The sequence below is a fragment of the Magallana gigas genome, chromosome 7 (assembly GCF_963853765.1).
Source record: "Magallana gigas chromosome 7, xbMagGiga1.1, whole genome shotgun sequence".
Lineage (NCBI taxonomy): Eukaryota > Metazoa > Mollusca > Bivalvia > Ostreida > Ostreidae > Magallana > Magallana gigas.
Window position 1 is genome coordinate 46,141,306 of NC_088859.1, and position 72,089 is coordinate 46,213,394.

Here is a 72,089-nt window from a genome sequence, read left to right on the forward strand (position 1 = left end):
TTTTATTAGGTTGATCATGTTTACTTCGATTGGTCAACAACATCAACTGCATATATTATTACTTATGTTGATGTACTCGTTTTTATATCATATATCTAGTATATACTATGCAGGAATATAATATATTCCTGCATACCAGAATTACGTGTCTGAATTTTATCATTTATAATTCTATTTTTAAAACAAAAAACTCTCTTGGCTACTGCAATGAAAACTGTTTAAACAGACAAAATGTCTTTCGCCGTTCATTTATTTTCATAAAATTCCTAAACATAGGGCTCGGGAGTGTTTGAAATTCCATATACTCCCATATGAACCATTTCAAAGAAGAGATTTAAGTGTTTTTACAAATACGGGGAAGATCCCACTGCTATCGATCTGCATCTGTGTGTAAATGTCATGTGTATCAAAAATCAAATCGACGGTGTTTAAAGTATAATGAAATTAATTTTGAAGCACTTGAAAAAATTCAAAAGATTTCCAGGCTTTTGCATCGGTTTATCTAGACATTTTATCAAAGTTTATCTTTGGTCTAGTTTTACCGCGAAATGGTTTAGTAAAAAAAAATCCTTTCAGAAGATATTTTATTGAGGGATGTTAAAATGTAATGACGATACTTCCGAAATACAACATTTTGCATCCAAACAAACAGTCACAACAAATAATATGATACTTCCGAAATACATTTTGCATCCAAACAAATAGTCACAACAAATAACATACCATGACAAATTATGTTTCTTTAAACGGTTTACGGGTTATAGAGGGAGCAAATCAAAGCAAGGCTCGCTGTATTAAAAAAAAATATCCGGAAAGTCGAGAATTAGAAAATTAAAAACAAAAACATTCTTTCGAACACGGAAATTACGCAGCATTGTTAAGGCGTCCCGATGCTAAAATACGGCTGGAAAACGATATTATTTGAATCATGGCAAAAATAATTTTACCGGGAGTATTTCTTTAAATCTATGTTACATTTATTGACATCGATGTTAAACATTATATTTGATGCATTTTTGTGACGTCATATGTACTTCGTACTCACGTGACAGGCGAATCCTAATATTGCAAATGATCTAGTTAAAACGCATCGGTGCAGGTGATTAATGACATTAAATCATGCATATTTTTAAGAAAAATCCTTTGTTAAGTCATAAACTTTGAAGTTCTTGCTTGGGAAAGAAATAGATATTTCGTTTATAGAAGATATTGTTGAAACATTCCACAAAATCATCAAAATAATGCACATTTTTACTAATCAAAAGCGATTTACAAAAAATTAGGGTAAATCCGTAGGTTTCCGCAGCACGATTCCGATTGGTACTTATATTCTCTACCAATTTTACGTAAAATATTCTAAAATTGTGTTGATCTTTCACCTGCGCCAAGCTGGTTTTACATGCATTAAAATTTCTTCATTCGATCAGTTGTTTACACGTAGCAGGGAGAGTCTCCAAACCACTAGTTTATAAATAGTCTTTTACTTAAAACGAAGCTTTAAAACTGCCGATTATTTGATACTGGTTTTTAATATGAATGAATTCTGTACGTCTAGAATTAACTGCAGCATCTATATAAAGGAAACATGCGGTATTATACTGGTTTGATATAATTCACTTTTAACGTTAATTAAGATACATTCCCTGAGAACTATCGACAGGAATGCAGATCGTGACGTCAAAGTTAATTATGACGTCATATCGTATGAAGTACAGACAAGTGACTTTCTACATATCGCATCGGGAAGCCTTTAAAACATGCCCGCGTATAGATGAAATTTTCTTATTTTTAAGAGAAGCTGTGGGCTTTGTATTCATCATCTGCTTGATAAACAAGATTGTATATCGGAGTAGTACTGTCACTAATTACCGGGTTTCGGGTGATCATCTCTGCAGTCAGTGTTAGACTCATCGTACCTTTCTCTGGCTAGAGGACAGAGATCTTCCGAGTAGATACGGGAAAATGAGTACATTTTTCTATAAATATATTGATAAAATTTACAATAGATAACCCACTGAGTGTTATCAGGTATTTCTGGTGAATAAAATGTTTTTGGTTTTTATTCCTCTTAACCAATTTACATGAAAGATGCACTGATACACCACTTGAATTAGAACTATGATGTATAAATTCGCGCTTCCAAGTGTCAAAATCTTGGAGCAGATGTTACTTTTTAAAGTATATAGGAAGGTCTAGAAATGCATCAATATTTTACAATTCTAAAGACTTTCAACGGTTGATAGATGATTATTTAATTATCTGATTAAATAAGAGCTTTGGCACACCTGCATATGGCGGATTGATTATCTTGCGTATAAGATTTAATAAATTTCTTCTTCTCATGAGACAGTTACTAGCAATTCAGTTTTTCAATTGACTATATGTAAACTAAAACAATTACTCAAAATCAATATAGAATAGAAAATAACATGTAATTTTAAAGTGCGTCTACATATGAATAGAAAAAAAACTTTTTAAAACTTTGAGAAATATATCGCATGAAAGTGTGTATTTTGAGTGAGCTCAGTTTCAACATACAATGTAGCGTGTGGGCATTTCAATGCAAAATAAAAAAAATTCGAAGAAAAAGGACAAATAAATGAAAATCCTGTTTATTTACTTAAAAAGGGGAAAATTGCTTTAAATTGTCATAAAAATATTTGAAGAGGTTTGGTTAAAAAAGTGGTCAAAACGAAACAAAATCAAAAGTGGTTTGTTATCATATCATCGTTTGTAGCCTTTCCTTGTATAGTAGCTTTTATCATTTAAACATTGATTGATACTGCTTTCAAATGAGTCCGCCCCTATTGAATATAGTTAGAGAAAAAATACTGGTTACGACATTTTTACAGTATGTGCCGGCTTGATATGCTCGTCGTCTTTTCAAAGTCGTAAAAACGGGGACCTTGTCGCGACTTTTTTGCGATAGCACTCATCACGGTAAATCGTCAGCGCTCCTACTGCAGTCAAATATAGGAGTCTATACTTTAGGGATATATTTATACTCTGATTACACGGAGAACACAAATTTCAATTGCATTACTAAGACTTCAGTATGTCATGTGAAAGAGTAATTCAATAGTTGGTCCCGGCTTTTCTTCATCTGATGCAACTTTTGAGATAAACTCTTATTACTGAGTCAGTCTGCGAAAATACCATCATGAAAACCAAATTATTGGGGATGAATGGTATTCTTTCCATCCTGCCGGCTAGTTAGTGTTACCAGATTATGCAAAGCGTCATCCATCATCGTCCAATTGACCGTGAAAACCGGCCTTAGAGGTTCCAGTCTCCTTCATTTTCAGGAGCAACCATCAGCTCTTTATCCATTTGCATTCATTGTTCTATTATCAACAGGACTGGTCCATTTGTTACTTCTTAATGATTAATATTTGCTGTAACAGCAGGTTCAAGTGTTCATATTCTTCCGGAAAGAGAAATAATCAAATTAACGCTTTTCTTATTTCTTTTTTTTTTTTTTTTAGATTTCAAGACGTTTATCTTATGTGCCACTGAAAGAACAGCCGTACATACCCAACTACAGCTACATGTGTATCTTGGTGGATCTCGCAGGATTCGAGCGTGTGCATAGTTTAGAAGCAGTCGCCCTATACGCTTATAGCGTTCTGAGAGAACGCTTATACCTAGGAACAATGATCTATTCGTGTGAAGTGAATTGTTCTAGAACAGTTTTGATAAAAACTGCAATACTAAGAATTGACGCGTAAATAGTGTTATTGTTAATTTAGAACCTCAACGCCTTGTCTTTTATAGAGTGGGTCTGTGCTCCGTATTTTTGTCATAGTCTGAATAAGGTATAATAGAAACAAACTGAATTCAATTAACAAACGTTGAGAGATGACCCACTTTACATTAAAAATATCATTTTGTATCCCAGTAATTGAACGTTTTAGAAAAAAAGTACAAGTCCGTACATTCGTGGCCAAAGTCGCAAATATGGCATTTAATTAAACAGCGCACTTTGTTGTGACTGCAATGGCTCAGTGGTTAGAACACCAGACATTAGGTAACCCTATAGAACTAAGCTATAAGAACTAAGGTTGTTGTTCGATACCACCAAAACTTATGGCAATATATTTTTATTCTTATCGTTTTAAAATATTCAAAATTAAAAATAATTAGAAACTATGCTTTTGCAAACTTCTATTATAACATTATCAAATAGATTAAATTGGAGAAAAAAATAAATTTGAAATTGTATTTTACGACTAAACCAAATGGGCACATGCGCAATCTTATTACCCATCTTGTTTTGTTTTAAATCCAATAAAAACTATAGCTAGGCGCTTTCCAGTTCTTCGGTACTTTGATTATTGGAGAATATTATTGGAAAACCCTCAGATTTAAGATCGATTGTGGAATAACGAAATATTTCAAATTCACATCATGTCTCAGGTTTACGTTAGCGTGATAAGACATTGCCCAGTGGTTTTTCAAGTGCAGATTTTAAGAAAACAAGAGGCCCATGGGGCCACATCGCTCACCTGAGCAACAATGGCTTTATATGGGTGTACAAAGGAAATTGTGCCATATGGGCCCTTGGTAGAAAAAAAATACCATAAAATAAACTGTATCCAAATTTTACACTTATTTTCCTACACTTAATCTTTGACATTGTACCCTTATGAAATACCATTTTACCCAAAAATAAGATCCTATGCAAGATATAAATCTTTTGGTATGGGTACACTGTTAACTCCAATTCCCTTTATTTTAGTTCTGTCCCATCACTCTATAAAAAGATAAAATTATATATGAGCATATGCATATATATAGGTACATATTCATCTTCAACTACACTGTACTAGCTAGTTATTGTATTTTATTAAAAAAAATTCCTACATGTGAAAGAAGAAAATTGTACCTCAAGGCGCTCAAATTAAGAACATTCAAATATTTGAATGGTCTTCCGCATTATAAACGATTGTTTTTACTAGGCGTGAACTCGTGCGACGTTTAATAACCTTACTCACTTGACCGATGGATACACTCGTATGAAAAATGTTATCATGTGAAATGTTAAAGAGCTACATGTATTACATGTATAATTAATGCATAGGAACTGGGTGAGGGGGGGGGGGGGGGGGTCCCCCCCCCCTTTATTGGGCAAAGTCAGACTTAGTCGTATTCAAAATCTTTTTCTTTTTTGCTTGTCAAGATTTCTGATAAGGTCTATTTCTTAAGAATAGCGATAATACATTTATCTCTGTAACAGTATTGTTTTAAACTGTTTTAAAGAGGTCGTTTTTATTTAAATGTGTCTGAAAAACCAACAAAGTCGGTGTAGATTCATCGTATAAGGAGGGGGCCCCAAGAAGTTGTTACAGCATATTATCCTTTTAATTTTTCTGTACAAGTATTTAACGTTTAGTGAGACATTTCTAGTGATAAATCAAAATTTCAGCGTCAATCGCAGAATTATAAGCAAGATACAGAACTCACAATTCTGCTTGGTTTGAGTCAGTTTTTTGTTCACAAGAGTTATTTACATTCAACTTAAGATTTTTAAACTTGGTATTTCCTATTCAGAATGAACAAAAGCATGGCCTCAGTTCTGTGAGCAAAGTTCTGTTTCTTGCTTATAATTCGAAACTTGACACAGCTGAATATGGTTTGTAAAGAGAAAATTGTAAACAATTAAAACAGAAGAAACCTGCACTAAAACAAAGAAAGAGCACAGTTTATTTTTGGGAGTTGATTTTTAATCAACTCTCCTATGCAGTCACTCGGACAAACCGAAAGTGAAACAGTGTTTGGACCTCAGCACAAATCATTACTCCTGACAAGACTTAGTTCTTGAAAATAATTGATGAATTCGATGTAATGTATGCTAAAGCATTGTTTTTCAAGGAAACTTATTAACAAATACCTTAAAAATAGTCAGATTTTAAATGGTACGAACAATTTAAATATTTTTTGTACTCGTATGTATTCCTACGCCAGAGTTCAATATAGTCTCGTTCAACTCGACGCTCGGCTGTCTCCGTAAACCCTTGTCGGAGATTTACGGTGTCAGCCGAGCGTTTGGTTGAACGAGACTAGAGTTCAATGTTGCTTGGATCCATACAATTTTCGAGAAATATTTCTACCACTGATACATAGTTTGATTGAATTAATTTTATCTTTAAATATTATTTAACATGATTAATATGGAGGTTTCTCGACATTCTAGTCGAAAAAGTTTTAAAATTCATATTATAAAAATATGCGTAATTCAAATTAGAAACTACGTATACATGTACTTGTCATGCAAAATAACATATCATTGATTTTAAAAATAAAAAAACATCGACAAAATCAACTCCCGTCAGTTCTTCAGTACTTTGATTCATAATATAAATATACCTCTATATTTCTAGCAGCCAAAACAATCTCCGTTTGGACTGAAAATGCTTTAGCATCTTAACAAAGCACTTTGCATTATTATAACCAACCATTACGTAGAGATCGTATCGAATTACCGATAAAATGTATAGTATTTATGATATAATATGTTGTACGTGCACAAGATTTTGCACAGGTAAACAATTAATTAACTGTCTGATTTACTGAAGTCTATATTTGATTCGATACGAAAAATTTCAAAATTCAGGCTATATTTTACCTCAAGTTAAAAAGCATAAACGAATTTCAAATTCAAAACAACGTAAAACCACGGCCACGAGTGAAAATGTCAACGCATTGAAAGATTTAACCTTAATTCACTTCATAAAATCGGCACAAATATGTTAAGCATGTTTCAAGTTTTCCTTCGCACGTAAACTGTTGCACAACAAGCAAATTCATCTTTGTCAGTTTGACCCGTTTGTCATGCGTCAACATGCAAACATGGCTGCTTCATACAAAGAAATTTCGTTTTCGATATGGAATACCGAAGTTATCAACTGATTGACCGCGAATATCTCTATTTTTATTTTCGTAAATTACTCAAATTTGAAACAGAATTCTCCGATAATTTTTGCAATTTATATTTTCCTTTCCATGAGGATTATTTATGCAAAATTACGTTGAATTTGACTCAGTAGTTCTTGAGAAGAAGATTTTTTTAAATGCACCCCCCTTTTTCTACAGTTTGAGGTTTTCTCCGTTTTAAATAATGATCAGTCTTTCATTTCTGCAATTTATAATCACCTTTATGTAGGGATGCTTTGTGCCACATTTGGTTGAAATTGGCCTAGTGGTTTTAGACTAGAAGTTCAAAATGTGAAAAGTTTACAGAAAGACAGACAGACGGACAGACGGACGACGGACAAAATGTGATCAGAATAGCTCACTTGAGCTCAGGTGAGCTAAAAAAAAAGGATAACTAAAACTCTATGCACAATTAAATAAGTCAAGTGATTTGAACCTAGTTGTTTCTCCTTCACGTAAACTGAAAAAAAAAATTACAAAGCAGTTTTGGAGATGTACATCTACTGAATGAAAGAATGGGGTCAATGAAAACGCTTGTAGAATTAACCGTTTAATGGGCTGTGTTCATGGACAGTCTGCCTCTTTTCCGTTAAATCATGTTAAAAATTCTAGTTTCACCTGCCTATGAGCTCATTAGCAATACGTTAAAAGTTAGAAACATGTACCGCAAAATCAAAAACAAGTTTTGAACGGTGTATCTTTTTATTTCAAATTTTGATGATCAAATTAATGATGTATAAAAAATCTATCAAATTAAACAAATTCTTATTCTTCAGACAGAAACCATCAAATGATTCCAAACCTTGTTCAAAATCAGATCGTAAATCGTAGTGTTCGCCTTCAAGCAATTTGTCTTGTAAAACGGCACTATCAATGTCAAAGATATTAGTTATGTTGTCATTAGATTTACTTCCTTTGGTTTTTATAATTTGCCTTTGTCAGCAACAAAATTTACATACATGTATACATATTAGTTTTATGTCTCTGCGCGGGGAGATTCGGTAAAATAAGATACCACTTGGCTTTGTTGCGAAAATTCAAATTTATAACAAGAGAATCAAACATTTAAAAAAAAGGAATGTAATAATATCAACATTACTGAGAAAAAAAAACCGAAAAAATAAATTGCACAGGGTGTGTCAAGTTATTTCATTACTTCCATGAAGTCTCTAGAAGTGAATATGCAATAAAGATGCAAAGTTCGAGGTTTCCTCGCTTTATGTGTTTGGGATAAAATGGATAGTAGAAGTTTGTACATGGATACACAATTTGGACGCCTAGAAAACCGGTCCCTAGGTATTATGGCAATATCGGGCATGTAATGATGTTGTCCGACACAAGTCACTGACCCCGCGAACAAGGATGGTGTCACCCCTTGACGCCCGGACTCAGGGCTGTCAAGATTGTATCAGAAATGAGTGGCTGAAAAAAAGAGTAATCTAGTATAACAGATGAACAGATGACTGCTTGGTAGCACTTCTATATTGAAAACTGATGAATGCATGTCATAGAAAGTTACTCTATCATTAAGAACATGGAGGAGAAAATAAGCCGATAAATGGAGTCTGAAGAGTACATCGTAGCTGTCCAATCAATGCAAACACAAAACATCCACCGGTTTACATCAATAAGAATTACTTAATGCATGGCCAATTGTTGTTGCAGATCAACATTCTAAGTTTAGGTGACTAAGACAAAAGGGGCATGTTGGGGTTTTTTAACTCACCACATGGTAGTAAATAACAATAAAAATAAAAGTATGACGAATGTTTTACATCTTGTAATTTTTGTGTTTATCAACACCCGGTTAATTTAAAAACTAACAACACGATGAAAAAGCAATCGGAACTGCTCGGATGTAACGCACACTAACCAATCACTGTTGCGTGTCCGAGACGTCCGAGGAGTTCCCATGGATTAAAAATTTAAACCCGGTATAAATCTTGGTTAAACAAATGCTTACATTTCTCGTCCTCATTTAGAGGAATTTCAACCATCTCCCCCGGGTTGGCCTGATGACTTGAGCGGGGAGTCCGCCTCTCGGGATCCACCGGTAAATCGGTCACGCTGTCGATATTGCGGACCTTGACCGGAACGGAGTAGATGTCCGTGACGGTTCCGTCTCCCTCCCCATCCTCCATTCCAAAGATAAAATCACCGGTCGTCTGTGGGGAGGTCAAAGTGAGTTGTTAACGTTACATTCTTGACAAGTGAAACTTTAATTGACACACAAAAAGTCGCATGCACCAGTTTATTTTTTAATAGATTAAAATTCTTTATTAGATGTTTTTAAAATAACCCTGTAGAAACTTTTTAGCTCGATGTCAATTTGAACATCAAGAAGTTCAATTACAATGTGGAGTTTTGTTTGATCATTGAATTCTTAAAAATCTCAAGAAAATTTGAATTTTAATATCGTTGAAATAGAAAGAAAATAGGCTATGTGAAAGATACAGAACTGAACAAGTGTTGTCACAGACCTTCTGTACAATGAAAAAAAGTCTTAAACATGCACTTATAACCCAGGAAAAAGTACCATAAAATGAAAATCACCTCAACTTACATGAGTGGGTAACATTCGTGCAAATAAGGTTTTCAAATTTTTTATCTTTGTCTTGTTGTAAGTTCAGAGTGCTTTAATTGATTAAGACATAACATTTTTTTTCAATTTTACATCAGATATTAGGTCTATGCTGTTAACTACCCAAAAATACCCTAAAATCAGTGTGAAGTGTATAAAGGATCTCATTGTTTGGCCAGAGTTTGTTTTACAGACTATATTAAGATATGAATTTCTAACGATATTTTATGGCACAACAGAAACAATATTTCCTGCCTCTAACCCTCGCGGGCACCCATGAACGTAGGCTCCGAAACCGAATTGCATATCTGCATGACACTACTAATATGATTTGGCTGTTTGATGAAAAAGTTCTTGATAAATTCAGATTGGTAAAAATTTGTCTTCTTGCCACTAATAGGTCATATTTGTAAGCATCCAATATTTTACTGCACTTCATCAGGACACGGCCAGTCATAGATCAACAGGGATTTGACTAAAGGCGCATAACAGTGGACGAAGATGGCGTTATATTGTACAGTAACACGTCAAAGAGCGACAGAACGTTAACCGACAGGGCACTGTTCGTGTAATAGTCGGGTGTATACATAAGGCCCCCCACCTCTCTCTCTCTCTCTCTCTCTCTCTCTCTCTCTCTCTCTCTCTCTGTCTCTCTCTCTCTCTCTCTCTCTCTGAGTGCATTAACTCTAATTACACATTTCATTACTTACTTTATAAGGAAGCATTTACCTATTTAACCATATAACTGTTTGACTACTGTACTCATTGTCAGACATGTGAAGTATTCTAGTGATCAGAACTTACCGTAAATGTTGGATTCACCATGGATAAATCACTGAAACAAACATTATAAAGAGGTTTAAATCACCAAACTGTACCGTTGCTATCAAAAATCAAATCCTTTAATATAGCATAACATTGTGATTTTCTAATGTTCTTACCCATTTTGTTGTTTTTGTGGAGACGGATGGTTTAGTTGTCCATCACCCGCTGTGCCTGTTCAAAACAAAAGCATATTATATGAGAGAAAGAGAGATAACCACACTTAAAACTAACATTTATTATACTTGCTTTAAATATCATGCAAATGCTGTTGTGGGCAGTATGACAATAAAGCAATTCGACTTTAGACTTAATTCGTTGACTAAACTGGGGTCGAGAAAATAAGCTGTCACTGACATCACCAGGCTCTCATGCCATAAAACTTCATATATCTCAATTTTGATCTCATTCTCACTTTTTCACTACATTTCGAATAAAGATGAGACTCACAACAAATGTGAGCTTGTTTGAGTTTTATGGCCATAAGGCCAAGAATCAAGTCTTACATATACATATGTACGTGTGTAGTTGACTGATACCAACCCCTCCAAGTGTTGGGCAGCTTGGGTCTGAGTTTCTGCTGAGCCTGGATCTGTAACTCTAGGTCCTGTTGTCTGGACAGAGTAGCTTTGGCACTACGGGTACGCCTCCTAATGTACTCCGCCCGAGGCGATTTGGTAATTCCACGTTTTCCATAATACCGCCTCAAGAAACTGGCCCTGGTAAAACAACGGTTATTCTATGAGTACTGTTTTTGCAAAAAGAAAGAACGAAATATATTGGCTTTTCAAATGAGGAAACAGAGACTCACTTTCGATATTAAGGGTCAGAATACCTAGGCCAAAAATATTTCAGTCGTAACGAATACGTATTACCGGTATGATTCAAAGTGCGACATAAGTACATGTACTATAAACACTAATGGAGTCAGATGCGTATAAGTGACATACTGGAAATTATTCAAGTTATCGGATTTTACGTTTTCAAAAAAACCCCCCCCCCCCCAAAAAAAAAAGAAAAACCCATCAACTCTTCTATTGCAGGTAAAGAATTAATGTTGCGTATTTTGTTTGCTTTTACATGTACGAACGTAATATGAGAATTGATTGTGAATCTTGATGAGTAGAAGTCAAAGGGTTAACTGGTGATGAAGATGGATTATTTCTGTTTATAGAATATTTTCTCTCGATACAATTTACATGTTACCACACTCCGAATAAACGTCATTAAGTTGACGGATGGTCATAAGTACATAAAGGTGTCGTCATGGTGATTACTAACCACACTGAAAAGAAAACAGAGACGATGACGATGGCGATGAAGAATGTCACTGCGCATGCGGAGGAAACCACTAGCCCTGTAACAGTGTAATTGTCACATTGGCAACCTGAAAAGAGAAATGGAAAATTATAACGTTTTCCAAAGACAGCCACAGTCAAATGAAATCTAAGCATCTTACTTTTCGAGAAAAGGGTTTCATTTCTAAAAAAAATGAAGTAAAATGTTTAACTTGATTACTTGCAAATTAGTAGAATAAAAGTTGAGCTTTGTTTATTTTGCAGTTTCAAACCTCCTTGATATCATGCAAACAGTTAATCACGTCTTATTTATAGTGGACTCATGAATGTGGAACAAATGTATCAATGTGGAACAATGTATCTAAGTGGAACAAATGTATCAATGTGGAACAAATGTATCAAGTTGCTCACTATAGTAAATAGCGTCCATTGATGCAAGGGTAGAACTACCCACTACACACTCAGTGAAGCAGTTTATTGAGACTTCGCTTCAAGCAGTAAGATAAGCCTTTGACGAAGGTTTGTGTGTTTGATTACATTAGACTTGTGGTTTATTCAGACAAGTTTAATGAGAAAACATGCGATCTTTTTTCACTGTCCCGGGTCATGAGAAAACCTTGTCAACGTATGTAATACAATACTAGTATCACACACAGAACGCATTACAATTGTGTGCAGAAAGAAGAAACGATTTTTTGGCAGTATTATATTCGCCAAGTTATTTTGTTCATTTAGATAAAAAAGAATTAATTCCCTTATTTCCGCGTATTTGTTTTCATGTTCCTCCGAAGTGTCTTGTGTTTGTATTTCAGGATGAGTCAATGAACAGTGAATAACCATTAAGGGACAAAGCAATGACAAGTTGAAGGAAAACTTTATAAATGTCTAACAAAAACATATCCAAACTATTTAAAGCAAGATACTCTGGTTTGAATGCCAAAATTGATTGTGAAACAGCTGATCGTAATAAGATATTCAGATAATATTTTGGATCAATACAAACTGTGTATAATCGCTAATTTCTTAAAATTTAAATATAGTTATATTAGGTAACTTCAGGAAATTTTAAGTATGTATTCTCTTTTTGATGAATTAGCTTTGCAGTAACTTATCTTTTAGTCAATCCCTAACACTTCCTACTTCAGTTTTAAGGCGTGGTCTTTGGTATGTATGTTACCGTTTAATAACTTTAAACTTCAGAGACAAAGAAGGCGTATTCTTACCTTTAACTAGAGACAAAAGTACCAACAGAATAGAGAAACCACGGGCCGTCATATCGATGGGGTCAACAAGTGAAGATCACAGCTCCCCGGGGACAACTGTCGGGTACTATACTAGAGCCGGGTACGGTCAACACTGGGACTTAATTTAACATCCTGTATCCCCTCTGAAAACTGACACTAAAACGATACATGAGACCACGGCCCGCAGACGACGCGTGCTAGGTTGGAAGTTTTGTCACAGTTATGCATGAATGCATTATTAATATACAATTAACTCATTAATACAGTAAAGGCATTGGGGAAGATAAGGACATCGTTAAGTCTAGACCTAAACAACCCAAACAAAACGAAACGAAAACAAGGACAGTTCAGTTTTAGAAACTTTGTAGATTTGTCGGAGTGATAGTCAAGGACACAACGTTGCCCTATAACTCCCCTTAACCCCGACAGTGTCAGTTCTCTCAGGCTAAGCCAGTACAGACGTCGCTTTTATTGCTTTTAAAATTCAATTTATACAGCTGGTCCACGATTTTATACGTATTCAAGCAGAACTCTCCCAACATTTAAGAAATCTCTCATCAGTTTCGGACTCTATCTAGTATGACTTCTGTATAGATTACACTGTACCTCCTATAGCTTTTGTATGACTAATAGTTGCTTTTTTTTAAATATTTAAAAATTGGTGTAAAGTCCTGGGATTTAAATTGTAAAAAAAGTCAATTAAAATTGACTTCAAGACGGATTTATTTTATCAAGTGGGCAAATACTAAACACCAATGAAAAAAGATAAATATTGATTTGCCAAGAGTTTATTCATTTTTAACTTTTTATCAATTTTTAAAATGGAATTTTGTTTTCGTTTTTGGTTTTTAGTTTCTGTAGGTTAATTTAAAAAATAAGGTAGGATCTGTGATTTCATTTCAAAGTAAAAAGCAATCTGTATTTCAGGGTGATATGTTTTAATAGTTCGATCGGGTTCGGGCAACGTTTACAATACTACAATAACATTCGAGTTGTTTTAATTATGTTTATAATGCGGCTAACTTCATAAAATTTGAATCAATCCAACACTTTTAAAAATCAAAAATTTACAAACTGATCCTGTGTATATATCTACATGTATGTGATGTCCGTAAGTGGATCATACAATATTAATCAGTCAGCATAGATAAATAACATCCGCAAATGGTTATACACTGTAACGATGTGTACGTAATGCCATACTTTTATCTCTATTTTGTCGTTATCAATTTCGAATATTAAAATGTCAAAGAGAAAAAATAACCTAGTTGTTTGATTCTCTAGCTGAAACGGATAAGATTTGAATCTAACACTCTTATGTTTGATAAAATATTTCCTGTATCGAATCCTCAATTTCCTTGTACAAAATAATTCCTTGTGTTATTTGAATGAAAAATTATTTCATCAATGCCTGTTTAATGCTGTGTTCGTTTCTATGATCTGGATATTCTCAGATCTTCTTTATGCACAGTTTATGACATTCATAAATGAAAAGTTGTTTTACTATTAACTCGATTTTACAGCTTTCTATGGGACACTATACATAGAATAATAAATATAAATCAAACATCAACAATTACACATAAGCACTATTATCCGTGTTATAGAGAGCGACTCGAGATCACATGCACTCCATTTGAGAACGACTCTCCTGGTAGCTACACACATCAGCTACGTAACTTAAGGTATGCTATAAAGTAAGACAGTCGTCAGTGAGGTAATAATTAAGTTGGACTGTCGTCTGCTTAAAGTCTCTGATGGAGTTGTTGACATCGAAGTTGGCCGAGTATTTAGACTGTCTTGAGATGTTGATACTGGAGTTGGCTGGGTATTTAGACTGTCGTCTGCTTGAAGTCTTGAATGAAGGTGTTGATACTGGAGTTGGCTGAGTATTTAGACTGTCGTCTGCTTGAAGTCTTGAATGAAGATGTTGGTGTTGAGGTCGGTGGGGTCTACTTTAGCCGTGTTTATTTCCTCCTCCCCCGTGTCCCCCGCCGTCTCGTGGACCACTACTTCGTCAGATATAGTCACACGTTTTGGAGTCCGCGCGCCGCTTCCTGATGCCTCCCCATCGTCTTCTTCTTGAATATCGGCTGGAAGGTCCTGCATTTGTTGGTACTGGTTCTTCTTAGCAATGAGCAGAGAGAGGCGAGGTGGTTGGTGGGTGTGAACTTTCACGTTCGTTTTGCCATTTGTTGGATTATTCACCTCGGGTGTGTTATTGGGTTCTCTGGATGTATTAGCCGCTGGTTGTTCCAGAATATTGAAATTGGACGCCACACAAGGACTCACATATTTGTCCAGGCTTTTTACTGAGGACTGACGGACCATTCCTGGGGTGGTATCACAGTCGGGAAGGTCCTCCTTGTCTTCAGAATAAAAACAAGAACAGTGAAGACACTTGTAGCATATATGGTGTCTTAAACATCGATCACAAATAAAATCAAAACACGGCAAGCAGCAGAGACAGGAGGAGATCCGCCTACAGCAATGCTCACAGCCGCTTGCGAGCCGCTCACTCCTGGAACTATCCGTCTGAAAGTCGTGTTGGCCGTAGCCAAAGCACCGCGTATAGCACCACTCCCAGCAGTTCTCTAGGGCTGATCCTCGGCTCTCCTCCATGTTGGTACTGAAATAGCATGGATTAAGCTGGATTAATGACTTATCGACTCCCGATACAAGTCAACAAAAAGTGAAACTTGGAGTGAAATTACGTACCAAGAGACCAACTTTCATCTTCCGCCATGACAGGACGAGTACAGCTATATTAACTTTAGGCGAGAATTTCCGTTGTGTATCAGTACGATTTCCTTTATATTAGTAACAGGACGCAACGTCATCCGATGTGTATTGCCTTTCCAGACTGAAGCGACCACAGGCTTTCATGTAGTACCGTATAACTACTTACGAGATCAGTCTCTTTGGTGGGAAATACTTATATAAAAATTAGATATTGAGGAAAACGTCAAGGATGCAAATGTCTCCTGTGGTACATGTATTTATACGTGACAGGTGAACGGAATCAATTTCTGCGTTATGATATTTTGTGTGTTTGCTGAGTTTGATTTGTATTATGAACGAGATGTTTGTGAATCACTTATACTCCCTCCCTTGGAGACCTCTGCGAAGAAAATAACCGGAAAATTGCAAATAATAAAAGCAAACTTTTTTTAAGTCCAAGGGGCATAACTCTGCCGAAAATTGCTTGATCGTACCACAGGGACATCTGCTCTCTATGATATATATATATATATATATATATATATATATATATATATATATATATATATATATATATATATATATATATATATATATATATATATATAACACACGTTTATTTCTATATATGTCAAAGGGAGTAAAGGGGATAAGATGCCCTTGTGTAGTGTAGGTTAGCTATATATATATGAATGTCCAGCTCCATCACACCGGATAACGGTGACGGATAACAGACGTTCAGCGGGTGATGAGATACCGACTGGTTGTCATTGATCAAAGTTATTAACCGTTGTTAGATGTCCCATACTACTACTGATAGTCTACAGTATCTTTGTCAAAAACTAGAATTACGCTCTGCCATTGAATAAAACACATTATACATATCACGTAATAGTCGTCTACAGTAAAACAACGTTAAACCGAAACACCGTGTACAAACGATTTTGATTGATTAAAACCGTACGTCGGATTATCCGATTAGTTTGTAATCGTAAGGGAATGAAGCTGATTTTGCTGAAAGCGTGAATTCGTTATAACTGTGTTTTGTGTTCATTGCTGTAGACGGCGAAATTAGAGACGTTAACATGACGCTGTTTTAAATGCAGCAAGACAGGAGAAAGTAATGCCACTCGTTGCCATCAAAAACAAATTGAAATGAAAATGGCAAATATTTAATATAGCCTTTAAGTTATATACAATTCATTTAAAAGACGAAAGTCAGCAGATGCCAACAACCAAAATATTTTATCTCAGACGATGCAATTGTACAAATTATGTTTTCTGGTGACAGCTACTTTTCAGTGACTTTTGAGAATTTTTAATGTTCAAATAGATAACAAAGAACCAACTAACAAATATACTGTTGCGTTCGAAATATGCTTAGCATAAAGTTTACCTAAAGTTCCTTACTTTTGAAAACTCCACTACAATGGCCGTTCTCGTTGCTTAAACTAAGAAAATGAAAAATGTCTAATGACTTCTGGTTTTAATTCATTTAAGAATGAAAGTACATGTAGCGAGCATTAAAAAGACAGGTATATTGTGTACAAACTGTGAACATAATACCACAGGAGTGGTCGCAAAGTTCAGGCAAGATTTATGGTCAGTCCAGCAAAAATGTCAAAAAGTTGATGCAGGTTAAGCAGATACTAGATTTGATGTAAACACAAGCGTTATGTAATTTCTTTTAGTTTTAAGAGGGACAATGATCATTCCCTCTCAGTGCAACAATGTCCTTTTGATTATGAACAACATAAAAAATAATAACCTACACGAAAGGAAAGTTTAACAATTAAAAAAAAATGCACATTGAATCAATTCATTGTTCTTCACCAACAAAGTGTTTTTTTGAAACTTATTGACTGTGTGAAACAACAAACATTTGATTGATATATTTTCAATACTTATTTTGGCATTTGGAAGGACAAATATAAATATCCATTTATGCAACAATAGAAGTATCGATGTGTATCATCACTGCATACAGTTTTCAATATGTATTGATCAATCAACTTGACAATTCAGGTACCTATGTGTATCCTTCCAAACAATAATTCATATATGAACATGTTTACATCAATACATGGATCTTCCATACAATAATTCATACTAGTATCTGATTATGTATAAATTAACCCAACAACTCAAGTATCAATATGCATCAATACAGGTAATCATTAGTATCAAACCATACAAAAATTCAAGTTTCAGTATGATTTAATTTATACAGTAACACAAGTAACTACATGTAAATGAATCATGCATTTCATACAAGAATTCAAGAATCACCCTTACAAGTATCAACATATGCATCATTCAATGTAAACAATCAAATATCACAGCTAATATCTCTAACTGTTATCATATAATTACATGTAAGTCATCAACTCATGTTTGATTGACAATTACAAACACCATTTCAATTTACACTAATACAAATGTACAAGAATCATTGATACTATGAAGAGCATTAAAAAGCAAGTTATACCGATACTCTATCTTGTTGAAGCATAATAACACAGAAGCTAATACAGAATGTAAAAAATTGTGTATGAAAACATTTGGCTTTTTCAGTGAACACTGATTGAAATATTTTAGTATACTACAACTTCGTAAAGCTTTTATCACCAGATGGATTTCTATAGAGCAGTAATCAAAATCATCATCCTTAGCTAACAACTGCTAAAAGACTAGCAAAACTATAATGCTGGGAGACAACTTTTGAGTCTTTATCTGTCTATAAGATACTTGTCTGACCAGGTCACATTGGGGGAAAATTATATACCTTTATCAATTAATACAAAAAATAAACTCGGAAATGCAGTAAGCATGGAAGAGATATAAAATACATATTAAAAACATGAGGATTTCCATTGAACACATCTGTCCTAAACTTTTGTGTCATCGATTGGACCAGGATTTCTTGAGTGAGGGGTGAAGTTTTTGGCACTAAGAAGTTCCAGGGATTTCAGCACTTTGTCTGGAAAATGGTCAGATATCATCTCCGGACAAACCAGAATCTCAGTAAAATCTTTGGGGTCCTTCCACTCAGCGAAATATGCAGGATCTTCAAAGCAACCCCTAAAATAAACACAATGTAAAGAGTTGTCTTATTCTGTCTCTGAATACTTTTTTTGTAAACTAGATTTGTTTTCCAGAAATTTCATATGTTGACTTTCTTAACCTACCTGTCAGATTATTGCTTATTTTACCTATTTGTGTATTGTATAATCTACCTGTCTGCGCATTGTATACTTTCTTTTCTGTATATAGTTTATTCCTGTCTAGTATGTATATTGTGAATACCTGTATGTGTATTCTACTTGTCTGTGTGTTTCTTATATTACCTATTTGTGTATAGGATCTTTCACCTGTCTGAGTGTGGTATATGTTCTAACAATCTGTACAATTTTGTATATACAGTAAAACATGGTTATAGCGAACGAGCTTACAATGAATTGACGCTTACAGCAAAGCAATTTTCCTTCCCCATTACTTAGTTACATGTTGTAAACTTGACGCATATAACAAATTACGCTTATAGCGAAAGAAATCTCCATTCCCTGGCACTTCGTTATGAGTCTGTTTTACTGTACCTGTCTGTGAATTGAATATACAGCCTGTGTACAGTGTATTGTATATTTTACCTATCTGTACATTGTATATACCTTTTTGGATCTTGTATATTCTACTTGTCTATCTTCTGTATATTTTACCTGTCTGTGTCCACTTCCTGTATGTGGAGGATCTGACCGGGGGGATACAGTGGGGTGTGTCTGTGTTCTGTACATTTTTACCTGTCTGTGTCCACTTCCTGTATGTGAAGGATCTGACCGGGGGGATACAGTGGGGTGTGTCTGTGTTCTGTATATTTTACCTGTCTGTGTCCACTTCCTGTATGTGAAGGATCTGACCGGGGAGATACAGTGGGGTGTGAGTAATTTTGTATATTTTACCTGTCTGTGTCCACTTCCTGTATGTGGAGGATCTGACCGGGGGGGAATACAGTGGGGTGTGAGTAATCTTGTATATTTTACTTGTCTGTGTCGTCTTCCTGTATGTGATGGATCTGACCGGGGAGATACAGTGGAGTGTGTTTGTGTTCTGTATATTTTTACCTGTCTGTGTCCACTTCCTGTATGTGGAGGATCTGACCGGGGGGGATACAGTGGAGTGTGTCTGTGTTCTGTATATTTTACCTGTCTGTGTCCACTTCCTGTATGTGGAGGATCTGACCGGGGGGATACAGTGGGGTGTGAGTAATCTTGTATATTTTACTTGTCTGTGTCCACTTCCTGTATGTGAAGGATCTGACCGGGGGGATACAGTGGGGTGTGAGTAATCTTGTATATTTTACTTGTCTGTGTCCACTTCCTGTATGTGAATGATCTGACCGGGGAGATACAGTGGGGTGTGTGTAATCTTGTATATTTTACCTGTCTGTGTCGTCTTTCTGTATGTGATGGATCTGACTGGGGGGATACAGTGGGGTGTGAGTAATCTTGTATATTTTACCTGTCTGTGTCGTCTTCCTGTATGTGATGGATCTGACCGGGGAGATACAATGGGATGTGAGTAATCTTGTATATTTTACTTGTCTGTATCAACTTCCTGTATGTGAAGGATCTGACCGGGGAGATACAGTGGAGTGTGTTTGTGTTCTGTATATTTTTACCTGTCTGTGTCCACTTCATGTATGTGGAAGATCTGACCGGGGGGATACAGTGGGGTGTGTCTGTGTTCTGTATATTTTATCTGTCTGTGTCCACTTCCTGTATGTGGAGGATCTGACCGGGGGGATACAGTGGGGTGTGTTTGTGTTCTGTATATTTTTACCTGTCTGTGTTCACTGTCTGTGTTCACTTCCTGTATGTGGATGATCTGACCGGGGGGATACAGTGGGGTGTGAGTAATCTAGTATATTTTACCTGTCTGTGTCCACTTCCTGTATGTGGAGGATCTGACCGGGGGGATACAGTGGGGTGTGAGTAATCTTGTATATTTTACTTGTCTGTGTCCACTTCCTGTATGTGAAGGATCTGACCGGGGGGATACAGTGGGGTGTGAGTAATCTTGTATATTTTACTTGTCTGTGTCCACTTCCTGTATGTGAAGGATCTGACCGGGGGGATACAGTGGGGTGTGAGTAATCTTGTATATTTTACTTGTCTGTGTCCACTTCCTGTATGTGGAGGATCTGACCGGGGGGATAAAGTGAAGTGTGTCTGTGTTTTATATATTTTACCTGTCTGTGTCATCTTCCTGTATGTGGAGGATCTGACCGGGGGATACAGTGGGGTGTGTCTGTGTTCTGTATATTTTACCTGTCTGTGTCCACTTCCTGTATGTGGAGGATCTGACCGGGGGGAAACAGTGGAGTGTGTCTGTGTTCTGTACATTTTTACCTGTCTGTGTCAACTTCCTGTATGTGATGGATCTGACCGGGGGGGGGGGGGGGGGGGGGGGGGATACAGTGGAGTGTGTCTGTGTTCTGTATATTTTACCTGTCTGTGTCAACTTCCTGTATGTGGAGGATCTGACCGGGGGGATACAGTGGAGTGTGTCTGTGTTCTGTATATTTTACCTGTCTGTGTCAACTTCCTGTATGTGATGGATCTGACTGGGGGGGATACAATGGGATGTGTCTGTGTTCTGTACATTTTTACCTGTCTGTGTCCACTTCCTGTATGTGGAGGATCTGACCGGGGGGACACAGTGGGGTGTGTCTGTGTTCTGTATATTTTACCTGTCTGTGTCCACTTCCTGTATGTGGAGGATCTGACTGGGGGGATACAGTGGGATGTGTCTATGTTCTGTTTATTTTTACCTGTCTGTGTCCACTTCCTGTATGTGGAGGATCTGACCGGGGGGATACAGTGGGGTGTGTCTGTGTTCTGTATATTTTACCTGTCTGTGTCCACTTCCTGTATGTGGAGGATCTGACCGGGGGGATACAGTGGGATGTGTCTATGTTCTGTTTATTTTTACCTGTCTGTGTCCACTTCCTGTATGTGGAATATGTGACCAGGGGGATACAGTGGAGTGTGTCTGTGTTCTGTACATTTTTACCTGTCTGTGTCAACTTCCTGTATGTGATGGATCTGACCGGGGGGATACAGTGGGGTGTGAGTAATCTTGTATATTTTACCTGTCTGTGTCATCTTCCTGTATGTGGAGGATCTGACCGGTAGGATACAGTGGGGTGTGAGTAATCTTGTATATTTAACCTGTCTGTATCGTCTTCCTGTATGTGATGGATCTGACCGGGGGGATACAGTAGAGTGTGTTTGTGTTCTGTATATTTTTACCTGTCTGTGTCAACTTCCTGTATGTGGAAGATCTGACCGGTAGGATACAGTGGAGTGTGTTTGTGTTCTGTATATTTTTTACCTGTCTGTGTCAACTTCCTGTATGTGGAGGATCTGACCGGGGGGATACAGTGGAGTGTGTTTGTGTTCTGTATATTTTTTACCTGTCTGTGTCAACTTCCTGTATGTGGAGGATCTGACCGGGGAGATACAGTGGAGTGTGTTTGTGTTCTGTATATTTTACCTGTCTGTGTCAACTTCCCGTATGTGGAGGATCTGACCGGGGGGATACAGTGGAGTGTGTCTGTGTTCTGTACATTTTTACCTGTCTGTGTCAACTTCCTGTATGTGATGGATCTGACCGGGGGGATACAGTGGAGTGTGTTTGTGTTCTGTATATTTTACCTGTCTGTGTCAACTTCCTGTATGTGGAGGATCTGACCGGGGGGATACAGTGGAGTGTGTCTGTGTTCTGTACATTTTTACCTGTCTGTGTCAACTTCCTGTATGTGATGGATCTGACCGGGGGGATACAGTGGAGTGTGTTTGTGTTCTGTATATTTTACCTGTCTGTGTCCACTTCCTGTATATGGAGGATCTGACCGGGGGGATACAGTGGGGTGTGTCTGTGTTCTGTATATTTTTACCTGTCTGTGTCCACTTCCTGTATGTGGAGGATCTGACCGGGGGGATACAGTGGGGTGTGTCTGTGTTCTGTACATTTTACCTGTCTGTGTCAACTTCCTGTATGTGGAGGATCTGACCGGGGGGATACAGTGGGGTGTGAGTTATCTTGTACTGCTCACGGGCATGGATAGTGTTCTGAATAGCATTCTGTAAAAAAAAACCATCCAATCATATGAGTTCTATACCTCACCTGTATCAAAACAGTCTTACCTATTTGGGGCCACCTTTCTTTTTAATGCTTGCTTTGAATAATCATAAATGAAACATCACCCCAACCCTTATTTCAACTAGATTGATGATTTTAATCCAAAACTCCAACTGTGTTTAGTGTAAAGGACACACTATTAAAGTTCACTGCATGAATGTCCACTGCATTTCAGTGTAGATCAATTAATTATGAAAAAGAGGCACAAAAAAGCACACAAACATTGATCTAACTCTAGATATTTACCCACTCCAGTAGAGTAGAAGACAACTCTTTCCTAGGAGTGGACAATGTTGTAGAGTCAGTTATAGGACATTCCTACTATGACAATTTACTCTGTAGATTGCTCAATTGGTATACCAGAGGTTCAGGCTTCAAACCCAAGCAGAGGCAGTATTTGTCTCTGTTACATATGAATTATAATTCAGGATATATACGGTATGTATATCTTTTAGCATGTGCGAATTTCAAATGAGTTGAAAAGCTTATCATGGGCCTCTTTATTCATGTATTAAGATCAGGTAGCAGCTAGATGAAGAGATTTCAGTGCATCTTAAATTGAGTTAAATATAGATCATATAGAACAAATCAGATAATTTACACCCATATGATTATCGGGTATGTACCGTATATATATAAAATCATAAACCCTGAAAAACTCAAATGAAAAGGAGAAAAAAAAGGCTCAGTAATCTCTCCTTCCTACTTAAAAACAAATGAACATGTGGGCATAAACTACTGGTTAGTGAGAGATTGGTAATAGATAGGAGTATGTTATCCCCGTTCAGCTGGGAAAGGTTATACCATCAGTACTATCAGATTTCTAAAGCATTATATGTATCAGGATTAAAAACTGGCTATAAATTGAAAATAAACTTCTATAGTCAAAATGTGGTTATTTTCCACCAATTTAAGGCTAGTGTATTATTGGTCACACATCACAATGGTACCTGAAGCTTCCTACCATACACAGAAGTTTGGTATTGCAGAATTGAGATATTTCTCTGAAAAGAGGAAACCTAACTACTGTTTACATGCAAGAAAATTTTGCCCCATCTTTAATTAAGCTTTATAGACAGTCTGTAACAAGTCCAATTCAAATATACCAATTCAAAAAGGTAAATAATATCTCTTTAAAATCAACTTTACAGGATGGCCGATCTTAAACATACATGCAACTCTATTAGGGTGAATTTAATTCTAGGTGAAATCTTTTAAAAGCGTGATTTGTCAAAATTAACATGGTGTAAAAGTAACCGTATTTTATATTTACATGTACGGATATTGTTCTCTCTGCACCTTTCCAATTTTTTAAATTATATATTATCCACTCCAAGCCTGAATACCTGTAAAGTCTGCTGTGAGTGATTGCTTTCCTCGTTATCAACTAGGATGCTTTTGTCATTCTCTGTTATCAAGTTTTCATCCTTACAGCTGCAGAAGAGCTGCCATATCCCTCTCATTAGAATCCTGTACTGTAAACACCATGCAATAAGATCAGAATTACTGTACTGTAAATAGCATGTAATAGCATCAGAATGACTGTACTGTAAACACCATGCAATAGCATCAGAATTACTGTACTGTAAACACAATGCAAAAAGATCAGAATGACTGTACTGTAAACACCATGCAATAGCATCAGAATTACTGTACTGTAAACACCATGCAATAGCATCAGAATTACTGTATTGTAAACACAATGCAATAAGATCAGAATTACTGTTATGTAAACACCATGCATTAGCATAAGAATTACTGTACTGTAAACACAATGAAACAGCATCTGAATTACTGTTATGTAAACATCATGAAATATCATGAGAAATACTGTACTGTAAACACCATGCAATAGCATCAAAATTACTGTACTGTAAACACCGTGTACTAGCATCAGAATTACTGTACTGTAAACACCATGTAATAGCATCAGAATTACTGTACTGTAAACACCATGAAATAGCATCAAGATTACTGTACTGTAAACACCATGTAATAGCATCAGAATTACTGTACTGTAAACACTATGCAATGGCATCAGAATTACTGTACTGTAGACAGCATGTAATAGCATCAGAATTACTGTACCATAAAATCCATGTAATAGCAAGAGAATTACTGTTATGTAAACACCATGCAATAGCAAGATAATTACTGTATTGTACACAGCATGCAATCGCAGCAGAATTGCTCTTCTGTAAACACATGTAATAGCAACAGAATACTGTACTGTAAACTCAAAGTAATTGCATTAGAATACTGTTTTTTGAACAAACAAGAGGCCCATAAGCCTTGATGGCCACCTGAGTACCATAGCCCTTACATTGACCTGTCAGAATCTCTTGTCATCTCAGATTATTTATACCCTAACAAAAATTGTATGAAAAAAGAGTCCCCCAGGCATTAAATGGTTAAACTTTTAAAATATTCACAAATTCATTTATAATGCACACATCATGCTTACAATTTATTTCTACAAGCTAACATACAATGCATTGGAAATCAAAGTAGTTTTCCTAAAAAAAGAACAAATATTTAATTCAATATTGCCAGGTGACAATTTTTCTTCTAGTTTTCAAGATGAAGTTTAAATTGTTAATTGATAAATTTAAATTGTTAATTGATGACAAAACAGCAATTACCCTAAGAAAAATACATGTTCCTGCTTCTGTACTCCCATACATTATTGAGAAAACTATAAATGCACGTTTATGATGTCCATAAAGCCCTAAACCCAAATTTTGAAAATTAAGGCCCCTGGGTCAGGAGCTCATAAGTGTACAACATACAGACCTATGTCTAACTGTAAAACAAATACCGGTATTGTAGATTCCTGATGAAACAAGAGGAATTAATATCCACATGAAATCAAGAGAAGCAACCCTCGCAAATTTTAAAAGCTTGCTTTCATCTTTCAAACAGCTTTGAACTTATAACAAAAAATGATGCTCACGATTTTATATTCTTGTGATTTGATACAAAACAGTGGAGTCGCATAATTAAGTATTTGCGTAAAATAAAAAATTTACAGTATACCCTACATCTGACTATGCAATTCAACTTCAACATCTACTACCGGTATAAGCATTTTTTAACAACAAAAAAATCTACTAAACAAGTTTTGTGACTAACAATCAATTAATGTGATCTAATTGTAACAATTCTAATCCATCTACATACTGCTAAACCCCACTACTGTAATAATAATAGTGATATAGAAATACATGTAATTGATTTATAAATATTCTTTTCCCATATACGTTTGTATTTTCAAGAAGAGATATGATTTACATATAAGACAACTACTAAGCACTTCACACTAAATTTAGAAACAGACATACTACTATTAAATTGCAAATCTTTAGACACATAGAGTAAACTCTCTCTATATGGCCACCCAAAATTAATTATACGTTTAACGTCACTTCAAAATACCAAACATAAGAGGGAGGGCAATAACATGAAAACAAACAAAATTTTCAAACTAGTGATTTTTATTCAATAACATTAATACAAATACAGTTAGTATTCAAACTACATATAGAATATCACTTTAATAGTGATCTTTCCTGATAATCCTATTGAGTATCTGATTTATAGCCCATAATGTACTCTAAACATGAAGAATTTATACAGATTAAAGTATTTTTGTATAATAAAACTTGAAAAAATCAAATTAAAATAGGGATTTGTTTGTTTTCTCCAAAACCCAATTTCTCCTAAACCTAAGCATGCGGACGTTAAACGTAAAATTAACTTTGAACAGCCTATAGCATACCCATTAACTCCTCAATACATCTAAAATGTTCAGTACAAATGTAATACAATGATGTTAGAGAAGTACTATAATCCTTCAATCATACCAATGTATTTTGTTATACTTTCATGTTAAATACTGAAATCTGATTGGTTAAGACGCAGTTCATAATCCGTTCTATTACCCTCAGCGTTAGCAATGTACTTTTAAGAAAATTTTACTGCTTTTATATAGGAATAACGTGAATTCTACAGCGAACCGTACGCGCATAATTTTCGCGCATGTAACATTTTTTAATGTTACCCGTTGCCAAGTGCGTTGCTAACGCTGAGGGTAATAGTAAATAATATTAACTGTGTCTTAACCAATCAGATTTCAGTATTTAACATGAAAGTATAACAATACAAATTGTTACATGCGCGAAAATTATGTGCGTACGATTCGATGTAGAATTCACGTTATTCCTACTTGAAAGCAGTAAAGTTTTCTTAAAAATTTTACTGTTTCGACTGTTATCCCCCCAACAGGCACTATTTATTTTATTATACCGAATGTCTTAATTTTAGAAATTTTTTATTATAGCCATTGATTTTATATAGAAAAGACGTGAATTCTACGGCGAACCGTACTGTATGTGCATAATTTTCGCGCATGTAACAATTCGTTGTGTTACCCGTTGCTAAGTGTGTTGCTAACACTGAGGGTAATAGAACAGATTATCAACTGTGTCTAAACCAATCAGATTTCAGTATTTAACATGAAAGTATAATAATATGAATTGTTACATGCGCGAAAATCATGTGCGTACAGTTTGCCTTAGAATTCACGTTATTCCTATCTAAAAGCAGTGATGTTTTCTTTAAAATTAAGACATTCAGTATAACAAAATAAATAGTGCCTGTTTGGGAGGGTAACAGTTGAAATTGACTACCCTCCCAAACAGGCACTATTTATATACTAACATTCAAGTTATATGTAAATATGTATCTATTCTTTGCTGAAGAAGTGAACCAGACATATTACCATCATTTGGAGTGAATACTATTAAGATAAAACATTTATAAATGAATTTTCCTACCTTGGGAGTTTTGGAATTGGCTATGCATTGTAATGTTTTTGCTTTTAAGTCCTCCATTGATACCAGACCAAGCCTGGGGATGAAGTCTTTCCCTAGTATCACTGAACACACAAAGTCTCGACAGAACACGCTGGCATTGTAACTGAAAAATAGGATACAGACTGTCAGAATCATCGCATATTATTGATACCTTAATACATAAACGACTATACCAAACTATAATTCTGTTTGCTTATCTGGTTACTCTAAAAAGCTGGATTAATTGCATAACGTTTTATTTTAATCAAAGAAACTTAGGGCAAAATCAGAAGTTCAATGTCCGAAATCAACTTAATTCACACTAATTTTAACTTCTTATGGCAATTTAATGTTAAGATCCATGTTGAAAAACAAAGAATGATATTGACTTTTCTACAACTGTCTCAGTAAATGATAGCTAAGGCCACATCAATATAATTTCTTGTTAGTCAGACCCCACTTGCTCCTACTTAAACAAGAGGCCCATGGGCCACATCGCTCACCTGAACAGCAGTTCCTTGTAACATTACATTTCGTAGCATATGCTTTTTCTATTTTAAACATTGAACCCCTTTCTGGGGACCCAGTAATGGTCCGAGGTTTATGGTTGGCTTGAACAACATAAATAGTAACATAGGAATGAAAATATGTAGCACTGCGGTGGGACCGCACGTACACAACCTGAAAAACTGAACGTAGAAGAGTTCCACTTCAAGAGGAATAACTCTCAGACTGTACAGAACATTAAGAAAGATAACTCTTGGTTCCACTACATTAGAGTTTACACAATTTGAGGATCCTTGCATAGTAATCTCACAAACTGTAGCATTATAGTTCTCGAGAAGAACTTTTTAAAAACATTTTCAATATATCTTTCTATGTTAAACTTTGAACCCCTTTTGGGGCCACAGTATTAGTCCAGTGCTAAAGTTTTAATTATTTGGAATCTACATTATTTAAGGATGCTTGCATAGTTATCTCACAAGCTGAAGCATTATAGTTCCCTAGAAAAAGATTTTTCAACATTTTCCCTCTATATTTCTATGCTAAACTTTGAACACCTCTTGGGGCCCCAGTATTAGACTGAGGTCACGGCTTTTATAATTTCGAATCTACACTATTTGAGGGTGCTTACGTAGTTATCTGACAAATTGATGCATTGTAGTTCTCGAAAAGAAGATTTTTAAACATTTTCCATATATACCGGTACTTCTACATTTAACTTTAAACCCATCTTGGGTCCCTAGTATTAGTCCAGGGGTCACTATTTTAAAACTGTCGAACCTTCATTATCCAAGGTTGTATGCATGATAGTAATCTCACAAATTGAAGCATTGTAGTTCTCGAGAAGAAGATTTTTTAACCTGTTACCTTTATATTTCTATAATAAACTTTGACCCCATCTTGGGGCCCCATTATTGGTCCGGGGGTCACGATTTTACGAATTAGGAATCTACATAAGCGAAGGATGCATGCATAGATATTCCACTAACTAAAACATTGTAGTTCTTGAGAAGAAAATTTTTAAACTTTTCCTTTGTTTTTTAAAATGTTTAAATTTTGAACCCCTCTTGGTGCCCATCAATTGTCCGGGAGTTACAATTTTTTGAATCTACATTATTTAAGGATGTACATGTATGCATAGTAATATCCCAAACAGTTGCACGATGGTTCTTGAGAAGATTTTAAAACATTTTCCTATATATGTTAAAATCTAAACCCCTCCTGGGGCCCCACTTTTGTTCGGGGGTCACGATTTTTACAATCTTCACTATATATACAACCTTTTGTGTATGTATTGGCATTTTTGGTGAAGTGGTTCTTGAGAAGAAAATTTTTAAACATCTTTCATATGTAGTTCTATGTTAAATTTTGATCCCCGCCTGGGGCCCCAGTTTTGGTCCGAGGGTCACGATTTTTACAATTTAGAATCTTCATTATACATACAAGCTTTTGTGTAAATATTGGCATTTCTGGTGCAGTGGTTCTTGAGAAGAAGATTTTTTAAACATTTTCCTATGTATTTCTATGTTAAACTTTGAACCCCGCCTGGGGCCCCAGTTTTGGTCCGAGGGTCACGATTTTTACAATTTAGAATCTTCACTATATATACAAGCTTTTGTGTATGTATTGGCATTTCTGGTGCAGTGGTTCTTGAGAAGAAGATTTTTTAAACATTTTCCTATGTATTTCTATGTTAAACTTTGAACCCCGCCTGGGGCCCAAGTTTTGGTCCGAGGGTCACAATTTTTACAATTTAGAATCTTCACTATATATACAAGCTTTTGTGTAAATATTGGCATTTCTGGTGCAGTGGTTCTTGAGAAGAAGATTTTTTAAACATTTTCCTATGTATTTCTATGTTAAACTTTGAACCCCGCCTGGGGCCCCAGTTTTGGTCCGAGTGTCACGATTTTTACAATTTAGAATCTTCACTTTGTATGCCAGCTTTTGTGTAAATATTGGCATTCTTGGTGCAGTGGTTCTTGAGAAGAAAATTTTTAAACATTTTCCAATGTATTTCTATGTTAAACTTTGAACCCCGCCTGGGGCCCCAGTTTTGGTCCGAGGGTCACGATTTTTACAATTTAGAATCTTCACTATGTATACAAGCTTTTGTGTAAATATTGGCATTTCTGGTGCAGTGGTTCTTGAGAAGAAGATTTTTTAAACATTTTCCTATGTATTTCTATGTTAAACTTTGAACCCCGCCTGGGGCCCCAGTTTTGGTCTGAGGGTCACGATTTTTACAATTTAGAATCTTCACTATATATACAAGCTTTTGTGTAAATATTGGCATTTCTGGTGCAGTGGTTCTTGAGAAGAAGATTTTTAAAGACATGCACCCTATAATCACTGTATTGCAATTATCTCCCTTTTGAAAAGGGCTGTGCCCTTTATTTTAACAATTTATAATCCCCTTTCCATAAGGATGCTTTGTACCAAATTTGGTTAAATTTGGCCCAGTGGTTTTTGAGAAGAAGTTGAAAATGTGAAAAGTTTACAGACGGACGGACAGACAGACAGACGGACGGACGGACGGACGACGGACAACGGATGATCAGAAAAGCTCACTTGAACCTTCGGTTCAGGTGAACTAATAAAACTAAACAAATAATTTTATTAATTTCCCGCATCCAGGAAATTCAGCGCTGTTTTTGTGTTATTTCTGCTCTATTTTTCGTATTTTAAACAGTTTTAATTTATAAATCAGAAACAAGTACCCGGTAGAAGAAATATAACCTACCGCTAATATTTATTTATGTACCGCTTAAAACTTTTGGCTGCAAAAAATAATAATTTTCTTATTTAATTGCTTGGCCACTTGTACCTTTTTTCACTGAATTTCACTGAAATTATATTGGTGTGGCCTAAAGATAAAGCTAATGTTTACTACTGTAATGTAAATGTACATGTATAAAAAAAATGTCAATTTAAATCTTGCCTCATGAGACCACCAGGCGGGGAGTAGGCGAAGCATCGGACGTCAGGATACTCTGACTTCAGTAGCAAGGCCAGTAAAGCTGCTGCCCCGGCACCTAAACTATGCCCACATATCACAAGCCCAGCCCCCTGTCAAAATGATAGCACAAAAAGTAAGGCTTAACTAAATGAGCCTGAAACACACACAGATTAGATGCTTGCTTTCCTGTACATATAACACAGTTACACTAGAAAATTCAAACTACAGTTACAGTAACTCTCTTTCAAGCTACGTATACGAATGTGTTCTAGCTCTACAGTCCCAACTTTAAACGCTCAGTTTTATAAGGTTTCTATTGCTGAGCTAGAACAGTGACTCCCTGATTTACCTGTGCCTGTTGAAATGCAGCCTCTAGGATCCCTCTACCCAGGAGTTGGTCCTTGATATACTTAGCTGCCTGTAGAATGCCCCTGTGTCCTACAGCGTTCTCCACCATCTCTAGCGCGTCACTCTCTGCAGACATGTCCGTCACTGCATCCTGCCATCAGACCACAACCATATTAATAGTAAATTCAGAATTAGAAAAGGTAAATGACTAGCATTCTGTGATGAATATTATACATATAAATGTATTACATGGCTTCGAGGGCAACTTTCTAATGCCCATTCCAAATGTATTAATGAACTTAATAATAAAAGTCCAGCAGTTACCTTCAGTGAGAGGGTCCCCCTGACTGATACCACCACTGTCTGCTGGCCTCTGTCTATGGCCACATAGAAGGGGATCTGGTAAATCTACAGAGCACAAGACAATGTTAATTTATCAATGATATCTTCAAGAGTTACACATTCCTCCAATATGTTAAACATTTTTTACAGCAATAACCAACTGACATACTTCAAATCATTTAAAAAATCCCTTAAAAATGGAAAATTTATGTGGCATTTACAATAGTAGAGAAGACACGTTTAGTTGCAATTTTCAGTTGCAATAATGTCCAGAAATGGCGAGTGGCAACACTGAGTTTATATTCACCTTATTGTGGAAGCTGACATACACCAGGTCTGTATCAGAGATTCTTGTCTGTCGCCTAATGGCTGCTGTGTGACACTGGCAACAGTTGTCATCTATCACCTCCCCTCCAGTGAAACACACCTGACATCTGTCACAAAAAATGTTTAATATCACAGTAACAATATGGTTTTATCAATTGATTTATCAATAGATGTTAAACAAATATCTCGGTTCTTCCACACTTCTATTTTTAGCTACTGGAACATCTTGCCTTCACAGAAACAGGACCTTGATATGACTACCTGTTTTCCCCTCTACACAAATAGGTAAAAATCATTCTTACCTACACGCCCCACAAAGTCGACAGAGCCCTGTTGCTAGGTGACTGAACATAAACATTGGCCATCCATAGCTGCCCACCGCATAGTTCATGTAGTGATGCATGTTTTTGGAGGTCATCCAAGGGGCAGGTCCCAAGGGAACATCACTGGGGCTGCTGACGGGCTGCTTCACACTGAATAAAACGTACATGTGTATTGGACCAAACATGAATTATGCATTATTTTGAGTGATTTTTATGAACAGAGTGCATTATACATGTAAGACAACCAACCATGGTTTTATTACCCTAATTTTTTTTCTTGTTTTATTCAAGAAATGTTGCAGTTAACCTTAATTATGCAAAGAGCTACACATAATGATTATTGACATTGTATCGATATATATTTTCCTACATCATACAGATACCATATATATTTCTTATATGAAGTACATGTATATGAATTGATAAGTACCGGTAATGTAAATGAAAATATACTGAACTCGATCTTTTTGTTCATGCAATAATCCCATTAAATTATGACTGATGAATGACTAAACACTTCAAAATAGGAAGAAGTTAAAAGCTATGTGTCTACTTGTCATTACATTCACATTACCTCTGAAAGCTTTTTAAAAACAAGAAAAATCTTGTTGAGAGTCCTTGTTGAAAGCTCTGTAGAGATTTACTTTCTACATAGACCTGTACCTCATTGAGAGCTCTAGCATGACCCCCTTATTATCTTTATAATTTAGAACATTACCTAATTGACAGCTCTATAGAAACTGAGGTACAATGACTTAACTACCCTTTATATTACAGCTCTGTAAACACTGAGGCATTAAGCACCCCTGTTCAGACTGAGGCACTGTGTTTTTGACAGCTCTACAGTGACTGAGGTTAAAATTTGTTGACTGCCACATTAAACATATGTACCTTTTGACAGCTCTGTAAATACTAAGGTTTTACCTTGTTGACAGTGCTTTACAGATTGACGTTTTTACATGGTCTAACCTTGTTTTTGGCTCTATTCAAACCGAGGTTTAGTTTTGTTTACAGCTATGTTTAAACTGAGGTTTACTTTTGTTTACAGCTCTATTCAGCTCAAGGTTTTACCCTGTTTACAGATCATTATAGTCTGATGTTTACCTTATTGACAACTTTGTAAAGACTGAAGTTTAACCTTTTTCATTTACAGTGCTTTACAGATTGACATTTTTACATGTACCATGTTGCTATCTCTGCAAATACATGGGCGTTACAATGTACACAGCTCTTTACAGACTGAGAGGTCAAACCTTGTTTTTGGCTCTTTTTACGACGAGATTGAGATTTGTTTACAGTTATTTTTCAACTGAGGTTTACTTTTGTTTATAGCTCTGTTCAAACTGGGGTTTAATTTTGTTTACAGCTCTGTTCAGCTTTTTATAGCCAATTTAAGACTGATGATTACTTTGCATATGCTAGAAGCTCAGTTCAAACTGAGATTTTACCTTGTTTATAACTCTGTTCAAACTGAGGTTTAATTTTGTTTACAGCTCCATATAAAATGAGGTCTAGCTCTGTTCAGACTGAGGTTATACTTTGTTTCCAGCTCTGTTCAAACTGAAATCTGACTTTGTTTACAGCTTATTTTTGACTGGTGTTTTATCTTGTTTACAGCTTTTTAAAGACTAAAACATTACTTTTTTCAGCTCTGGACTGATTGAGGCATTACCTTGTAGATAGTTCTGTAAACGTGTTGTAGGAACGGCCACAGCCAGCACTGATTTTGTCTTGGTCCTTCTGTACCAGTATGAGACCAGCAGCAATGTCTGTGGGAACCAAGTCTAGGTCCTAATAAAACAGAAACAAAACATTAGATCATTTACTTTTGTTTTGGAATATCATTAAAGTTTTTTTTTACATTCATGGTCATATATTTATATTGATAAAAGATCACAAAAAAAATTCATGCTGAACACATGTGCCATAAAAAATAGAAAAACATTATATATATTAAATTACAAATTAACTTGATGTTTGCAATATTTGTAACATAAGAGCAAACTGTGTACTATACAATACAACCTTTGTTAACATGGTTTAGAGCAAGGAATCTCTTTACATAGGGAAATTATTCAAGGTATTTTCCTTTTGTAGTATTTATTATTCACATTTTTTTAAGGAAGCTGCACTAATTGTGATATATATGTTTAAAAAATACATCTATGGAATATAAGAATCATTTTACACACCTGGAAGAAATCTGCTAATAGATTACTGATTTCATCAAAAGCATCCTTGCTCTGTTCATCCCCCAGTATACAGCAACATAAAAGTCTGCACCTAAAAACAGAGTTCTTTATTGTATAAGTTTATATTATTAGCTTTTCTGCTTGAAGTACATGTTACTTTGAATTTCAAAAACATGCATCCATAAATATAATATCAAAAATAAAATCAAAATGTACTACATCATTATAATATGTGCACTAAACTTGTTAGTACAGAGACATTTTAACAAGAGCTTGGACTTTGGGCAGTGCATGTCAAATTCCAGTTTTAAGAAGGTTGGAGTCTTATCATTGTTAACTGGCCAGTAATTGACTACAAATATGAATACATTGAAGACAACAACACTTTCCCAGCTATCTCCAGGGCTGTTTATAATTCAATTTCACACAATTCATATGAAATTCTAGACCTTCAGATTTTGACAGTCTATGAACTCGAAGCAAATTAGAAAGAATGTACTGGTACTCAAAATTTGACAGCTTGTTTTGATGAGCAAACTAGATAGTTACCACCCACCAAAAGTCCAAGCTCATGTTAAAACAGATAATTCAAAAATAAATATCAAGATTTTGAGCCATTCTGCAGATTGACAATGTTTGATAGTATACTCTCATAACCACACCTTTTCTCCCATGCCTGTTTGGCAGCAGTCATAGCACCTTCTAAGATCTGAGATTTTTCATCACTCTGTAAATCGCTGCAAGAACTGTCATGTTTTTTATGGACTTTCCCTAATGGATCAAACACAATGGCTATTCCTATCATAACAATAACTCCCAGAACCCATCCAGTGATAACTGCTCCTTGCACTGTCCGTACCACAAATTCCTGACAGTTACTGGATTGCAGGAATGACCAGTATGTCCCAAGAATATTCCATACAAGTTCTGGTAAAGTGATAATGATTTTTAAGTACAGTAGCTTGGAGAGCTTTTTCCGAGGGGAGGTGATCATTATTGTGCCCTGCATACTGACATACACTATGCTGGCACATAGTAACGCTGTCACACTCAACAGGACCAGAACACCGATGTAGTAGGCCTTCAGCAGACGTCCATCTTTACACTCAAAGATAGCATCACTATGTACACTGTACACGATGGATATGGCGGTTATCCTGTAACAAAAATGATTGACAATTGTTATTAATAGATACACTTTTTTTTTATCTAATGTATCAAAATACAGCAGACCATATTCACTGATATATCTCTTGATATCTCTAAATACATAATTTATCAAAAAATATATTTTATTATATTTGGATTACTTTCTCAATAAATAATTCTATCAAAAAATATAATGAACTTGCAAATATAATATCATATAAGACATTCCATATATGTCTAGTATATGTTGTTTATTATAAATCTAACTTTAACTTCTGCAAGTTATTAGTTTATTGCCACCTGAATTTGAAGTACGTATTACTTTGAATATGCCAGCAAAGTGAAACTAGATATTTTGGAATAAACTTTCTTAGTTTACAAGTACTTTTGTGTTAATTTTATGTATATTCTGACATAACCAAAATAAAATTCCCTCTAATTTACTAATCTCAGGTTCTGGCATTTTAACAATCAAGAATGCATGTCTCCTTCATTAAATTGTCTTTTATTTATGTGTTTCTAGGGATTGAGACTGACGCACCTATAGATCTACATGTGTACGTACGCACCTACACTAACACAAGAAATGGTTGTTTTAAAAAGTTTACCAAACTAAGCGCAAAAATAACTCCAGCAAGGCAGGAAAAACGAAATCGTCCGATCCTATGCCCCATCTCCTCCTAAAGGCTATCAGGCCCGGCATCGTTTAATTCCACATTAGAATGCCTTTACGTATTACACTCGATCGACACTTTCGTCGTTCCTGCTTGGTTGACACTCACATGACAACAACAAAGAAGTTCTCTCCCTTTTCACCGGAAGCACGTGCGGATTGCTGGAAGGATAACGAAGGATCGTAAACAATTCTACAGAGTGGGGAACGTCATACCGAAGAACGTTAAACTCCAAGCGTTAGTAGATCAAATGTGAGGGAGTAAATCACTGTATGAGAGAGGAAAATGTTTATTAATTATCAAATTAACTTTAATGCAAAGGGTGAATTCATTGATAATTAGGATGTCAGATGCATACAGTAAAACCCAATTGTAATGAAGTCCTGTTTACCCTTACGCTTAATTCGTAATATACGCTTACCCAGTTGGATGAAGAGATAATATATAATATATGCAAGTTCAATTACTGTTATATAGATCCAACAGTGGGGGTTAAGGAATTAAAATATAAAATAATTCTGTACCGCTCTATCATTTTGTAATAATTAAATGCATGGAGAGAAAATTTTAATATAGAATTAAGTTGCATATGTTGAAACATATAAATGGGAGTCAAGCTTTTAAATAGGAATTGGTAATCACTGTAAATTCCTAATTTAAATGTGAGGAATTAACGTCTGCGTAAAATTGCAAGAAGCACTTCTCAGGGATTTCTATTTTTTCGGACAGATGCAATTAAACTATTTGGAATTTTAAAACAATTTGGCATTCGCAATTTTATATTCTTGCGATTTGATGCATAACAGTGAAATTGCGGAATTAAGTACTGACGTAAAATAAGGAATCTACTGTAAACATGCACCTAGCAAGTGGGAGGGCCCAAGCTGAAAACAGCATACACAAAAATGAACAAAATTAAAAAGCAAAATTTATGAAACAGGTGAAATTTTTTTTTATATTAGAACTTGGATATTATCAAATAGGAACAAAAGAGAAATAATGCAGTCAGACAAGATGGGGCATGTCTATGAGATTTAGCTGACAATGATGCAAGATATGTACATGTTCCTGCTATGTACGCTTGCCTGCAAACATACTCACCATAAAACATCATAATACAAAACCCTATAGGCTTATCTGGAACCGACAATTATTGGATTGAAAGATTTATAAATCTTTTTAAAAAGAAATTTGATAACTTTTTTTTTTTTTAGGTGAAAACAATATACATTGTATTATTATTATTCTTCACCTCTACAGGACTCAACACCAAATCACTTTTATCTGTAAATTTGTTTTATTTGATATGTTTATTATGAACATCTCATGAAATCATGAAGAATTTTGCAGGGGAGTGGCAAGAACCCTACAAAACTTGTTGATTTACTGTATTTATATGTATTTTTAATCATTACACTATAATAGCATTTCAAAGAGTGTGTATGCTTTACATCATCATATATAAACTGTTTGATAACTTAATGAAATAATATGAATTTAAAAGCTTTGGTTTAATTAAAACAGAATGATTCCAACCAATGGCTAAGATTACAGGGGAACAGTGGACGAAGCTAAAGAGCTTGCTACAGCTGAGGGGCTTTGTCACTGAAAAGTCAGCGGACCAGAGGGGATGTATATACAAGTTTGGTCCAGCGGGAACCCTACTGAAGAACAACATACGACGGACATGGCAAGTTGATTTACTCTATATTACTTTCAGGATTATCTATATATATCTAGAAATTTGATAATTAAAAATCAACTTAAAATTAATGTTTCTACAATTAAATTTTAGTTAAAATAAATCAACCAAATGAGACGTGAACAAATTTTTCACACTGAAGTTTTACATCTGAAGAGAAGACTTATATTTTTAATGTCAGTATTAATAAATAATAATCTTGAAAAAACCTGTTACAAACTATAAGAATCTATTACAGTAAAACTCGGTTATAGCGAAGTCCTAGGAACCAATGGATTTACTTCGTTATATCCTTTATATAATGAATCGGTAATAATAACTTTTGCGAATTCACTATATACATTTTTTCTTTCACCATACTATATTTTTTTTTTGCTGATTGAGGCATAAAATAAAAATACATTATGTTGATACCTTTCTACATGTAATTGTTTTGTGAATTGAAAAATTTAATATTTGAAAATAAATTTAATCTAACTTTTATGTTAAATGGCAGTGCAATTTTTTTTTTATTTTTTAAAAGAGATTCGTAATAAAAGTGTTAAATTTCGTTATTATTCATCTCTACAAGACTCAAAACCAGTTCGCTATATCCATAAATTTGTTATTTCTGAATTCATTATAAACATAAAATTTTGCAAAGATTTTATAAGAATTTTACAGAGGAAATAAAAAAAAATTCGCTATATCCAAGAATTCGCTATATCTGTGTTCGTACTAAACGAGTTTTACTGTACTCTTTATTATTAACACTTAGGTGTGTTGATTGGGTTTTTACAGAGATCAAGATATATAAGAATGAATTATCAAAAAAAAAATCAGGATTTCTGCAGTATGATCGAAAGAAATTAAGATAATGAATTACATCAAATAATGAACCTCAATGAATACCGGTATATGGATATGGCAATATAAAAAATCCTGAAAGTTTTAAATGCACTCATAACATGTAAACATTGTACACATGTAATTCCAGGTGGGACTGGGTGGTGGTGAAACAAGACTGGAAGGTGTTCCCAGTGGAGGGAGAAATCCTCAAGTAAGATTTGTCTCCCTTACTGCAATTCTGTTCACGCTCACATAAACTGTAATAGAATAACATCAGTTTACATCAGTGTATCATTTGTTGTGTTTTAGATAACTTTGTTAGAACAGTTTCATTTGCATTATTAGGTCAGATGATGCTTTGAGAAAAGACTTTAAAGAGGGTAAGGTTGGACACTATGTACATATGTATTAATTGGCTTTTTTTCCAATGTTGCAAATATTTATTCACATGGTGCCATGTATTCAGAATATTGAATGCTGTTATTTAACAGAATGCTTGGATCACTTTGGAGACATTCACAAGATGTTCAACACAACTCTTCCATTTTCTTTGGTACATACTGGTGAATGTTTCAAACAGACTGCTAACAAACCGCATCATTTCCTTTTTGAGTGAGTTTGATTGATTTAGCAAATTAATAATTGCAATTGTCTGACTAAAATAGGATATTTTTTTTCAAATTGAAAAAATTGATAATACTCTGATTATTATTGGGTACTATTCTGTTTGATATTTATATGTTGTTCGTATCTATACATTCAGCTCCAGAGAAATTTGATTATTATTGGGTAATATTCTGTTTGATATTTATATGTTTTTCGTATCTTTAAATTATTACTGGGTACTATTCTGTTTGATTTTTATATGTTGTTCGTATCTTTACATTCAGCTCCAGAGAAATGACCAATCTTGTGTCATTCAATTTCTGCAGATCGCAACTATCAGTTCAGAAGTTTGATCAGCTGGTGACATCACGTTTAATGTGGTGGCGCAAGGTGGGTTTATGAAACAAAAGCTTTCAAATAGTCTCACTAAATAGCAAAAGATCTCAGAAGAAGTTACAAAGATTCTTCAGATAGTGCATGTAGCAAAAAAAAAAAGATTCCCTAAAAAAGAATTGAGATTTTATTTAAAATCATGTCTATAAATGTATATAATTAAATATTAAATAGATAAAAACCTTCAAACCATATAAATAGAGTTTTAATTTGTTCGGCAATATGCACATTTAATTTAGTCCCGATACTACCCTGTACTACAAGGGGGACATGTTAACAAAAGCAAGGGAAAAAAAGTACTGGTAGTCAGTTTCCAAGTTCTATGTCATTCTTAATGCACATAAAATAAAGCTTGATCGAAAAACCTTCTCTGGAACCTGAAGTATTTCATTTTTTCTTCTGTAGTTTGCAGAAAACCCCTCCAGTTTTTTAGAGAGTGAATCAAAGGAAGAGGAAAATGTCATCAATATACTGTACGAGTTTCCATGGGGACAGGATTCGGTGGAGGTGATCAGGAATCATGGGAGCCAATTTCTGGAATCTTCAAGCCCTGCTGTCTTGGAGTTAATGTCGTCCAATCAAAACTCAAAGGTACAATATCTGATATGTTTATTGATAAGATGTCACTCATCAGATTTGTGTTATAAGTATTTTCTGTAAATATTGCATGAAAAATATACTTTGGCAGTAAATTGTTTTAGAACACAATTGTTTTTAATTTTATACAACTCATTGTAAATTTGTGATAGTAATTTAATTATTTTTTTTATGGGTACATGTACACATACATCTATTTATATATTTACAATAGACATGTAGTTTTATACATGTAAATGTATGTAAACATGTAAGATGTTGCCCCATATTGAGTCGCCCTTAAAAAAAAGTTCTGTTTAAAAATCACGCTCTTTTAATATGCCAATTGATATGCTCACTGACAATGAAAAGAAATGACAGAAAATAAAACGAGAATTTTTTTCCAGTGTTCAGACAATATATTATCTCTAATTGTCCATGCAATTTTTTACAACCATGATAAAGTTTGTGAAGTCCTTAGTTATTTTCAAAAAATATACACCTCGATTTATTTTCTACCACCTGCATTTTTCTTTACAGAACTCGGTTGAAAATTCTCATTCTCTTCCGTCAGTGATCGAGTGTAATATGTTCTTGGAGGGAGGCATGCTGGCATACCTAATAGATGCCTACACAGAGAAAAGGACATTCTCACTGGACAGTGATTCTGAGAATAAAGGCAAAATAGCAAGAACAGTACGATAAAAATCCCTTCAACTTATGTTTATCCCTCAAGACATCCTCACAGATTATTTACAGTTATTTATTTTTGACAAAGTTTATGAGCATCAAGTAGAGTTAACTTAAAAGTATGGCCTCTCCAGATGAAGCATGTATTATTTCATGAGACAACATAAAAAAAACCTGCTTGACCAACTGCTTAAATGGCTTTCTCATTACCAAGAGACCCTTCATGAGTTATTGACATATATTTTTTCTAGATACCCTTTAATAAAACTAAAGTAAAACTTGTTAAGTACGAACACAGATATAGCAAATTCTCAGATATAGCGAGGTGTTTTTGAGTCCCCAGTAAAATACTTAACAAACCTTTGCAAAATTTTATGGTTATAACGAATTCGGATATAACAAATTTACGAATATAGCGTCCAGTAGAAGTGAATAATAACGAAATTTAACACTTTTTAATATAACAAATTACTTTACAGTTTAAAAAAGTTTTCACTACTATTTAACATAATAGTTTGAATGAATTTATTTTCATATAAATTTTTTGATTCACAATCCGATCATTAATTAAAAGGTATCAAAGTTATTCATATTTATTCTAAGCTTCAATTAGTTAAAATTATAGTCTGGTGAAAGAAAACATGACATATGTAGTGAATTTGCTATAGTTAATACTACGAATTCGTTATACTGATATAACAAATAACGGATATAATGAAGTAAATCCATTGGTCCTTAGAACTTCGCTATAACCTAGGTTACTGTATACACTTGAATAGTTTCAATTAGCAAGTTGATAGGGACAGAAACAGGTTATTAACTGAAACTTACTTCCCCTAAAATTACCACCAAAATTTTTTTGGTTACATAAAACAATTAAAACAATTTTACCCAAGTTTCTGTTTGAATATGGACTCTGAAGTACATAATTGAGCCTGCAGTACCTTACTTGTAACCTTGTTGATACACACTGTCTCTCCAGGTTCTACAACTGCATCCCGCCTTTGCCCCTTACAATGTGTCCATAGCTGTGACAGAGGGTATGAACCCCACCCTCCAGCGGGTCATCAAACAAGTCAGTAAGGAGATTCACCAGTCCAACATCTTGTCTTTAGATGTCAGCTCCAACAGTGACTCCCTGGAGAATCAGTTTATCAGGCTAGTCACTGTACTCGTATATTATCAAGGTTTTGAAAATGTACTGTGTATTAGGATAAAGTGGTGTTGAAAGTTTTAACAAATTTCATTTAAAATCTTTATAATTGGGAAATTCAGCAGATCCTATTTTTCTGCCCTTCTCCTAGTAATGATAGACTTTTGATCATTATGTCTGTATGCTTTCTTAACAGGAATGATGAGCTGGGAATCCCCTTCAGTGTTGTAATAGATGAAGACACGATTGACATGGCCTCTATTGGGGTGAGACACCGAGACAGCACCCTGAAGGTGAGGGAGAATATCATACAATTAATTGATTGACAGGGCTCGATGGTCGCGGGGTTTTTGTGGTTGTTTAAATGAATTTAAATACTCTTGTAGTCAATCAGTTGATTTGGATATATGTAAAAATGTAAGTTAAACATATTGGACATTGATGATATATTTCTAATTTTCATTCGACTTTGCTTAATACTTATTTTAATTCAGGTTTCAGAGAGACATTTTGAGGTTATATATATTCCTTACATTGTTGTATTGCAATTATTTTGTAGGAGAAAATTCACATTACAGAAATAAAGGACTTTATACAGAGACAAATCCAGTTCATCTAGGAGCAATGGAATATTCATTTCTTTTCCAAAAAACTGAAAATGACAGTCAAAGGAATTGCTGATGAAATATGATTTATACACATGCACTGTACATATAAGTATACATCCAACCAAATGCATGTCTATAGTTATTACACTGAATAATTATATATCGGTACATGTTGCATATATTTAAACAGTAACATGCTTTCTTTGGTGATTCATGTGGGTATAGTTATCTAGCCTTGCAGAATAATACATAGCTTGCGTTAGCAGGCTGTGTAAATTCTTCTGCAATGCTTGATATATACCTTCATGGCCCCCCGTAGATCACAAAAAAAATCATTTTACTGTTTATATTTACATCTATCTCTGAATCATAAAATCATTATTTGTAATAAGTATGTGAATTATTATTATTACCAATAGAATTACACAAAATGAACAACAAATTAACCTTACATATGAAGGTTACTACAGTAACTACTACCTCTTGGAGATCTGAGGTCGGCCGTGGGAGTCCATAGTCTCCTTCAAATGGCTCTATCTAGTGTACTCAGGAATTCAGTAATTTGTGAAACAAGAAAAATTGGCATTTTTGTCATTCAGCACGGTTTTGTTTCAGCAAGTTCTTACTTCTGTAAAATTTCGCAAATTTAATAAAGTTGTGGCTTATAAGGTTTAATAATTGCCAGTGACTCAGTAGTTAGAATACTGACCCACATGTCACATGTCTTTGGGTTGAACCTTTGTAAAGTTAAGAGTTTATTTTAACTACATTTAAATATACCCAAAGATATTCTTGTTATGATCCGCTCCTCCTCTCGTTAAAGAGAAACAAAAAATGAGGAGCGGATTGTTGAAGATATTTTGGAAAATGATATCGTGTATGGAGTCGGCTGAGATTTTTCTTGCACAAAAGTCCAAGAATAAACTATGTGGCTGTGCTATTTGAAAGGAAGAACAGGGGCGTACAAGGCGTTGCATATCCCCCACTCGGAGCAATGAAGACGAACGAATTTCAATTCAAGTTAGAATATTAATTTTTGACTTGTATGGATTGTTTTCATTATAAATTTCACGCTGGAAGTCAATATTGTACTTTCATTCTATATAAACACGACAGGTATTGGTTTCCAAATTCAGATGCACATCGTTTTTAGCTCACCTGAGCTGAAAGCTCAAGTGAGCTTTTCTGATCAAAATTTGTCCGTTGTCTGTCGTCGGCGTTGCCGTTGTCGTTGAAAACTTTTCACATTTTATTCTTCTTCTCCAGAACCACTGGGCAGATTTCAACCAAATTTGGCACAAAGCATCACTGGGTGAAGGGGATTCAAGTTTGTTCAAATGAAGGGCAACGCCCTCTTTAAAGGGGAGATAATTGAGAATTATTGAAAATTTGTTAGTATTTTTCAAAAATCTTCTTCTCAAAAACTATTTGGCCAGAAAAGCTTAAACTTGTGTGGAGGCATCCTCAGGTAGTGTAGATTCAAGTTTGTTCAAATCATAGTCCCTGGGGGTAGGGTGGGGCCATAATATGGGGATAAAGTTTTACATAGGAATGTATAGAGAATATCTTTAAAAATCTTCTTCTCAAAAACTATTTGGCCAGAAAAGCTAAAATTAAAGTGAAAGCATCCTGAGGTAGTGTGAATTCAAGTTTCTTCAAATCATAGTCCCTTGGGGTGTGGCGGGGCTACAATGGGGGAATGAATTTTTACATAGGAATATATAGAGAATTTCTTTAAAAATCTTCTTCTCAAAAACTATTAGGCCAGGAAAGCTCAAATATGAGTGGAAGCATCCTCAGGTAGTAAAAGTTCAAGTTTGTTCAAATCATGGTCCCCGGGGGTATGGCGGGGCCACAATGGGGGAATGGGTTTTTATATAGGAATATATAGAGAAAATCTTTAAAAATCTTTTTCTCAAAAACTATTAGGCCAGAAAAGCTCAAATTTGACCGGAAGCATCCTCAGATAATGTAGATTCAAGTTTGTTCAAATCATGGTCAGCGGAGGAAGGGTGGGGCCACAATTGGGGTATGAATTTTTATACAGGAATATATAGAAAGAATCTTTAAATTTGTGTTTTTAAACTATTACCCTAGGAAAGCTTAAATTGGCGTTTAAGCATCCTTAGATAGTGTAGATTCAAGTTTGTTCAAATCATAGTCCCTGGGGGTAGGGTGGGGCCACAATGGGGGATAAATTTTTATATATAGAGAAAATCTTTAAAAATCTTCGTCTGAAAACTATTAGGCCAGGAAAGCCCAAATTTGAGTGGAAGCATCCCCAGGTCGTATAGATTCAAGTTTGTTTAAATCATAGTCTCAGGGTACAGTGAGGCCACAATGGGGGATGAATTTTTACATAGGAATATATACAGAAAATCTTTAAGAATCTTCTTTTTAAAAACTATTTGGCCAGAAAAGCTTAAACTTGTGTAGAGGCATCCTCGGGTAGTGTATAAATTCAAGTTTGCAAAATCATTGTCCTTTGTTGGATGTTGCCACACGTAATGGCCTTTTTACAGTAGTATCATTACAGGAGAGGGTCTAGTTCCAATATTTCGGGGCTTACATTCTGGTTGCCACTGCTTCACCATGGATAGTTGTCAAATTGATTTTAATGTGAATGGATTAGTAAGTAACGTGGACGTACCAACTGACAGAGGATAACAGGAAAATAATAATCCATAAACAATCCGTATTTTTCGGCAAATAACTAGAAACCAAAATTATTATCATAGAATACAACATAGTATCTAACATAATTGAATATCAGTACTTCCTTTTAAAACTATTTTTATCTACCAATATCTTTTGCGTATACATTGTAAATGAATGAATAACAAACATTTTATTTACATGTTTCTGTTTGCCAAGGTATTCAAATAAAAGTCAAAGATGTAAAAAAAATTTCTAACCATCTCTCTAATAAGAAAACACTGACGATAGTCAGATAGGGAAATTGCATGCATTCAACTCCATAGCAAACAAATCTATGAGTAGAATGAACTTAATTCTAAGATTAGCAAAACTAAATAGCAATACATTTTCAAGTTCTTTAAGTGCCTTAGACAAAGCGCTATTTTGTTGGTAATTTTTGTTTGCTTTGTTCATTCTTATTTTTACAGTATTCATATATATCCCTAATATTTTTCAAAATACTAAAGTTTAAGATTGTAATCTGACATTTTGGTACTGTTTTTACAACATGTATGAATATAGGAATGTTATTAAGCATGCCATTCTGAAAATTTTATATTCGTTTTAAGAAGGTTCGATGCCTGTGGTAATTTTAATAGTATCTTATCTCCATGAGACCTTAAGAAGACCTGAAGCTCTAAAAAAAAGTATAGGGAATCATTTAAATTTTAAACTCAACATATTTGGATTATTTCTTAACAAAATAACAGTTTATGGGTTAAAATGTATATTATTTTCAAAAAATTCGACATATCTAATGGATAATTTACTTTGACTTAACGGTTAAATAAAATTCAATTAGTGGTATTAGAAAAAAAACCGATGGCTAATATCACGTGGTGGCACAAGTCATCTGGCCCATTAGGAAAGGAAAATAAAATTATATCTGACAAATATGATTTTTCCATTCTTTGATTTCCGCTTAAAATAATGAATCGTGTACATACCTGAAATTTCCAAAGATGATTAATGCAATTACAAGAAGTAATTTGAATAATGCGTATCCATTGATGTGGATGTACGTAATTATCTGTAAATTTGTTTTCCAAAATAAAATAAAAAAGTTTAATGATACATGAAGAAAAAAGTCAAATTAAAGTGAAAGATTATAGGGACATGGTCCAGAAATTTGTCAAAATTTGTTTTTCCGTTTTTGATGTTTACAATGCGTAAATAAAGCATTTCTCATAGTCAACCAAAATTTGAGTGTCAATCGTCTTGTTATAAGCGAGATACAGAGCTCACAGTTCTTTGGTGCGTAAACAAAACTCGTCTTTTTGTTTACATTCTGAAAGTTGACAACAAAATTTCAAGTTGAGATCTAAAAGCCATGTGACCACTTCAGGAACTGTTTCCTTATGTTTAAGGGGTATGTGTGGCCATCTTGTACATATGAGGATAAGAATGTGAACATTTTTTGAAGGGGCTTGTTTTTGTCCAAAACTGGCCAAAAATGTCACCAAAAGATATAAAAGCAATAAATATGAAGTCCTACATGTATTTTGTTTGAAAAGTATTCAAAAACAGGAGAATGCCTTTTTAATCATTCATAACGGCTGTCGAACTCCACAGCTACAGGCTTATTTTGATGATTTAAAAATCTGTTGTTGTATGCATAATTTGAAGCATTGTACACATTTAAATCGAATAAATAATTTTTGACCAAAATCGTGACCATGCCCGTTTCAGAAATGAAATACTTTAGCATTGTAAGCAATAAAAATAGAAATATCAAACTTGACCAAAATTGTGACCATGCCCTTTAAACTACTCCCCCGTACTTTTGTTACTCTTGTATTTTACACATGAAAGAGAATTGGAATAAACTGATATTAAATCGATTTCTTCATTTTATTTAGGTTTTAAGTTATAAAAAACAGTATTATTTATAAAATTAAGTTAGTCCTATACTCGGCACTAAATGGGCTCAATCATTAAAAGCTTAGCTTTAAATGATATATATACATTCTAGCAATACATATACAAAAGAAAATATGTATGTTTACATGCTAGTTTGTTTGTTATCACCTCTCAGACGGGTGTACCACCTTGCGAAAATTATTGACAATTATGAAATTTTCCAGACGTCCGTTTTTCCTAAAAAATAATGACCAATTTTGGGAAAATAAAACTGAACATACAAAATAGAGTATAAATATTTATATAAGCCATATCTACGAAAGACGAATAGGGCCACTTAAAAAAAATATTTTTATCTCGTAATTACGAGATAAGATCTCGTAATTACGAGTTAATCATCTCGTTATTACGAGAAAAGATCTCGTAATTACGAGAAAAGATCTCGTAATTACGAGTTAATTATCTCGTTATAACGATTTAATTATCTCGTTATTACGAGATCTTTTCTCGTAATTACGAGAAAAGATCTCGTTATTACGAGTTAATTATCTCGTTATTACGAGAAAAGATCTCGTAATTACGAGAAAAGATCTCGTAATTACGAGAAAAAATCACGTTATTACGAGAAAAGATCTCGTTATTACGAGTTAATTATCTCGTTATTACGAGAAAAGATCTATTTAAAATGTTGCGTTTCATTATTCTAATCTTTTTATGTAAAGTGTATGAACTACTGCAATGTCTTTTCTCGTAATAACGATATAATTTACTCGTAAAAACGAGATCTTTTCTCGTTATTACGAGATCTTTTCTCGTAATTACGAGATAATTAACTCGTAATAACGAGATCTGTTCTCGTTATTACGAGATCTTTTCTCGTAATTACGAGATCTTTTCTCGTAATTACGAGATAATTAACTCGTAATAACGAGATAATTTACTCGTAATAACGAGATCTTTTCTCGTAATTACGAGATAAAAATATTTTTTTATGTGGCCCTATTCGGCTTTCGTACATATCTCATCAATAATTTTGCGCAAATTTTTGTAAGTAAGTACGCTTTATGGACCTGATGTATCAAAATAGAATACAAAAAATGCAATGCTAGTATCGTGTTTGGTAATTTTTTTTACTATTTTATGGACTCAAACTTAAATTCATGGTGTTTATTCTATAGATTGACATCTTAGAAAACAGATTTGGTAAAATAAATTATATGTTGACGGATTACTTTTCACGCTATAAGCTCTAAACCAAGTAGACCCTGACGAAAAAATCCGTAAAAATCATATTTTGCTACAGTTTTCTGCCTAGATCTGTCAACAATGTTAGATATCATTTAAACATTAATTAATTGACGACTGATTAAATTCGAAATAGCTTCTGTCTCTAAATTTAAACCGGTTTTAGTAAAAGAAAAATAAAAATTCGGGGGTGGGGGGGGGGGGTGGGGGTCAAAACAAAGAAAATATAAGCATATACCTGAGATCCTGGTTAATCAGAAACTTCATTTTTCATTTTACTTTAACAAAATCGAGTTTCTCAACATTAATCATTTCTATCTCTCATAGAATACATATATTACCGTTCTAATTGCTTATTATTGCCATTGTTTACAACAGCGATGTAGAGCAAAATCAATACCGGGTATCAAAAACGCTTTGTAAAAGTCGAACAAATATTGTAAAATCCGTATTATGACGTAGTGTGATACTCGGACTACTTTAAAACGTTTAAAACAAATTATTTTAAAAATCTATGATAATTAAAATTATTAAAAAGTATAATATATGATATCAAATTTAAATGCAAATCAACTGAATATATGTAAAATATAATCACGTATCCTTGAAATAGGTTTGACATGCAACACTTTCATTTTGTTTTTGGTACTTTGGAAACATAAGGGACGTAACTCAATTTGGTGAAATAATGAGTTCCAGTTTTGCTATTGTTCCACTACTGACCATTAATTTTACATTTTCTAAAGGAAAAACTTATAAAAACAAGTCATGGTTTATTTGGATACTATTTTCGGCCGAGTTTCTGGGTTTTTCAGTAGCTTAGATATTAGATTGTCTTATTTAGTTATTTTCTGTAATATATTTTATTAAGAAGCTCCAAATATTTGCGTGTCATTCAGTAATTTTCTCGAAGACCTTTTTGCTCACCTTTCGGATTAGTAAAGAAATAAAACTATAGATGGTTCTGTGTACAGTCCCAATGGCTGTATTTCCTGGTAGATTGTAATTCGAATACTGTACGCTGTTGTATAATCGACCTTAGTGTGTAGAACAGTCCATTGTCAGTGTATAAAAGTATTATGTAGTATACTAGTTAATTATTCGTTTCATTGATTACTGTGTTAAATACTGGAACATGTATTTACAAGAGATTCATTTTGATTTTAGTTTGGGCTGGTGTTTTATCAAACGAGGTCCTCTGTCCAGATGGTAAACAGAGTTCCGTTTCGGTGCTGGCCAAATGAATGCTTATCTTGCAGTCATTGAACTTTTGAATTCGCACGAGACAAACAGAAAAGCCCACATTTTCAAATGAGCATTATTAAATTCACTTTGGTCTTAATTATTGAGTATCAAATATTTTCGAGTCAAAACTAGCCTGTATTTTAACTTTTGATAAACCAATAGAACCGTGCAAGAATGAAATAATAATGAACCGATAAAATTTGGTTTCTGTTGATGTTTAATGTCTGTTTAATCTGTTGTTCTTACTACGTATGGATAAAATAAAGTAAATTGTATGCAGATTGAATTCATTTCCCAGACGTAAAGCAGTAGAACAAGAACCATTAGTCTTTACCGACTTACGAAACTATCATCTGTTTATTTTATATATGGTGTGATATGAAATAAAACTCATTTACAACCTAGATGAAAGATTATAACATCCATGGTTCTTGATCGTCGAGCAATTACCGGAACAAATTTGATCTGAATAAATTATAACAGTATCATGAGTATTTAAAGCAGGGTTTTGAATATTATAGTACAATTAATTAAGTGGCTGAGAAATAGAATATTCTCTGTGTACTGTTATTAAATATTAAACGCTCTACACGGATGACATATGTTTGGCGGCATTCTCAAGACGTTTAAAATCGTTGTAATAAAATAATGCCCGATAAGATGATCGCATCTGACATTTCAAACGTCCTAAAGACACTGGTTGTGTTTTCATCAGCGTTCCAGAAATAAGAGATTTTTTTTCTTTTTTCTACCGAAGAATTATAGTGTTTGTAAATTATTCCAATGAACCTCCCTCTAATCAATACCCACAGCCAATTTTACATACGCCCTTTGAATAAACCCTTTTAAATTTCATCAGTTTCTTTTTTTCATATATATTTTCCACAATGTGAGGTAACTGAAGTTTTATTACCACCAACTAAAACTTATTTGGTTTAGTTAAACACTAACAGCGGAGGACGGGGGATTCCACAAATGAAATGTGGCAAAACTGAACCGTGTGCGAGTGAAATTAATTATTGATAGCAGTGTGTCGCGATTTTATTTTTACAGGAAAAAATGACACCAGTGATTTCCAATGAACCATTGGGGAGGACGATAACGACCCTGAAGTTGAAATAATGACATAGCCATATTTTTATATGGGTACCTGAACTTGATAATCGATTTATTAAAAATGAGCAAACGTGCGAAAATATTTCATAATATTTCAGTAAACGTAATTCTAATGAAAGTTTAAACATTATTGTTTTATTGATTTATCGATAAGCATTGAAAACGAAATTTTTTTTACACCAAGACTCTCTCTCTCTCTCTCTCTCTCTCTCTCTCTCTCATAAGTAGGACTTTCAGAAAAGTTACAGTCTTCCATAATCTGCCTCTGATTTTCCGCATAAATTTATGAGAAAGAATGATAAGGTCCTTATTTTAGAGTGTTCCAAACAATGTTTTCTGACTGAACAAGAAAAATTATACTATTCTCTTTAGATTTAATTAAGAAATCAAATACAATAGTTAATAAGTTCATCAGGATATTGACTTGGTTGATAAAGTGATTCTTAAAATATTTTTAATGATGATTTTTCCCTTAAAATATAAACGCTTAAGAATGTTAAATTGTTCAGAATGGTTAACATTGCATTGGTTTTATGTTTAAAAATGAAACTGCAACCACTATAATCGTTAGAACGTCAGAAATACGACCTTTTTACCCGATAAAAAGTTTACACAGAAACGAACGTTCTTGCTTTTCTGTGGGTTCGTATGTGGCAAATACTGTCATAATATATTAACCGATCAAAATACATAATTAGGCTTGTCATTACAATATCGTGAACAATGATTTCACTTGTTCCATCTGGGATTCCGTGCTGTCTATTTTTCAATCTAACGAATAGGCACTTGCTAACGCAAATATCTTAGATATGGTACAACAAATCAACAAACCATTCAGAAGGCAACATGCCAATGATAACTATCAAATTGTCGGAGTGGATTTTCTGAATCAATACCCGTTGTATTACATTTTTTTTCAACTAGATTTTTTTCCAAAAGTAAAGCAGCAATTATATAAAAAATTTGAAATCGTTGTTTTTTTTAAGTGTGAAAAGTCTTGATAAGAGTTAATTAACCTTGTTTTTATCAAGTTTAACCATGTAAGAACGATAATCAAATAATATCATTATACCGCTACTTTTGTTTGTTTTTGCAATTCAACCTAGATAACACAGTATCAAAGTCCTTTAATGAAATGGATAATGTCCTGTTGACATTTATTTTGAAACCATTAACCAAAGACCTCTTATCATTAAGTTACGTCATCATCATTTAGAACTCCACACAATCACACTAAATTAGGATAGTTATGCTTATATATTTAAGACGGAAAGAAAGAAAGGCTTAATCAATACCTTCGTGATTTCATTCCCTGAGGTCTGAGGTCTAATGATTATCTTGTATGAGTTCAAGTTACGGTTTCTTTGGCGATTCTACTGTTGAGCATTTTTTATCAAATGCAACGTCGAATGAAAAGCCTTATTTATGTATTAATTAACCGATGGCTCGCAAGGACACCATTAGAGGAAGAAATAAAGTACTTGCAGATGAGTGTCTGCAAACTTCAATTTATGTCAATTATTATTAAGTACTGTGCTAAGTGTAGTGTTTAAGCCGAGATTTAGATGATGATAATGGCTTCAAGGACAAATAATTGTTAAAAATCAAGAGTCGGAAGTATTGTATGTTCTTTACCTTCTGTCTTGTGTTTCCTGTTGAGGTCACTTGACGGGCTGACTACATGTGTATGTGATTTATTCTATAAGTGATAATTAATGAAATCTATTTGCTGGAATAAAAAAATACCGCTTGATCTTATCAAATTTACGCAACACAGTCATAAAGGACAACATTTTCTTATTTCCAATCTACTAATCCATTTAGTCATAACAGTTTGACATCTGTTCCTTTCAAAGTTCCAAACGTTAATACGAGGAATTGTGTTTTTGTTGTGTTTTTTAATTGAAGGTACAAGAAAATGTTGTAACTAAGACATCGGTATTATTTTATAAATGGAACTTCGACAAGCTTTTTTCACAGCAAAACTGAATCAGAGAACTATTTGATCAATTTCTTGCTTGATGACAAATAACAGAACTGTTTCTTCCTTTTCAGAGCACAAGCCTCTGAATTTCTATCAATAATATAAGCCGTTAAATGTAGGGGAAAAGAAAGATATATACCCTATCTATATCTATATCTATATATCTATATATCTATATATATATATATATATATATATATATATATATATATATATATACACGTATTTATATATAGTTATGGTATATGGTCTCCCCCTACATTTAACGGCTTATTGATAGAAAGAGGCCTGTGTTTAGAGTAACAATTTCATTAACTTTTTACATTTTTCACAAAAATTAAACAAAACTTACATAAAGAAGACTATTCAAATGATCTAAATGATAAAAATTATCGGACAACACAATGTGCCAAAGACAATATGCAATTGCTTTTTAAAAAAAAAATTATGTCTTTTTGCAAAAAAGTAAAAACCGTTTTTGATTTGTTCATCATGAAACAACTTTATCTGTTGTTATTATACCCCCCGCAAACGAAGTTTGGGGGGGGGGGTATATAGGAATCACCTTGTCCGTCTGTCCGTCCGTCCGTCTGTCCGTCCGTCTGTCTGTGCAATCGTGTCCGGTCCATATCTTTCTTATGGAGAAACATTGGAAGTTCTTACTTCACACAAAGATTGCTTATGACCTAAGGGTGTGTCATGACCTTGACCCAAGGTCTTTCGGGCAAGGTCAAGGTCACTGGCAGAAAAAATACAAAATTCGTGTCCAGTGCATATCTTTCTTATTGAGAAACATTGGAAGTTCTTAATTCACACAAAGATTGCTTATAACCTAAGGGTGTGTCATGACCTTGACCCAAGGTCATTCGGGCAAGGTCAAGGTTACTGGCAGAAAAAATACAAAAATTCGTGTCCGGTCCATATCTTTCGTATGGAGAAACATTGGAAGTTCTTACTTCACACAAAGATTGCTTATGACCTAAGGGTGTGTCATGACCTTGACCCAAGGTCATTGAGGCAAGGTTAAGGTCACTGGCAGAAAAAGTGCAAAATTTGTGTCCGGCCCATATCTTTCTTATGGAGAAACATTGGAAGTTCTTAATTCACACAAAGATTGCTTATGACCTAAGGGTGTGTCATGACCATGATCCAAGGTCATTCGGGCAAGGTCAAGGTCGTTGGGAAAATAGTGCAAAATTCGTGTCTGGTTATTATCTTTCTTATGGAGAAGCATTGAATGTTCTTACTTTACACAAATATTGCTTAGGACCAAAGGGTGTGTCATGACCTTGACCCAAGGTCATTTGGGCAAGGTTAAGGTCACTGGCAGAAAAAGAGCAAAATTCGTGTCTGGTCATTATCTTTCTTATGGAGAAGCATTGAATGTTCTTTCTTCACACAAATATTGCTTATGACCAACAGTTTTAAAAAAAATAGAGCAGTTGTTATTTAAAGAAAATTGACGGTGAAATAGATTCATCCAATACTTTCTATAATTGGAAAAATACACGCATTATGATTTTTATCTTAGCGGGGGGTATCAATTGTGAGCTTGCTCACAGTACCTCTAGTTATTATTGTCTGAATATGAAATGTGGTGAGAGAGTTCCACAAAATCCAAAGTCCAAAGGAAAAATACAAAACGGAAGCAGAGCAAACACGGACCATTACAAAAACTAGAGGTATGATCAGGTGCCATGGAGGAGTGGACATCTTCTGCTGACCGGTCACACCCGCCGTGTGTACTTTGTCGTAATTGAGGGAAAACGTAAAATAATCCGTAGACAATACGGTGATTAATAATGACTTAACCATAAGTAACGTCAGTCAGCACGCGACTCAGTGGAAGATTGCATTTGCTGACAAGGTCGTTGTATCGACCACAGAACTTATGAAAGGATGACTTCGGTTGAGACCGTTGATAGTCCTGTTTTATCAACTTGTTTGTCAGTAGCTTGCCTCGCCTTAGAAATTGTTCATACAAAGAGCATGCCCTTGTGTATCGAATTAACTGAGAGAATAAAACTCCATATGCAGGCGATGAAGGTATATTTCTACATAAGTAAGGAAAATTGAACTCATCATGTTTATCATAAAGTTATGTTGTTATGTTACCAACATTGTCCCTTTCCAGTAAAATATCCAAATATGAAACAGATAATGCAGACTCTGTGATATCTTTTATTTCAAGTTCACTGCGGTATATCGAGTCGATGCAAGTATGGAAGTAACAAGATTATTGTTAATTGATATACATTTGTACGTAATACGTCGTCGATATAATTTAAATTTGAGTTGAAAGCCACAGCGAGTGATTTTTATTTCACGTACAAGTTTTTGAATAAATTCTGCTTCATATGAATACAAAAACAGGTCTGCTAATTAAAGGCGCAATTGGTACCTCTTGGAATACCAGCAGATTGTTGAAAGACCTAATTCAAAAAACTACATAGGTGTTGCATGTCTATCAAATAAAAAAATAAGAAACATTGTATCTTCTTAATCTTTTTTATCTGTTGCGAAAAAACAATTCAAATTAACAAAATAATGGTGTCAGGTAGGAATAATTTTCACATAAAAAAACACTTGACGAATTTATAACTCTACAATAACTTGCAATACAAATGTATTGTAAACAAATGTTGTAGATTATAATGAATTGAAATAACTGAAGTTAACGAAAAGGAAAATCAAATAGATATAGAAGACCCTGTGACGTTTCCTCGTATACTTGAAACTGGAATGCAACATCATCCTCTCTAAAACTTTATGTTTAATTCATCTCCCATATGTTTTTTCAACACACATGCAAACTTATTAAAAATTAAATGTTCCACGAAACGCACTTTGATTTTGGTTAAATGAATATGTCTGGTTTTATCCAATGTATCTTCAAATGAATATTTTTTAAACGAAATTGATAAAACATCGTTTACAAAGACATTTACCACCAAACACATTTTTGGTTTTTGTGGTCCCATAATTTTGCCCAAATAAAGAGAAACAAGAATTTATTTAAAATTGAATCCCCAGTAAGCTTACAATAAATCTTTCCAGTATTCTCCGGGGATGACATTATCAATTGATATGTTTGCTTGTGGCGTGATTTTTTTTTTTTAGAAAGTCTCACTTTCAAAGGTTTAAAAAAAATAAGTTCAATAATTAATGCAAGAATAAAATGATGTTGTGCATGTTTGGTCCAGGTGTATGAAAATCGATATCGACAGCTATTATTCGGTATATTTCTTTAAATTTTTATTCATTGATAGTTTTACTTTTTCCCTTTCCTCTGTACAAACTATTGCAATATTTGATATAAACAATATCTTATCATACGTACTAGATATTAGAAGCACAAACTCAGACAACTAGATTTATTCTGACCCTGATAGTGGCTTTAACAAAAATAATTTAGAAACAAGCATGTATAGTAACAATTATACCGTAATATAGGTAATAAAATTTAGGTATCTAGATTGCACAAAACAATTACCTGTATATGACTTCAGAATCAAATGATTTCAGTGGCAAATAAACAATGACATTCAATATCAGCATCCATCGTTAAATAATATTTTTTCTCTGTTGATGCATCAGAAGGTTATGCACCATGTTAATCTTATGGAAATAATTTCAAGTGTCTTGTAGTCGTTTTGACATTGATGACTAACAAAAAGTGTGTTCCTGTATGAATTGTTGTAATTGAAATTCTTTTCATTAGACTCTTTTAATACGAAAACACGTGAATAATGGAGCATAGAAACTATAAATATAACAAGCTATTAAAGAACAAATCCCAGTAGAAAATAAAAAGCACAGCCGTTGGAGGTTAAGGTCAGTGATAAAGTAAAATGTTGATCCCCCCCCCCCCCGATTTTCTAATGGAAATTGAAGCAGAAGTATGAGTCTTGGCGATTACAAAATTTACTCTAGATTAAATTCCATAAATTATTAATTTATGCAAGTGGAAAAAAAGAAGTCCCCATAAGCAGAATGAAGTTAGGTAAAATGTTTGTAATAGCTATAATAATTGATAGTTCTCATCCGATTCATATGTGTTTAGCACAAAAAATCGAGTCAATAACATTTATACCATAAATACATGTAGATCATGAACTTTTGATTGTTAAAATAAAATCCGTCAAGTAGGTATTGATATTTACCGTTTGATTCCATGTGCTAGTTTCTGTGTCATGCTGTATGGTTTTTAGCTCACCTGAGCTGAAAGCTCAAGTGAGCTATTCTGATCACATTTTGTCTGTCGTCCGTCCGTCTGTCTGTCTGTCCGTCTGTCCGTCTGTCTGTAAACTTTTCACATTTTCAACATCTTCTCAAGAACCACAGGGTCAATTTCAACCAAACTTGGCACAAAGCATCCTTAGCCTAAGGGGATTTAAAGTTGTGAAAATTAAGGACCACCCCCTTTTGCAAAGGGAGATAATTAGGAATTTATGAAAATTTCCGAGAAATTTTCAAAAATCTTCTTCTCATGAACCATAAGACCAGGAAAGCTGAAACTTGTGTGGAAGCATCCTCAGGTAGTGTAGATTCTAATTTGTGAAAATCATGACCCCCGGGGATAGGGTGGGGCCACAATTGGGGGTCGAAGTTTTACATAGGAATATACAGAGTAAATCTTTAAAAATCTTCTTCTCATGAACCATAAGACCGGGAAAGCTGAAACTTGTGTGGAAGCATCCTCAGGTAGTGTAGATTCTAATTTGTGAAAATCATGACCCCCGGGGGTAGGGTGGGGCCACAATGGGGGGTCGAAATTTAACATAGGAATATACAGAGTAAATCTTTAAAAATCTTCTTCTCATGAACCATAAGACCAGGAAAGCTGAAACTTGTGTGGAAGCATCCTCAGGTAGTGTAGATTCTAATTTGTGAAAATCATGACCCCCGGGGGTAGGGTGGGGCCACAATGGGGGGTCGAAATTTAACATAGGAATATATAAAGTAAATCTTTAAAAATCTTCTTCTCATGAACCATAAGACCTGGAAAGCTGAAACTTGTATGGAAGCATCCTCAGGTAGTGTAGATTCTAATTTGTGAAAATCATGACCCCCGGAGATAGGGTGGGGCCACAATTGGGGGTCGAAGTTTTACATAGGAATATACAGAGTAAATCTTTAAAAATCTTCTTCTCATGAACCATAAGACCAGGAAAGCTGAAACTTGTGTGGAAGCATCCTCAGGTAGTGTAGATTCTAATTTGTGAAAATCATGACCCCCGGGGATAGGGTGGGGCCACAATGGGGGGGTCGAAATTTAACATAGGAATATATAGAGTAAATCTTTAAAAATCTTCTTCTCAGAAACTAATCAGCCAGATGATTCTTTATAATTGTTAAGACTTTGGCCCCAGGACAATTCTTTGGCCTCACAAGAAGGTTCAGAGTTTGATGTACGTTTATATCCCATATATAAACAATTGTTAAGGATCTCTTTGAGAACTGCAATACTCAACACATGATATGACTATAAAATCACCCTGTTAGAAAAGGGACTAATGATTATAAACATAAGAATATCCAGGGGAAAAATGGATTTTATTTATACAGGATCTACATGTATTATTGTACATTGTCCAGATAGTTTGTATTATGACTCCATTAAGCTGATTTTATCATACCTATTGTTCCTCAGGTGAGCGATGTGGCCCATGGGCCTCTTTTTGTAATTTGTATTCAAATTAAAGGGCATGCATGGTCACGATTTTCACAATTTCTATTTTTCTGTTTTTATTATTTAGAATGCTTTAGGAATGCATTTACTATGACCTAATGGAATTTGAAAGGCAGTAGTAAAGTAACAAGATATAAGGATCACAATTCTTTGTCATGTAAACAAGGCTCGCGCCCTATTTGTTTACATAAGTTCAATATACCAGTAAACGTTCTTTATCAAACTGATTTGTCCTTCTTATTCATTTAAGGCATATATACACAGATCCTAACGTTTACCACATTCATTTAAGGTCTGAGAGCTGGATTTTTCACTTCAACGTTCAAAATGTAAACAAAAACTTTATATAACAAAGAATTGTAATCTCTTTAACACTGACTTTTAAACATGTCTCTCAGAAGCATTGTAAACATCAAAATTTAAAAAACAAACTTGACCAAAATCGTTACCATGTCCTTTTAATGTCCATGGAATCATCGACCTCGCTATTTTGAAAGTTATTAATTAACATTGACGTAACATAAATTGATTTCATGTGTACACTTTCTTACTAACGATTGACTTATATTCCTTTAATACAGTCATATGATTGGTGAAGATAGCATCCAAATGCAAAATTAAGGAGCATGATGCGCTTCTCTGAAACATGTATGTACAAGTATCACAAACCTCAACTCCAAAAATACCCCAACAACTGGATTTGATTTCACAATCAAAAGAGTAACATAACCACCCCGCCCCCACCCGCCCCCCCCCCCCCCCCTCGTTACAAACCACGAATAATGTATTTGATCCTCTCTCATCTGTGCGGACTCCAAGTTGATTGACTTAAAACAGTATAAACATCCCTCTTGTAAAACACGACTTTATTTACAAAAAGAGTATACAATTTTTAATATAAAATACAATTATACAATAATAAAGTAATAAGCATAATTATAAATTTTACGACGACGTCTCATGTTTCTGAGCCCCTCATGTTTTTTAAACCATTAAAAATTTTTTAACCATTTAAAAACAACATACATCTTATTTTATTTGAAAAACAATAAAATAATCATTAACATACATATACTTTACTAGGAACTAGTATGTATTTTTTCTAATATGTTAAAGTACATGTACATTGAAATAGAAACATTGCGTCCATGAATTAAAAAAAGAAACACATGCACAGTTCTAAAGTTCCTATACAAGCGCTTTCTTGATTTAAACATCCGTCTTCAGGTGAACATACATACTATATATACACAAGTAAAGGAGGGAGGATTTTCGTGCATCGTTCTACCTTTTTTTAGGATTCATGAGAGATGATATTCGCTAGCCATGCCATGATGGATGACGACCTGCTGCTATTCGAAAAAGAACGGAAAAAATGGAAGCGGATAGACGGATGTCAATATTACAGCAGAAAATAGTTTAATCTTGGACAGCAGATGTTTTTCTTGAACAAATTTCCAGCAAAAAACAGTGTGGCTATTTGCTGTTCGTATGGACCTTGGTTGGGTAAGAGGTGACAACATGTCTTTACAGGAGTGGTTCTGGTTCCAGTTTTTCGGCGCTAGGACTCTGATTGCTACTACTCCTTCTCATGTTGAACAAAATGGAAACTTTATCTGATCCCCTCGACAAACTTGCAGAAAGTCTTCTCCAAGTGGTAATCCTTTTGTTCATAGCGCTTAAAACCTACAAAATCAATGTCTATCATAAGTAAGATGGTGTAGGCGTGTATGTTTCCAGACTAAGGACTACGGAAATCATTTCATAAATTTTAAGGTTCCGTTTTCCTGAGCAAGGTAGGAAAAAATCTGACATTTATTTGTGGATATCATAGAATTCTTCTTATGAAATGAGTGTTTATATTTTGTGATAGTCATCATCAATGGCAATGGCAATTATTAAAATGAACCCATTGTGACGTGTGACAGGGCTGGGTGGTTGTCGCCATTTTTAGACTATATTTATCTACCATAGAAGAATAATTCCGTATTAAGATAAGTAAAACAATAGAATTTTAAACCTAAAATGTATGCAATATTTCCTCACTTATTAATATTTTATAGCTAAAATAGTAATACATAGAGATTTCTCATTGGTAATATGTTTGTACAATTTGCGATGATATTTTTAGTACATGCAAGCATGAAGTCTGTTAAGAATTATTCATAAGATTTCTAATCGTTAAGATAATTTTGTAAAACGGAAGTTATCTACATATGATTGTTATAAGTCAGATCTTGGGACCATCTTAAGATAAAGTCCTATGATTAATTTTACGAAAGTTTTTATAAACCAAGTTCAGTTTAAGATTTTATAAGGCAAGCAGACTCTATTGATTTTGGTTAACCATGTTGTATAGAATCAATAGAGTCTGCTTGACTTATAACATCTTAAATTGAACTTGGTTTAAAAAAAAACCTTTAAATTCTTATTTTGGGCGATATACTACAATCTGGTCAATAAAATCATGCATTAGCCAAGTAAGATGTAAATTAATATACTTAATATTTACAAAAAGGTTGTGAAAAGGTTTTATTGACGTCATATGTTGTGTTCAATCATTTAAAGGAAATATTTGAGATTAATTAAACGCAATATTTTGCATTCAAATGAACGATGAGATATTCAACGCAAATGTTGCGGTTAAAAACAACAAAATTTTTTTTTTCATTTTAAATAGCCTCAATAAGTTTTCGTATTAAGATACACATTGCAATATCTATTATAAGAGAAAAATACACATATATTGTGAAAATTTGAATGAGTTAAAAGGATTCTATATTTGTAATGCCTTGACAAGCAATGTACAATTTACCTCTCTGTTCAGGAAACAGAACAAAACAGGAACAACAGCTCCCTAAAACAGATAGCAAAGAAAAACTGTTGTATTCATAAATGATAAAACAGATACAAAACAGGATGTATTGTTAAAGAAAATATTTTGTTCATTAAATTCGTTTTAAAAAACTATTTTATAAACAGCACAACTGTTATTAAAAACAGATAAATCTTTGTGACATGCATTTACCAAATTTTGTTTACGTATGTGAATACTAAACAAGATACATATACCAGTGTTAATCATATTATTTTTAAAATATCTTCTATTTTAAAAGACAGACCTGGTAAGACGATATGACTGCAGCAAAGTATCTAAAATAGACCGAGTCAATCGTCACTGCCTTTGTGAGGTTTTGCAACCCCAGGAGAGGTATCAGTATTAGTATGGCGCGGACAATTTTTCTAACAAATAAAAAAAACCCCGGGAAAACAAGTAAACGGAACGTCCAAACAAACAATAAAACCAGTTTAGATATGCAAATGCACTTGATTATGCAAAAGTATTTGAATAATTTGAAAACTGTGATAAATGTTTAATCCAATTCTTACCTGTATCGCAATAAGTTTCTATTGTCCTCTCTTTGTACTTGAGATCGCAATATTCTTATGATGTTGATCAGAAATATTATGTTTAACTGCAATGTGTAAACAACATTGATACTCAACAAAGTCTGATAACAAATAAAAAAAATATACAGAAATTTCAAACAAGAGGCCCAGGGAACACATTGCTCACCTGAGAAACAATAGTCATGATTGATCAGAAAAGATTTCAACTATCTTTAAAGTGTAACAATTAAAATATCTTCAAAACTTAGTAGAGAATATAGTGTTGAAATAATTTTTTTTAAATTGAGAACCCCTCCCCCCTTCCATTTTGGTCAAACCCTTTCCCAATGGATCATGATGTGTCTGGACAAAAACCTAGAAGCTATATCTTATGAGGATACTTCTACACAAATTTAAACTTCCCTGGGAAAGTGGATTTTGAGAAAAGATTATTAAAAAGAATTCTCCTATCCCTAGACGTTTTAAAAATTTGCCAGCACCATTCCTGTCCCCTCTAGTTGCCCCCCCCCATCCTTGGGATCATAATGTGAACAAACTTAAATCTACATTACTACTAGGATATAGAATATATTTAAAGATTTTTCTCCATATAATCCTATATAAAAATTTGACCCCTATTGTAGCCCACCCTACCCACAGGGATCATGATTTAAATAAATTTGAATCTACACTACCTGAGGATGGTTTCATACAAGTAACAGCTTTTCTGGGCAATTGGCTTTTTAAGCTGAATTTTTTTAAAGAGTATTTTCTTTTTAAAAGTCTATGAAAAAATTTGAACCACCCTCCGATTGTACTCCAACCCTTACCCCGGGGATCACGATTTTGACAAACTTGAATGTACACTACCTAAATGAGGATGCTTTTACACATGTTTCAGCTTTTCTGGCCAAAAAGTATTTGAGAAGAAGATTTGTGAAAAATATCAACAATTTTTCAACAATTCGAATTAATCTTCCCTCTTAATGGAACCTGGACTTTCATTTAAGCAAACCTGAAAACAGTTCAACCAAAATATAATTTACGCAAAGTTTGGTTGAAATTGGCTCAGTGGTTCTGGAGAGGAAGATGAAAATGTGAAAGGTTTATGACGCCAACGACAACATTGACGACGACAGACAATGGACAAATTTTGACCAAAAAATCTGACTTGAGTCTTCAGCTCAGGTGAGCTAAACCACAATTGTTTTAATATCAAATATATCGATAAACAATAATATAAATTAGTTCTCTCCCGTTTCCCATCTCATCACTATAAACGAGGCAACAGTGAAGTTTGAATTTGAAGAAAGAGCAGCAGATTGTGTTGCTTAATACCTTCGACGTCAATTTTAAAATAGAGGAGATCGACGCGTATTTATGGACGGAGATCAAAGAAACTCACAATATACTCTATAACAAGGCAAACTATCTCCTTTTTTCTTCATAATTGTATCTTATTTTTCATTCAAAAATCTATGTATGCTCTTTGGCTTCAGTAAATCCAAAGGTAGTTTTCTGTAACAAATACGTATAATATGCTCTGAATTTCGCCAGTTCCTCTTTGTATTAGGGCATTTCCAATTTCCATGTCCTTAAATATTCTTTTAATGAAAAAAGGCAAGTTTAATATCATCTATGAAATTAATTTAAAAGATCTTTTTACATTCTTTTTGTCTCGATATCAATGCAACTGCTCAGACAACATCTACATTTTATGGTGCATTAGTCTAGTATACAAAACATAGGACGGGTTACCCCTATAAAGTTTGTAAACAAAATAACATTTTAGGGAAAGCATTTTGATTTTAACGTATATTGATAAAGTAAAAACGTGGACGTACCAACTGAGAAAGAATGATAGGGACAAGTATTATCCATAGATAGTCCATATTTTTCGGCCAATACCTAGAAATGAAAAATAGTTTGGAACTTTTTCTGTCAAAATCTAACACAAATAACAGTTCTTCTTTTCGAAACTATTTTTTTACCAACATCTTTTACGTATAGATGAATAAACAACCCCTTTCAAACATGGTTCTGTTAAATAACAGTTAAAGATGAAACAAATCCTTGACTATGAATAATTCTATGAGCGATATTTTGTTTAAATTTAAAATTACTTGATAATTGATCCTTCTTCTTCCATCAACACTGCATATGTTCCCGTTGAAATGACAGGACAAACTGAAATACAAGTTAATAGAATTTAAAATCCGTAAAAGCTTATTTTAAAGAAATCTTCTCTACCTCTACATATAGCAACTAATAAAGTATTTGCATAAAATTTACTATAAGAAAAACATTTTCATTAAGATTAAAAGAGAACATCATTTTTCAATTTTTTTGTATTTATGTGCTTCAAAGACGACAACCAAGGGGTATGCGCTTCAGGGCCCAGACAAGACAAAACAGGGTTTATCAGATTTCAAAATGACTTTTCATTTAGTAAGCTAATGTAAAATATTATAGGTAAACGTGATGTTTTCGAATTGGGGTATGAGGGCCCTAATCCTTGCCATAGCTGAGGTTAAATATTTGAAAGTATTATGCATAATTATGAATTAACGAGCATAAACTTTCTCTTTGTTTATTTACCGTGATTGGTCTGGGTATAATGTAAGATACAATTACAAAGAAAGGCCTTCTTTTGAACACGTGACTATTTATTATTTCACTGACAATGACTCAGACTCAACTTTTCTGCAACAGTGAGCGTTCAAATGATATACTCTTTTGTTTTTCGGAGTAGGGACATTAGTAGATATATTTCCTACTCAAGAGTTATGACTAGAACAAATTTAATAACTAATTTTGAAAGTCATTGTAGTTGATCATATCTGCAAAAATGCTAATTTGCTTGTTATATTGCTAATCTTTTCTTGTTTATTCTAATTCATAAGTTTATTTTTGCTATGGAGTTAAATACACATACTTACCCCACCCGACGATGCAACAAACAATCACTAGAGTTTTCTTATTAGAAAAAGCGTTCACCAAACAGAAGTGCAAGAATATTCCCTCGGCCAGCATCCACCCGTAACAGCCTGACAGGGTGTACAATCCAACGAAACCCAAAGCATTCTGGGAATAGAGTTTGATTTAAGTACAAAAATGTCCCAATGACCTGTGGATAGGAAAACTATTCTATGCATATTTGTGTATCAAATGTGAGTCGATGTATAAACAGTCACATATTTACCGATAAGCGGGTATAATCCTTAGATATTGTGTCAGCTGCAATCCATGCAAATCCATTCAGAATGTATGCTGAGAACAAATTGGAATGAATGAAGACACGTTTGCACCAGAGTTGTCTGAAAAAATCAGGTTGTTATATGTTATGAACAAGAGAATCCACGGAAACAAACATATTTGTCTAGGCTACATGTTCAGTTGACCAAATGTTAATGGATAAGAACTCTCTATCATTAACGATACTTTAGAAAGTTGCTAAACTGTACAAAAGAAACAACAAAAAATCACTTTAGAAATCACATTTAATATTGTTATCTATAGCATGCTACAACCTTCTCAAGAAAATATAAACGTTTCAATTTACAATTCTCAAATGTTCCTGATATTTTTCAATTTACTGAAGTAATATGTTGTGGATCTATATAGAGTCGATGGCAAGAACTTTATTTATATGCATGTAGCTATTGTTCTAGTTACAGTAGCTTCATGTTTTTCATCGAGTCGAAAAAAGTGGATCGTTTTCAGTCATCGTGAATCACACAATAGCTTTAACAGTTAGATAAAGTTCAATCAGTGGTTGTAGGAAAAAAGATTTTCAAATGACAATAGCCAAAACGACGGCTAACCCCACGTGATAGCATAAAATCACGTTGCCTATTGGGCCAGGTGAGAACGTTATATCCGACATATCAGGCTTTTCTACTCATGATAAATTTACTAGTATACATACCTGAATGTTCCAAAGATGATCAATGCAATTATGAGAAGCAATATTGATAATGCGTATCCACTGATGTAGATATATGTTATTCTCGGTAAGTGCGTGCTCTAAAATTAAAACGTAAAATACGTCATCATTGTTGTGTTAATTATCATATATATTGTTTGTCCTTTCAAAGTTATAAAACAATATTTTCCTTATTTTAACCTCAAATCAAATAAATTGATAGTTGATGTAAAGTATGCATCAAAAAATCAAATTCTGTTTAAAAGGTTTCGCATACATCACTTTTATATCCTTTTATGGAATCTGGAGAAACACAGGGGGTATAATTTGGTTTGTACCACTGACCGTTCGTTTCACATTTTCTGTAGGAATAACCTGTAAACAATGAAATAGTTCATGCTTAAGTTCATTTGGACCGTTTCTAGAGCTTTTGTTATCAATGGCTTTAAAAATCCGTGTACTTCTTGGACTGATTGGACACCGTGTGTATTTTCTTAATTAGCACGAAATCTTCATGTCTCATTAAGTTATGCTCTGTAAGGTGAATTTCCTTACCTTCCGGATCATCAAAAAATATAGAAAATTGATGGTTCTCTGGACACGCCCCACGGGCAGTTGTTCCCGCTAGAGTGTAGTTCCAACACTGCACGTCAAAGGTGGCATTGCAATATAATTCACCTAGTAAGTATGTAGAGCACTCCATTGTGAGTGTATATTATGAAATTTATGTATTCATTTTGTCAGTACTGTGTTACATGTATTTAGGTTGGATTGTTTGTCACTATCTAAATAGGAACATTTATTTTCATAGGAACTCGCAGTCAAACTTTCTCATTCTGTATTCTTACAGGACACGCATACGATCACACATTCTCAAATAAGTTTAATTCAAGATTCTCTTTGTCTCTTAGTTATTACTGATTTGCTTAAAAATTCAAGCTTGATAAACCAATCAATTCGTGAAATTATTTAAAATATTAATGATCCAATTACGTTTCGTTTTCTGTTCACGTTTATAGTTTGTTAAATCTGTTGGAATAAAAATTTATGAATAAAATATAAGCTGTATGCTAATTGGATTCATTTCCCATACGTACACGTAAAACAAGAAACATTCATATATTATTACCAGCTGTCGAACTAATCATGTTGCCTGTTTATATTTGGAGTGATCTGATATAACAAATATATGAGGGGTGCTACTTTTTAATAATAAAGACAATATTTACATGAAACCTTATTTGGTACTTGATCACCGTGCAGCTACCATTACAAACCGATCTAAATAAATTATAATTATTCATCGTAACATTTTAAACTATGACTACACAATTAAGGTCGTTCGAAATGAAAATTTCTGTGTAATAATGAACATCTACTTAACTGGAATAACATTTCATTAATATTCTTCGAATATGCAGAAAGCCACGACCAGTTTCAAATATGCGCTTAATAATCGTTCGCAAACTCTATTCAATTTTCAACAGATTCATACATATTCATTATCCACATATGGATATTCATTACACGCCAACAAAATATTATTTAATTTAGTTAATACATGGCAATGTCTTAATATGTTCACACAGCAAAAAGAACACATTTTTTTGTAAATTGTTTGATATAAACTACGGGGGCAAAACACAAACACAACCCTAACACCTGATTTCAGTTGATTGATTTATGATAAATTGTTCAAACATATTTTATTCACAAATGAATTATGAAACCGAACCCAATGCGAGTGAAATTAATTATTTATAGCAATTAGAGTGTCTAGAAATTGATGCTATTAGAAAATAATGACATCAATTTATTGCACTGAACCATTTGGGAGAACTATGATTACCTTGAAGTTAAAAAAAAAAAAAAAAAAGGGAATGGTAATTTTTTTGCATAAGGTGCCTGAAGTTGTTAATTTATATTGATCTAAAAAAATATCCACAAAAAAGCAATATTTTAATATGATGTTTCGGTTTCTGTTAATGTCATTTTTACTTTTCCGAATCTTGAAAACTATTAAAAATGGTTACCATAGTAAAACTCGTGAAATTTTTACTCTTGAAAATTGAATTGCTCTCTCTCTCTCTCTCTCTCTCTCTCTCTCTCTCTCTCTCTCTCTCTTACCGTCCGTAGGATAAGGGAGAAAGTTACATTCTTCCATAATCTGCCTCTGATTCCACGCTCTGGGTTCTGCTTGCTAAAAGTGTATTTTCTCTTATGGTTTATGGCAATTCGCTTTGGTACCTCTGGTCCTGATGGTGTTATCGAACTAACGCTCTCTAATTAGACAAGAAGATTTATACTACTCTTGCTTGATTTAAATATTGATAAATACTGCATCATCATATCACATTTTACTATTAAGATACATAATTCATGATCGTTACTTAAAAATGATTTCAGTTGTTCGTCGAGGAGTCTTTATTTTCTGTGATTCATCGTTCTGAATAAATGTTCCTTAGCACCAATATTTGAGAAATAAAAATATAAATAAATAAACCATTTAGAACACGACGTTTTGTTTATCGATAACAAAATTGATGGAAGGAATTTTTTGAATTAATTTAAGTATATTGACAATATTGTTAAACCTATTTTACTTTTATGTGAAGTTTAAAAAAAAATGGCAACCTTTTGAGATTTAACTTTTAAAATCGGGGGGTTTATTTCAATTTCAAAATATGGAAACCCTTGATAAGAGTTAGTTCTGTTTTTTATTTAAGTTAATCTTTGCATAAACATGTTATTTTGGTGGCATTGAACCCACAACATAAAAATCCCAGTTGTTTAAGGTAAGCTTAAGTATGGTGCTTTGACCACTGAGCCATTTCAGACACAACAAATTAGGTTTTCTGTTTTAAAACTTTGTGTGACTTTGGCCACGAATTTACTTAATTTTTTCAAAACATTCAATTTTTTGGATACAAAATGATATTTTAACGTATAGAGGGTCATCTCTCAACGTTTTTTGTTGATTAAAATCAGTTTGTTTTCCATAAGGTCTGAAGCTAATTTAGACTATGAGAAAAATATAGAAAGGTTCTAAAAAAGAATGACACTCTTTGGAGATTTTGATACGTATCGGCTTGCCTGAGTCAACATATTTTATATATTGAACATATTTAAAGGTTAAAAATCGATGATATGTTAGATATATTTTGTTTTGAATACTTTTTTTAAAATTATAAATTTAAATATACATCATTTAAACTGGCGAGGGAACCAGTTTAGGGGATTACCAAATAATTGCACGGGATGTTGTGAATCTAATGTGCAGGGCTTATATACAGCATTGCAGTTGGTGCCACGTAATAATGAGGACATATAGAAGCTGAAATGTAGAAAAATCAAATCGATTTTTTCCAAATTAGTTTGCACAAAGTGAATGTTTTTATAACCAAGCTAGGTTAAGGCCCTGTCACACCAAGTTGCGTTCCCACGGCGTGTTCAGAACGTTGTAAAATTTATTAAATCGCCGTAGGATTGCAAGGAAAATTCAGAATAAATGTACAATTTTATTTGAAAATTTTACAAATGGAGATTTCACGGCGTCCAAACGCAACCAAGGCGTTCTTACGGAGTTCCCACGGCGTGTAACTGTTTTTTCCCAAAGTCCTACTTGACGATTGACTGCGCAATCCCTGAGTGTCCGCCGAGCGCTCGTGACGTGCTAGGAGTTTTTACCACGTGTCCACGGCGTGCTTTGCTCGCTGACTGCGTCCACAAGACGTTCTTGGTAGATTAATGTTAATTTGTTCCATTGTATGGGAAACATACATGAATTTACAACTAGTAAATAAATGATAAAAAAAAATTGTTTTGATGAATAATTGAAACGTAACTACTTTCTAAATAATTTGTGAAAGACTATGGCTTGAACAAAACTCTTAGTAGTCAGGTCTTCAAAAAAATCCGTTATTAGTTGTTAGAAAACATAGAAAAGATGTGAAACAAATGACATGAATTTCATCTATGTCCTTTGATAGGTCCTGGATTATTTGCAAATGCTACTTTTTACATAGTCATCCACATCCATTTTGATAATTACTACATCGCTTGCTATTGTACAACAGCCATTGTTCGAGTTTTCGTAGCCTTGATGACAACGCACTAGAGACGATGTGAGAGCGCGCTACAAACGCTAATAAACGCAGAAGAAACGTGAAGAGAGTGCGATGACCACAGCAACAGCTCTTTGGTGTCGCTGTGTGAACGCAACCAAATGAAAAACAACTTGTTAAAACGCTGTGGATGCGCAGTGAGAGCGCAATAGAGACGCAGTGAGATCCAAAATGACTCCGACAGGTCTCCGTGCAAGCGCAATTGCATGACTTATCACTGCGTCTACACTGCGATTAGCTGCGTTCCTTGAGCGCGCGAACGGAGCTGTCGTGGCGCTGTTGGAGATCTTACGGCGTTGTCACTGCGACTTCACTACGCTTCTACGGCGTGTTTATCAGAACGCAGAACTCAGAACGCATAACTCTGTGCATGTTCAAAATGCGCGCCGTCGCATGGCGTTCTAGGCGATCCCACCGCAACGAACGAAGATGGCGCTGCGTTGTTACGGCGCAGTAGGAGATTCTACTGCGCTTACCTTGGCGTTTTAAATTACTTAAGGACTCAGCGGGATCGCCGTGAGGACGCAGCTCCGGTGTGGCAGGGGTTTTAGGGCTTTTCAGTACTATCAGTACTCTTATTGTCTTTGAAATTCAACTTAGATGATACAGTATCAAAGTCGCATTGTAAAATGGATACTTTCCTATTGAGTTTTAATTTCCTAATTACTTCTTATTGTCAAGGTCCTGTGATAGCGATTCAGAACTGCATACAATCACATAAAATTAATGGAGTTTAGCATATAATTTTTTTTTATACATGTATCTAACTGAATTGAAATGAATGCAATATAATGGTAGCCGATCAAATGCTTTGAAGTAATTTTCTTTTATTATCTTTAAAAGCACAAACAGATATACAGGTAAATGAAACAATGTGAATTGATTTGAATGTCAGCAAAGTTTACTATTTACCACGAAGTCTTAGTATCTTATTCTCTTCATTGGTCCATTCTTCTCATTGCCATCTTAAATGTAGGGTCTACGTAGCTTCATATTGGCTTTTAAATTTATATGATCGAAATAACTTATTTATATTTCAGAACAACAAAGTTATAAACAAGGGACCCTTTCCATCAAAATAAAAGACTCTCAGAAAGGAGGTCACTCGCAGATAATTGTCTACAAACTTAAATTCAGGTCAATATTTATTAAGTACTCTGCTTATTGTAGCATTTACATCAAAGTTTTGATGACGAAACTCCAAAGAAAAATGACTGTTACGGTTAAGAGTCAGAAGTAGTTTCTGTTCTTTGCGTACTTTATTGTATTTCCTGTTTTTACCCTGTTCTGATTAATTAACCTGATAAGTTTCATCCTGACGACCATATGTATGTGGATTAATTAAACCCTTAAGAAGATAAGGGAATAAGATGGCGCAACTGCCCAATTGGTTTTAGTCGTAAAATACAATTTCAAATTTCACATTTTTTTCAATTAAATATATTTGATTTTTTATACTTCAAGTTTACAAAAGGGTTATTTCTAACAATGATCAGTATGAAATATTTCAAAAAAGACAAGAAAAAATAATAAATCTCTAAGTTTTGGTGGTATCGAACCCACAACCTAAAAACCCAAGTTCTATAAAGTTACCTGTTTGTGGTGCTCTATCCACTTTGCCATTTCATTAACAACAAAGTGCGTTGTTTAAATGCTATATGAGACAATGGCTACGAATTTACGGACTTATATTATTTTTCTAAAACGTTCAATTGTTGGGCTACAAAATGACATTTTTAAAGTATAGTGGGTCATCTCTCCACATTTTTGTTGATTAAAATCGGT

At 34.2% G+C, this 72,089-nt stretch overlaps 5 protein-coding genes and 1 pseudogene across 9 annotated transcripts in view; 2 read left to right on the forward strand and 4 right to left on the reverse strand.

Moving 5' to 3' along the window:
* Positions 1-7,616: 7,616 nt before the first annotated feature.
* LOC105348650 (uncharacterized) lies at positions 7,617-13,132 on the reverse strand. 2 transcript variants are annotated; one of them, XM_020062487.3, is made up of 7 exons: positions 12,858-13,132; positions 11,618-11,723; positions 10,880-11,055; positions 10,456-10,510; positions 10,319-10,349; positions 8,897-9,098; positions 7,617-8,355 (listed from the first exon to the last, which is right to left on the reverse strand). In XM_020062487.3, the coding sequence occupies exons 1-7, from the start codon at positions 12,907-12,909 to the stop codon at positions 8,342-8,344; spliced, it is 636 nt and encodes a 211-aa protein (XP_019918046.3). In that variant the 5' UTR covers positions 12,910-13,132; the 3' UTR covers positions 7,617-8,341. The 2 variants fall into 2 exon arrangements, with proteins under 2 accessions (XP_019918046.3, XP_011456485.3); XM_011458183.4 differs by having other exon boundaries at positions 10,456-10,504; positions 12,858-13,118.
* Positions 13,133-13,799: 667 nt separating this feature from the next.
* Positions 13,800-15,753, reverse strand: LOC105348649 (uncharacterized). Its single transcript, XM_011458182.4, has 2 exons — positions 15,597-15,753; positions 13,800-15,507 (listed from the first exon to the last, which is right to left on the reverse strand). Exon 2 carries the CDS (start codon positions 15,498-15,500, stop codon positions 14,772-14,774), a length of 729 nt encoding a protein of 242 aa, XP_011456484.1. The 5' UTR covers positions 15,501-15,507; positions 15,597-15,753; the 3' UTR covers positions 13,800-14,771.
* A 1,317-nt stretch (positions 15,754-17,070) lies between these two features.
* On the reverse strand, positions 17,071-36,546 carry LOC105348647 (diacylglycerol lipase-beta). 2 transcript variants are annotated; one of them, XM_011458177.4, is made up of 14 exons: positions 36,405-36,546; positions 35,310-35,804; positions 34,648-34,738; positions 34,128-34,246; positions 32,435-32,605; positions 32,113-32,239; positions 31,788-31,871; positions 31,465-31,614; positions 31,098-31,225; positions 27,635-27,776; positions 24,146-24,274; positions 23,750-23,803; positions 22,635-22,741; positions 17,071-18,680 (listed from the first exon to the last, which is right to left on the reverse strand). In XM_011458177.4, the coding sequence occupies exons 1-14, from the start codon at positions 36,497-36,499 to the stop codon at positions 18,488-18,490; spliced, it is 2,085 nt and encodes a 694-aa protein (XP_011456479.3). In that variant the 5' UTR covers positions 36,500-36,546; the 3' UTR covers positions 17,071-18,487. The 2 variants fall into 2 exon arrangements, with proteins under 2 accessions (XP_011456479.3, XP_011456481.3); XM_011458179.4 differs by lacking the exon at positions 23,750-23,803.
* Positions 24,617-25,000, forward strand: LOC136270320 (uncharacterized; annotated as a pseudogene).
* Positions 36,547-36,588: 42 nt separating the features above from the next.
* On the forward strand, positions 36,589-43,418 carry LOC105348648 (DNA polymerase subunit gamma-2). 2 transcript variants are annotated; one of them, XM_066067350.1, is made up of 11 exons: positions 36,589-36,707; positions 37,995-38,160; positions 39,149-39,211; positions 39,346-39,380; positions 39,492-39,612; positions 39,891-39,996; positions 40,405-40,590; positions 41,116-41,271; positions 42,248-42,423; positions 42,615-42,711; positions 42,978-43,418. In XM_066067350.1, exons 2-11 carry the CDS (start codon positions 38,009-38,011, stop codon positions 43,035-43,037), a joined length of 1,152 nt encoding a protein of 383 aa, XP_065923422.1. In that variant the 5' UTR covers positions 36,589-36,707; positions 37,995-38,008; the 3' UTR covers positions 43,038-43,418. The 2 variants fall into 2 exon arrangements, with proteins under 2 accessions (XP_065923422.1, XP_065923421.1); XM_066067349.1 differs by having other exon boundaries at positions 36,599-36,722.
* A 16,296-nt stretch (positions 43,419-59,714) lies between these two features.
* LOC105348646 (gastric inhibitory polypeptide receptor) overlaps positions 59,715-72,089 on the reverse strand; it is a 13,368-nt gene continuing 993 nt past the window's right edge. Inside the window, exons 2-14 of one of the 2 annotated variants that reach the window (XM_066066088.1) lie at positions 68,571-68,640; positions 68,308-68,462; positions 66,736-66,858; positions 66,458-66,555; positions 66,184-66,281; positions 65,458-65,572; positions 65,195-65,339; positions 64,379-64,442; positions 64,100-64,163; positions 62,256-62,341; positions 61,988-62,108; positions 61,681-61,722; positions 59,715-60,551 (exon numbers count right to left, since the gene is read on the reverse strand). In XM_066066088.1, the coding sequence (XP_065922160.1) occupies positions 60,393-60,551; positions 61,681-61,722; positions 61,988-62,108; positions 62,256-62,341; positions 64,100-64,163; positions 64,379-64,442; positions 65,195-65,339; positions 65,458-65,572; positions 66,184-66,281; positions 66,458-66,555; positions 66,736-66,858; positions 68,308-68,344 (1,152 nt within the window). In that variant the 5' untranslated portion in view covers positions 68,345-68,462; positions 68,571-68,640 and the 3' untranslated portion in view covers positions 59,715-60,392. The remainder of the gene's footprint in view (positions 60,552-61,680; positions 61,723-61,987; positions 62,109-62,255; positions 62,342-64,099; positions 64,164-64,378; positions 64,443-65,194; positions 65,340-65,457; positions 65,573-66,183; positions 66,282-66,457; positions 66,556-66,735; positions 66,859-68,307; positions 68,463-68,570; positions 68,641-72,089) is intronic. The other variant, XM_034455115.2, reaches the window with a different exon arrangement.

Bases quoted from the DNA above. Each gene is read 5' to 3' on its own strand.
- LOC105348649 (XM_011458182.4), bottom strand. From the start codon at position 15,500: ATGGAGGAGAGCCGAGGATCAGCCCTAGAGAACTGCTGGGAGTGGTGC.
- LOC105348648 (XM_066067350.1), top strand. From the start codon at position 38,009: ATGGCTAAGATTACAGGGGAACAGTGGACGAAGCTAAAGAGCTTGCTA. The intron at 38,161-39,148 runs GCAAGTTGATTT...ATGTAATTCCAG, and splicing joins AACAACATACGACGGACATG to GTGGGACTGGGTGGTGGTGA. The intron at 41,272-42,247 runs GTACGATAAAAA...CTGTCTCTCCAG, and splicing joins AAGGCAAAATAGCAAGAACA to GTTCTACAACTGCATCCCGC.
- LOC105348647 (XM_011458177.4), bottom strand. From the start codon at position 36,499: ATGCCGGGCCTGATAGCCTTTAGGAGGAGATGGGGCATAGGATCGGAC. The intron at 34,247-34,647 runs GTGTGTAAAATG...CTGTTTTATTAG, and splicing joins TATTAGCAGATTTCTTCCAG to GACCTAGACTTGGTTCCCAC. The intron at 32,606-34,127 runs GTAATGCCTCAA...CGTTTTATTCAG, and splicing joins TTTACAGAACTATCTACAAG to TGTGAAGCAGCCCGTCAGCA.
- LOC105348650 (XM_020062487.3), bottom strand. From the start codon at position 12,909: ATGACGGCCCGTGGTTTCTCTATTCTGTTGGTACTTTTGTCTCTAGTT. The intron at 10,350-10,455 runs GTAAGAACATTA...TGTTTGTTTCAG, and splicing joins CCACAAAAACAACAAAATGG to TGATTTATCCATGGTGAATC. The intron at 9,099-10,318 runs GTAAGTTCTGAT...ACCTCCCCACAG, and splicing joins TGGTGAATCCAACATTTACG to ACGACCGGTGATTTTATCTT.